Source organism: Neovison vison, chromosome 11 (assembly GCF_020171115.1).
Source record: "Neovison vison isolate M4711 chromosome 11, ASM_NN_V1, whole genome shotgun sequence".
Taxonomy (NCBI): domain Eukaryota; kingdom Metazoa; phylum Chordata; class Mammalia; order Carnivora; family Mustelidae; genus Neogale; species Neogale vison.
In genome coordinates, this window is record NC_058101.1 from 170733126 (window position 1) to 170805214 (window position 72089).

Here is a 72089-nt window from a genome sequence, read left to right on the forward strand (position 1 = left end):
AATGATCAGAGTTATCCAGCAGGGAGTATCAGATCTAGATGTCAGTTAAATTTAAGGGGCTTGCCGAAGTTTAGGAGAGTCACACTAGGTCATTTTCCTGTGTGGGGAAGTCTTCAGGGGCAGTTCCAAAGACAAAGATTATTAATATTTCTCCTTCCCCCATTCCTCCTAGAGCCAAAGTTGATTCCTCCACTCACCCACTGGCCCTGTATGTAGGTGTTGCTTTCTCTCTACCAATCACAAAATCAGTGAGTAGCTATAACTTCACCTTTTTCAATATCCCCCTACCCCCGACCTTTTGTTTTTAATGGCCATGGGCAAAAGGGACAAAGACATTTTTAAAAAACTTACAGAGATCTATTATGCTCTACTACCTTGGCCCGCATGGGCCACTGCAAAGGGATTCTGCGAACTGTGTACTCAGATGAGTGGTCATTATCTTCAAAAAGGCAGGGGCTGTGATAGACACAGGAACCAAAAAAGCAAGAGTTAATGGACCATCAGAATAATGGAGTACCAACACTTTTTCGTCCTTGGCTTGAATCCTCAAGGTCCAGTGTCTCAACAGAATTTTCATTTTGGTCTCATCTGACTCACTTGTCCACCCCTGGGCCAGTTGGCAGTTATACTGAAAACTGGAAATTTTCCTTAGAAGAGAAAAAGAGTATTTGTCAGGTAAACCCAGGAAATGTCCATTATAGGAAGTTAGGCCTTTTGTCATGGTACTCCATTAGCACCCTCCTGACTGTTAAAGAAAAAAAAAAGATTTTGTGACACCGATTAAAGACAGTAAGGAAGATTTTATTCAAGGGATGCTACTACGATGGGATTTTATTTTATAGTATGGGAGAGAAATCTGGCTCAGCTCAGACAAATGGAGATTTATAGCTAAAGAGCATGGTGGGGGTCCCTGAATGTAAAATTAAGATGGAACATCAAGGGTAAGGATGAAGGGATTCTGGCTAAACCATCTGGACAGTAATATTGTTGAAGGAAGTCTAGGGTCATAAACTATTGAGAGCAGGGGATAAGGAATTTTTTAAAAAGACTTATTAATGCATTTTAGAGAGAGGGAGCAGGGGTAAGGGTAGAGGGAGAGGGAAAGAGAATTTTAATCAGACTCTTCACTGAGCATAGAGCCTGAGGTGAGGCTTAATCTCAGGACCGTGAGATCATGACCAGAGCAGAAACCAAGAGTCAGACATTCAACCAACTGCACCAACCAGGTGCCCTGAGAATAAGGGATTTGATCAGATATTAAGCGTTGTAGATACTGAAGCACCCGGGTGGCTCAGTTGGTTAACTCTCTGGCTTTGGCTTAGGTCATGATCTGATCCCAGGATCAAGCCTGGCATTGGGCTTGCTGCTCAGTGGGGAGTCTTGTTCTCTCTCTCTCTCCCTCTGCTACTCCCCCTGCTCATGCTCTCTCTCTGTCAAAATAAATAAATCTTAAAAAAAAAAGAGTGGTAAGATACCAGGGGTGAGAGATAAGGAATTTGATCAGATATCAAGAGTAGGATAGGAGATTGCTGAAAAATTGACTAAGCAGGTTTCTTGCTAAAACCGGGCTAAGTGGGCAGAGCCTGAGGTCAAGGCTGGACAGAAAGAGGACTCAGAGGAACTTGACTCAAGTCTGGTCAAGGAGAAAATCTTCATCATCCACGACCATTGTATTTTCTGCAGTCACACATTTTACTAATTCTTTTATCAGACATTCAGTGAACGAGAAACATGAACACAGCAGCAATAATAATAACAAATGGAAGCGCTCTAGCAGAGACAAAGGCAGTATAGGAATCCACCTCATCAGATTTAGAATATGCATGACTCCATGACTGAATTACTACCACTGCTTGACTTTACTGTTGAGATTAAGATGTAGTACAGAGGATCAGAGGGAAGGGAGGGAAAACTGAATGGGAGTCATCAGAAAGGGAGACAAACCATGAGGCACCTTTAACTATAGGAAACAAACTGAGGGTTCCTGGGGGGGGGAGGGGAGTGGGAGACCTGGAGTAACTGGGTGATAGGCATTAAGGAGGACACGTGATGTGAAGAGCACCAGGCGTTATCCACAACTGATGAGTTACTAAATTCTCTGAAACCAATGATATACTATGTAATGGCTAATTGAATTTAAATACCTAAAAAAGACACTTAAAAAAAGATGTAGCATAACTCACAATATCCTTTGAGTGGAAGAATGTGTGGACTTTCCACACCTCTGCTGTCCAAGTCCCATGGCTAGTAGCCACATGTGGCTAATGACCACTTAAAAGGTGGCCAGTTCAAATGGAGAAATGCTGTAAAAGCAGAATAAACACTGGCTTTCAAAGACATATTGTAACCAAGATCAGAGAGTATTGCCACCCGCACATCGCAAACATCGCATGACTTCTACAGCTAATGAGAGTGGGACCCAAGATGGGAGAGGTCAACCTGAAAGTCCATGATGTCAGAAAGAACATGGGGAAGAAAGAGTTACAATCCTGGAGTGGATGGGCTAAGGACAGTCAGAATGCCTTTTTTTTTTTTTCTTTTTGGTGATTCTGTATACGGACAAGGAGAATTCACTGGTGATGACATCTGTATGCCTCACATTTTCAAGGGAAAATTATGAAAATGCATATAGACCCACAACCATAGTTTAATTATGTTTGAAATGTATTCAGACCTACTCCAGTCAGTAAATTGCATACTTTCACATTTAGCTTCTCAATTTTCTCTTCGGCCCCTCCCATTCTTGAAATCCCAACACAAATCCCATCTCTTGCCTAAGGACCATAAACTACCTCACTATCAAAGGCCACAGTTCATTCATTCATTTGATTCATTCAAAGCAACCTAATCTTGAGAGATGTCTTAGGCGCTCTTCTAGGGACTGGTGACACGGTGAACAAAACAGATAAAGATCTCACTTTCATGGAGCCTATCTGGTATTTAGGGGAAAATCTTTCCTTATCAACATGAAAAGACTTATTATGGATGTTGCTTAGAATTTCAGGTTTTTTTTCTTGACAGTATCTCAGGTGATCATCTTTGAGGTGGTTCTCCTAAAATCCCTTTGGGGGGTACTGATTCGACTTTCTGAGTCAAACACTTTCCTAAAGACAGGGGTCACAGGAAAAGTGACAACTGTCACTCTTGCAGTAAGAACAGGGATCACAATGCTTGAAACAGAGATATGCTGCTCAGCTGTCAGAAAGTCCACAAGGCTCCAAATGTGTGTGGCCAACTAATGGAACCTGTAACTCAGAGGTTATCATCCTGAGAGCAATGGGAAATCCCTCTAGTTTAAGGACTCTCCTTGACGGAAGCTTGACAAAGGCCTTGATTCACTTACTATGATGTTTAGGTAATTATACACATTAAGAAAAGTGCACAAGGGGCGCCTGGGTGGCTCAGTGGGTTAAAGCCTCTGCTTTCGGCTCAGGTCATGATCCCAGGGTTTTGGGATCGAGCCCCATATCGGGCTCTCTGCTCAGCAGGGAGCCTGCTTCCTCCTCTCTCTCTGTCTGACTCTCTGCCTACTTGTAATCTCTGTCTGTCAAATAAATAAATAAATCTTTAAAAAAAAAAGAAAAGAAAAGTGCACAGGCACTTACCTTTCCATGATACCATCAAGGATATTGTTGTTTTATTAAAATGTTCCATCTAGAGCTGTAACGTATAGAGCAGTTAAGTCAATCACTATGTGGTACAAGTGAGACTATTGTAATAGCCATACTTCCATAAAAAAGAAAAACTTTTTGTGGTTTCTAATCTAGGAATCAGCCAGTGAATAATTCTATATCAGTGTCCAGTTACCGCTCTAAACATGTAATTTATTTATACTTCTGAGGGTAAGCTGAATTGTGATCACTGAGCCAACTGTGTTCTAGTAACTACTCATTTACCCAACATAACAGATATAAGAAGGTAAAAGGCTTCTAAGGAGACTGGTTATTTATATTTTGAACCACATCTTGGCAGGTATAACTTGCAACTTGTGCTTAATGGTAAGATTTCTGATATTTACTTTCTCCTTCCCTTGGCAAGTCAAGTTAGTTAAAAAGTAACTAGAGCTGAGTCCATTGTTTTTCTTAAATGTTTACAGAGCTATAGAACTCTCAAGCTTTCTTTACTAGACAGGATTAGATCACATTAGTGATAAAGATCAGAATGATTTACATTGCTAAAATGAGAACTCTCTGTCAGTTTAGAGAAAGCTCATTTTTATAACCAACAGATTGGCTGGGCTAGAGATTAATGAGTGCTTGGGTGGGTTGATGAAAGTGATACATTCAATGACCTGTGGAATTTGTTCTGTAATTTCCCCACTCCTCTGGTCAGCAGAGCGTCTTCTTCAGTACCCAGCATTGCCCATAACTGCATTCAGAAAATCACTGTAGGGGCGCCTGGGTGGCTCAGTGGGTTAAAGCCACTGCCTTCGGCTCAGGTCATGATCCCAGGGTCCTGGGATCGAGCCCCACATCGGGATCTCTGCTCAGCAGGGAGCCTGCTTCTTCCTCTCTCTCTGCCTGCCTATCTGCCTACTTGTGATCTCTGCCTGTCAAATAAATAAATAAAATCTTAAAAAAAAAAAGAAAATCACTCTATAAAAATGGTTATTTGTTTTGCCTTTTTTAAAAAAATTTTTAAAACATTTTATTTATTTACTTGACACACACAGAGAGAGAATGAGAGCACAAGCAGGGGGGGCAGCAGAGGGAGGGGGGAAGCAAGCTTCCTGCTTGGTGGGATTGCACAAGGGCTGAAGAAGACAGAATGGGAAGGGGACAAGGAGAATAGTGGGTTTCAGCTTCTTGGAAACAGAGCCCACATCTATTTCTATGTTTATCTCACTGCTCTAAACCCAGGTCACAGCACAGTGCCTGCAGCAGAGTCATGGAAGTGCTCCAGAACTGATAACTATTGCTACTTATACTACTAAAATTACCCCACAAAGGGCCAAGTGTCATAGCTTCTCCCAGTTCCCCACACTGAACGCAATGAAGAATCAAACTGTCGGGTTAAGGATGGCGAGAGGCGTTTAACAGGACCCAGATCACAGGAGCCATATTGTATTGCAGGACCAGGGGTCTTACCAGTGACTAGGTATTCACTCCTCTTAAGAGGCTAGCTCCTTGGATCTCCCTCTTCAATCCTCTGAACCTATGTCTGGCATCAGAAACAAAAGTAAACATAACTTATCGCCCTTGTTTATTTTTAACTATTATTTGTTACAGAGGAAGAGAGAGATCACAAGCAAGGGGAGCAGCAGGCAGAGGGAAGGCAGGCCCCCCACTAGAGCCTGGTATGGGATCCAATCCCAGGACCCTGGGATCATGACCTGAACCAAAGCTAGATGCTTAACTGAGTGAGCTACCCAGGCATCCCTTATTGTCCTTCTTTAAAATGTAATGTATTCTCTCTCCCTCTCTCTTTGTCCCCACTCTGTCACTCATACTCACACAATCACAGAGTCACAGACAATAGCAAGGTATTTCCCATTCTAATTTGCTAAGGCACTATGAGCTTAAGCTCAACAGAATCACTTTGCCAGCTGCTGCTCTACCATGCCCTGATCCCTTCTCTGTCCCCAAGCTCGATCTATAACTCAAGTGTCACGGTGGTGGCTCTTTCTGCCCTCCCTCCACAAGGCTGTCATCAGCACACTCTTCCCCGTGGTTCCACTCCCCGGCACTGGCTGCCTTTGGCCTACTGGTATGCCCTCTCCTAGAGCCTTTCCACTCTCCCTGAGGGGAAGAGAACCCTTACTTCTCCCCTGTGGCTGTCACGTGTCCGCTATATATTGTGATGATCAGCCCAATTAAGAGATTGGGAACTACTTGGGTGGCTCAGTGGGTTAAGCCGCTGCCTTCGGCTCAGGTCATGATCTCAGGGTTCTGGGATCGAGTCCCGCATCGGGCTCTCTGCTCTGCGGGGAGCCTGCTTCCTCCTCTCCCTCTCTCTGCCTGCTTGTGATCTCTGTCTGTCAAATAAATAAATGTAATCTTTAAAAAAAAAAAAAAAAGAGAGATTGGGAACTAAAAGACCGGCTTCTGGTTATGGATAAAACTAACTCTGGGGCTTGGGACACATGACAGCATCACATGGTGGTAGAGCTGAGATGGTTAGGGAGTTAATCTGCATTTTCACAGCTGGTCAGCAGCAGAACAAAGAGGACACCCCACATCTCCTATCTCCCAGAACAGTACTCTTCAAGTAACTTACAGCAACATCCTTCTCCAGCTTTGGGAGTGGCACTTTTCCAACCCCAAAGTCTTGATTCTAGGCAACACTCTGAGAGATATTCCCTCCAGAATCACCCCTGGCTGGAAGTAGTGGTTGGCCAAGGCCTCCCAAATATCTTCCCTTCAGAGTTACGCTTGCATCAAACTCAAAACTGTGGCACGTACGGGACTTTCCTGTCGGCCTCTAGCTCTAATGCCCTATTGGACTTCAGAGGTGCTCTTTCATACTCACTTACCTTATAACATCACCGTGTGACTCCTCTAGAATTCTCTCCATGGTTTTTCTCCTGTACTGATTGTTATGGACTGAATTGTGTCCCCACGAAAGTCATATGTAGAATTCCTATTCTCCAGTGTGACTGCATCTGGAGATAGGGCCTACCTAGAAGGAGGTACTGAAGGCTTGGTGAGGTCACGGGAGTCCTAATATGCTAGGACTGGTGTCCTCATAAGGGGGAAACACATGAAAGCACTCCCCCTACCTCCCCTCTGGGGGCCCACAGAGAAGAGGTCATCTGAGGGCACAGTTGAAAAGATAGTGATCTATAGACCAACAAGAAAAGGCTCACTGGGGACCAACCTTGCTGGCACCTTGATCTGGAACTTCTGGCCTCCAGATCTGTGATAAAATACATTTCTGTCATTTAAGCCCCCCAGCCTGTGTTTGGTATAGCAGCCTGAGTAGGACAAAAATATACTGATAAAGCCTTCTTTCAAGCTTGGGAGAAACTTTCTTCTATACACTGTGCTCCATGCTTTTGGGTCCAACCCTTCTCTCCATAGCCATTGCTAATATTTGAGCCAGAGAAGTCATAAATACTAGGAATGTTGGAATTGGATAGGGGATCAATGACCATCTAACTCAGTATCCCCAGCTATGAAGAATTAACACACACACACACACACACACACACACACACACACACTACAAACATGGTTATCCCACTTAATTACATTGGTGATTTCTTGATACCCAAGCCCACATGCCAGCTCCCCTTCGGAGTACTAACCTCACTATCTCCCTGTGACCTACCCACCTCCATGCAGACCTAGGACCTTATACCTCAACTCCTGCCAAGCTAACGACAAAAGTTTATGATTCAGTTCCTACCTCTCCTGCTTTATTCATGACCTCTTAAAGTCTAGGGACACATCCTCCTCTTCTTTCTAAAAACAAAACAAAACAAAACCCACTGCTTCCTGGGAACCTTTCAGATTTTTTAAAAATTTTTTTAAAATTTTTTATTTCTTTTCAGCGTAACAGTATCCATTGTTTTTGCACCACACCCAGTGCTCCATGCGATATGTGCCCTCCCCAATACCCACCATCTCGTTCCCCCTACCTCCCCCACACCCCTTCTAAATCCTCAGATTGTTTTTCAGAGTCCATAGTCTCATGTTTCACCTCCCCTTCCAATTTCCCTCAACTCCCTTCTCCTCTCCATCTCCCCTTGTCCTCCATGCTATTTGTTATGCTCCACAAATAAGTGAAACCCTATGATCATTGACTCTCTCTGCTTGACTTCTTTCACTCAGCATAATCTCTTCCAGTCCCATCCATGTTGCTACAAAAGTTGGGTATTCATCCTTCTTTCAGATGTTTTTACCTCTATAATCTACTGGAGGATAACAATGTACCAGAACCCTTGAGTGACCATTAATGCCTATTGGTCACATCGTGTATGCTACATAGGACCCCATTCTGTGTTCTTAACAATCATGGCTTTGACTCGTAGCTGAAGGTGGACTTTAACTGGAGTCTATTGTGCAAATACCTGAAGCAGGAAGTCCCCTGCCCAGTGAATGAAGCATGCAGACTTCCAGAGGTCTTGAGGTCCTCTCTTCAAATATACACATTCACTTTGAACAGTCGTACCCTCCCCGAGGGAAAAGACGACCTTACAAAATCAGCGTGTGACCTCAGAGAGTTGCTGCTAGATTGCAGGCAGTGTTAGCGTCCTCCAGTTCGTTGGCCCCTTGGTGCTAGAAATCCCCGTTTCTATACACAAGCTTCCTCTCAAAATTCTAACCAATTAATGGAGGCAACTGGGTAATTTTCTATCGACATAACAAAAGTCCAAGGCTATGTATTTTGAAACAAAGAATTTTGTCCTCTCTTGGGTTTGCTATTTTAGTAGAATTATGTGTAAGAGAGGCAGTTAGAAAGAGCTTTTGATGTACAAATTTAAATTTGAACTTATTCTAATTTTGAACTTTATTCTCTTCCCTCTCCCTGGAGAATTTCTTTCATGTCCTTTTTAAAAAAGATTTTATTTATATATTTGGCAGAGAGACACTGCAAGAGGGGGAACAGAAGCAGAAAGAGTGGGAGAGGGAGAAGCAGGCTTCCCACCAAACAGGGAGCCCGATGTGGGTCTCAATCCCAGGACCATGGGATTATAACCCGAGCCAAAGACAGATGCTTAACAACTGAGCCACTCAGGCACCACTTGTTTCATGTTCTTAATAGAACTGAGAGTTTTTGTCTAGAATATGGATAGTCACCATCATTCTATAGTGCCTTGCTTAACCGAGATATAAAAGTATACAAGCATCAGCTTTCAAAGGATTACCTCCAGCAAATTCTTATGTTTACTACAATGTTAATTTTTAAAATTTACTTGTTTAGATGCAGTACAAAAAACAGATGTTTGTCATTTTTGTAGCAAATTATTACTGGTTTTTCATTCATCTTTGAGAGTCCTGGTGAAGATGTTTGGTTCCCCTTGAAGTACTGAAAAGAAGATACTAAAAAATATTTGGGGGTGACTGGGTTGTTCAGTCGGTTGAGTGGCTGCCTTCGGCTCAGGTCATGATCCCAGGATCCTGGGATCAAGTCCATCTTCAGTCTCTCTGCTCAGCAGAGAGCCTGCTTATACCTCTCCCTTTGCCTGAAGCTCTGCCTACTTGTGCTCCCTCTGTCCAATAAATAAATAAAATCTTTTAAAATAATTGGAAGGGGTCCTCAGTCACTCTTTCCTACTATCCGCATTTGTACATAAAGAAAGGCAGTGCAAACCTGGAGGGAGGAGCCCAGAATGAAAATGAAAGAAAGAAAGAAAATGAAAGGGGAGCTGGCTGAGAGACTAGAACCGAAGCTTCACCAAAGTCTAGCCTTCCAGGAAGTAGAAAATGGGATGTTTGCTTCCAGCATGGAGAGTATGGGAGCTTGGGTTAAAGAAACAAGCAAAATCCCAATGATTACGAGGCTCTGGAGGTATGGGGTGGGGTACCCAGGTGACCAGTAGGTTACAAACCCTGATTCTACCCATTTTCATTAAAAAGAAAAAAAAATACCCTGCAGTTCATCCTCTTCATGCCCCTCCCTCCTGCAAAGAGAGTACAAAGCAGTGACTCTCGAGGTACATAAAAATGAGTGAGACATAAACCAACAATCACAAACGTTTCAGAAAAATCAAGCCACGGAAAAAAGGACAGCTTTAATATGTTTTATCCTTTCTTTCAAGAGAGAATATGCACCTAAGGGGGGGGGGAGTGTTAGACATTAACATCAGTGTAATTAAATTAATCATATGGATAAGCCAGGATATCTTATCATGAAATGAGAGCAGGCAGTTATAAAAATAATTAACCGATACCTTGGAAATACAAATAGCAACAACAGTAAAAAGAAACCTTTCAAAGAGATGGGTTGAATAGCAGAATGAGCACTGCTTAAAACCAAACCAGAGAGATGGAATATCAAGCTAAGGAATTCTCTAAGAAGGCAACCCAAGGAAGAAAAAGACAAAAGCTCTGAGTGACAGGTAAGGAATTATAGAAGACAGACCTAAAAGTTCCAGTAGAGGTCTACAGACATCCCATTGGTTTGTCATCTTTCCTGCTTATCTTCTCAGCCAAAAGTAAAGCACCTCGGCGCCGTTGGACTTTTTCCCAGTTATTGTTGGCTTCTGGCTCAGAGTCTCAAAGTGCTGGTTTGGGCCCCAGTTTTCCCCCGGGATTCCCCTACCAGCACCTGTGACTTTTTCAGACAGCCTCCTCAGGAACCCCAGGACAACCAGCAGCTTCAGCGCTACCCAGTCCCTAGCACTGCGCCTCCTAAGCTAACACTTCTTTACACTCTACCCATTGAGAGCAGGTTCGAAGCAACGCCCCAGGACTCCAATGAGTCCAGCTGCCAGATGCCAATTCAGAGATGAGAAAGCTTCTGAGCTCCAGAAAGCTGCATGGGGACGCTGAGCCCCAAGGCCCCTGCATCATGGTCCCGCCCCTCCACGCACACCCCGCCCCTTTATCAGCCAGGCTCTTTTGGAGCGCGGGGCCTTGTGGGATTTGTGGTTCCCCCAGGGCCTCCAGCCTCCTGCGGGAAGGTGGGGCTGGCAGCTGGAAGAACCCGGGAACCACAGCTGCGAAGGACGCCTCTGCCTCCCTTGGAACTCATGCTCTATGGCGGCCAATTGGGCAGGACCACGTGAGTCTCCAAAACAAGAGCAGGAGCAGGCTGGTCGCCTTCCCCTAGGCCCACCGCCCTTCCCGCCCTCCCGCTCTCTCGTGCTCCCTCACTCCCAAGAGCCCCCTCTCAGGTTTGGAACTGGGAGCAGGAGGCTGACTGAGGACAAAGCAAAAGCTGGCACCTTGCACCCCCTCTCCACCAGCTCCCCTCGGTAATATGTGTAACATTCCTCAGGCACCCCTGACCGCCATAAACAAGAAACAAAGAGTTAACTTGCAGAGATCACAATCCTGCAAGGCAGGAATCTCCCAACTATCTTGATGTTAATGGCTTGGTAAAAGACAACTCCTCTTTAGCATATGAAAACTCGGTTGAAACCTCCCTGCATCAGGCTCTGGGCTCAGCAGGGAGCCTACCTCCCTTCCTCTCTCTCTGCCTGCCTCTCTGCCTACTTGTGGTCTCTGTCTGTCAAACAGATCAATAAAATCTTTGAAAAAAATTTTAAAAAAAGAACAAATAAATAAACAAAAGGAAAACCTCCCAAAAAACAAGAGCCTAGTCCTAATAGATTCCCTGGGGAATTCTACCAAACAGTCAAAGAACAAATACTACCTATTATCTTGAATCTGTTTTAAAAATAGAAATTGAAGAAAAACTTCCAGACACATTCAATTTCTCTTTTTAAATTGTTTTTAATTATTAAATTTATTTTGAGTGTACAACAACTCATTGTTAATGCACCACATGCAGTGCTCCATGTAATAAGTGCCCTCCATAATACCCAACACCAGGCTTACCGAACCTCCAAACAGCCGCCCCTTCAAAACCCTCAGATTGTTTTCCAGAATCCATAGTCTCTCATGGTTCATCTTCCTTCCGTTTCCCCCCAAATCCTTTCTCATCTCCATCTCCCCATGTCCTCCGTGTTATTTGATATGCTCCACAAATAAGTGAAACCATATGATAATTGATTCCCTCTGTTTGACTTACTTCACTCAGCATAATCTCTTCCAGTCCCATCTCATGTTGATACAAATGTTGGGTATTCATCATTTCTGAAGGAGGCATAATAATCCATAGTGTCTATGGACCACATCTTCCCTATCCATTTGTCCTTTGAAGGACATCTTGGTTCTTTCCACAATTTGGTGACTGTTACAATTGCTGATATGAACATTGGGGTACATGTGGCCCTTGTTTTCACATCTGTATCTTTGGGGTAATTACCCAGTAGTGCAATTTCAGGATAATAGGGAAGCTCTATTTTTAATTAGCAAAAATGTTTAAAGTATAAGTATGTAAATGTATCCCCAAGCCACTTGAAAATATTTTCAGCAAAATTTTGGTCTGATGACAAGTATAATGTATCTATATTTCCCTTGCCAAATGAACAACTTGTGTAAATATGTCTGATCCTCTCAAACATTACTCCATAACCCACCAAATTCACTTTTTTTTTTTTTTTGCTGCACTGCATCCATATATCATGATATTCAGAAGAACCTATATTTTTCATATTTACTTTTGAATGATTGTGACAATTTCTTCTATACTACTGTTTAATACTAGGTTATTAAATATTTAAATAATGAATAAATACAAAACAGAAGAGAGTGAGGCCTTGGGTGCTTTCTAGTGACAGATTCAAGGCAATTCTTTGACTTTGGGACTTCAGAGTTAACTTAGTTTTCATTTGTGATTATTATTTTTGTGTGGGGGCCATAGCTTTTCTTTTGACCTATGGCTGTTTTCCCTCCCGGTTCTGAAGAAGCCCCTAAATCCTAACCCTGTTGAGGACTCCGAAAGCTCTCAGAGCAGCAGTGCTGGGGGACAGTGTGGACACATGGTTTAGTTTCTCCTCTGGCCTGATTCTGCGGCGGCCCCGCTCTGTCCTCCTCAGACTTCAGAGCAACAGCTGAACAAGTGGAGAAAGGACCAGGGGGTCAGGAAGGTGGCCACCAAAGAGTGACTTCACTGGAGGGTGGCTGAGCTGGCTAGTGAGCCTGTTAGTCCAGCTCTGCCTGCAGTTGGGATGGAGCTGAACAGGGGCCAGGGAAGGGGAGGAGGAGCAGAGAGCAGGGACAAAGGGACCAGAGAGGAGATTCAGACGAAGGGAAGTAATTGGGAGGAAAGAGAAGAAAATCTAGAAGACAGGCATGTAAAAGGAAAGGAAAAGAGATGAAGTGGGCATTGGGAAAGGGCACCCGCAGGGAAGGAGAAAGGTGAGGGGAAGAGGGAGGAAGAGAGGAAAGGGGAAAGGGAGAAAGGAGGAGTCAGCACACCAGGGCTCCCCCTGCATCTGAAGAAGAGGTGGCTGGTCCAGCTTGTCAAACAGGGTGCTCACTCTTTGGTCCCAGGTTCTGCTCCCAGTGCTACTGGGCTTTGCAAGGAAGGCAAGCTGTCCCCTGGGACCCACTGGAGCCCATTGGAGCCCACAGAAGGGTGGGAGAGGTAAGATGCCACGGGATCCTGACCTGAGCTGCTCCCAGCCCCCAGCCTCACCACATGGTGCAAGAGGGACACCAAAACAAAGGAAGGACACAGGCCCGCATGTCTGCCCGTGGCCCTGGGCACTTAGCTCATTGCAGTGAACCACAACGTCTCCTCCACCCACGCTTTCAAAGCCTCTTTCTTAGTTCCTGGCTTTCATGTCTGTACGAATATGAGCCAGATCTAACTCATCTCCAACAGAAAATTCTGTCTCACCCAGTGTCAGTTTTTATTTCCAATTTATTTATTTTCAGAAAAACATTATTCATTATTTTTTCACCACACCCAGTGCTCCATGCAAGCCCTGCCCTCTATAATACCCACCACCTGGTACCCCACCTCCCACCCCCATGCCACTTCAAACCCCTCAGATTGTTTTTCAGAGTCCATATTCTCTCATGGTTCACCTCCCGTTCCAATCTAACCAAATTCCCTACTCCTTTCTAACGCCCCTTGTCCTCCATGCTATTTGTTATGCTCCACAAATAAGTGAAACCATATGATAATTGACTCTCTCTGCTTGACTTCTTTCACTCAGCATAATCTCGTCCAGTCCCGTCCATGTTGCTACAAAAGTTGGGTATTCATCCCTTCTGATGGAGGCATAATACTCCATAGTGTATATGGACCACATCTTCCTTATCCATTCATCCGTTGAAGGGCATCTTGTTCTGTCCATAGTATGTTGACTGTGGCCATTGCTGCTATAAACATTGGGGTACAGATGGCCCTTTTTTTCACGACATCTGTGTCTTTGGGGTAAATACCCAGGAGTGCAATTGCAGAGTCATAGGGAAGCTCTATTTTTAATTTCTTGAGGAATCTCCACACTGTTCTCCAAAGAGGCTGCACCAACTTGCATTCCCACCAACAGTGGAAGAGGGTTCCCCTTTCTCCACATCCTCTCCAACACATGTTGTTTCCTGTTTTGTTAATTTTGGCCATTCTAACTGGTGTAAGTTGATATCTCAATGTGGTTTTAATTTGAATCTCCCTGAGGGCTAATGATGATGAACATTTTCTCATGTGTCTGATAGCCATTTCTATGTCTTGGTTGGAGAAGTGTCTGTTCATATCTTCTGCCCATTTTTTGATGTGTTTGCCTGTTTCGTGTGGGTTGAGTTTGAGGAGTTCATTATAGATCCTGGATATCAACCTTTTGTCTGTACTGTCATTTGCAAATATCTTCTCCCATTCCGTGGGTTGCCTCTTTGTTTTTTTGACTGTTTCCTTTGCTGTGCAGAAGCTTTTGATTTTGATGAAGTCCCAGAAGTTTATTTTCGCTTTTGTTTCCTTTGCCTTTGGAGACGTATCTTGAAAGAAGTTGCTGTGGCTGATATCACAGAGATTACTGCCTATGTTCTCCTCTAAGATTCTGATGGATTCCTGTCTCACGTTGAGGTCTTTTATCCATTTTGAGTGGATCTTTGTGTACGGTGTAAGAGAATGATCGAGTTTCATTCTTCTACATATAACTGTCCAGTTTTCCCAGCACCATTTATTGAAGAGACTGTCTTTTTTACACTGTATATTTTTTCCTGTTTTGTCAAAGATTAATTGACCATAGAGTTGAGGGTCCTTATCTGGGCTCTCTACTCTGTTCCACTGGTCTATGTGTCTGTTTTTATGCCAGTACCATGCTGTCTTGGTGATCACAGCTTTGTAATAAAGCTTGAAATCAGGTAAGGTGATGCCGCCAGCTTTATTTTTGTTTTTCAACATTTCCTTAGCGATTCAGGGTCTCTTTTGATTCCATACAAATTTCTGGATTATTTGCTCCAGCTCTTTGAAGAATGCCGGTAGAATTTTGATCGGAATGGCATTAAAAGTATAGATTGCTCTAGGCAGTATAGACATTTTAACAATGCTTATTCTTCCGACCCAAGAGCATGGAATGGTCTTCCATCTATTTGTGTCTTCTTCAATTTCTTTCATGAGTGTTCTGTAGTTCCTCAAGTACAGATCCTTTACCACTTTAGTTAGGTTTATTCCCAGGTATCTTATGGTTCTTGGTGCTATAGTAAATGGAATCGATTCTCTAATTTCCCTTTCTGTATTTTCATTGTTAGTGTATAAAAAAGCCACTGATTTCTGCACATTGACTTTGTATCCTGCCACGTTGCTGAATTGCTGTATGAGTTCTAGTAGTTTGGGGGTGGAGTCTTTGGGGTTTTCTATATAAAGAATCATGTCATCTGCGAAGAGAGAGAATTTGACTTCTTCATTACCAATTTGGAGACCTTTTATTTCTCTCTGTTGTCTGATTGCTGTTGCTAGGACTTCTAATACTATGTTGAACAAGAGTGGTGAAAGTGGGCATCCTTGTCTTCTTCCTGATCTCAATGGGAAGGCTGCAAGCTTTTTCCCATTGAGGATGATATTTGCTGTGGGTCTTTCATAGATAGATTTGATGAGGTTCAGGAAAGTTCCCTCTATCCCTATACTTTGAAGCGTTTTAATCAGGAATGGATGTGGATTTTGTCAAATGCTTTTTCTGCATCAATTGAGAGGACCATGTGGTTCTTCTCTCTTCTCATATTAATTTGTTGTATCACATTGATTGACTTGCAAATGTTGAACCATCCTTGTAGCCCAGGGATGAATCACACCTGATCATGGTGGATAATCTTTTTAATGTGCTGTTGGATCCTATTGGCTAGGATCTTGTTGAGAATCTTAGCATCCATATTCATCGGTGATATTGGTCTGAAATTCTCCTTTTTGGTAGGGTTCTTGCCTGGTTTGGGGATCAGGGTAATGCTGGCTTCATAGAATGAGTCTGGAAGTTTTCCTTCTGCTTCAATTTTTTGAAACAGCTTCAGGAGAATAGGTGTTATTTCTTCTTTAAAGGTTTGGTAGAATTCCCTCGGGAATCCTTCAGGTCCTGGGCTCTTGTTTTTTGGGAGGTTTTTGATCACTGATTCAATCTCGTTATTAGATATCGGTCTATTCAGGTTGTCGATTTCTTCCTGGCTCAATGTTGGTAGTTTATATTTTTCTAGGAATGCATCCATTTCATCTAGGTTGCTAAGCTTATTGGCATATAACTGTTCGTAATAACTTCTGATGATTGTTTCTACTTCCTTGGCGTTAGTTGTGATCTCTCCCTTTTCATTCATAATTTTATGAATTTGGGCTTTCTCTCTTTTCTTTTGAATTAGTGTAGCCAGTGGCTTATCAATCTTATTGATTCTTTCAAAAAACCAGCTTCTAGTTTCATTGATATGTTCTGCTTTATCTCTGGTTTCTCCCTCATTGATCTCAGCTCTAAACTTGATGATTTCCCTTCTTATGTGTGGAGTTGGTTTGATTTGTTGTTGATCGTCCAGTTCTTTAAGGTGTAGAGACAGCTGGTGTGTTCTGGATTTTTCATTTTTTTTGAGCGAGGCTTGGATGGCCATATATATTCCCCTTAGGACAGGCTTTGCTGTATCCCATAGGTTTTGGACCGAAGTGTCTTCATTCTCATTGGTTTCCATGAATTGTTTCAGTTCTTCTTTGATCACCAAGGTGGTCTTTAGCTTCCAGGTGTTTGAGTTCCTTCTGTACTTTTCCTTGTGATTGAGCTCCAGTTTCAAAGCATTGTGGTCTGAGAATATGCAGGGAATTATCTCAGTCTTTTTTTTTTTTTTTTTTTTTTGCCTTTAGGATTTTTTTTTCCCCAATTTATTTATTTTCAGAAAAACATTATTCATTATTTTTTCACCACACCCAGTGCTCCATGCAAGCTGTGCCCTCTATAATACCCACCACCTGGTACCCCAACCTCCCCCCCTCGCCACTTCAAACCCCTCAGACTGTTTTTCAGAGTCCATAGTCTCTCATGGTTCACCTCCCCTTCCAATTTACCCAAATTCCCTACTACTCCCTAACGCCCCTTGTCCTCCATGCTATTGGTTATGCTCCACAAATGAGTGAAACCATATGATAATTGACTTTCTCTGCTTGACTGATTTCACTCAGCATAATCTCTTCCAGTCCCATCCATGTTGATACAAAAGTTGGATATTCGTCCTTTCTGATGGAGGCATAATACTCCATAGTGTATATAAACCACATCTTCCTTATCCATTCATCCGTTAAAGGGCATCTTGGTTCTTTCCATAGTTTGGCGATTGTGGCCATTGCTGCTATAAACATTGGGGTACAGATGGCCCTACTTTTCATGACATCTGTATCTTTGGGGTAAATACCCCGGAGTGCAATTGCAGGGTCGTAGGGAAGCTCTATTTTTAATTTCTTGAGGAATCTCCACACTGTTCTCCAAAGAGGCTGCACCAACTTGCATTCCCACCAACAGTGGAAGAGGGTTCCCCTTTCTCCACATCCTCTCCAACACATGTTGTTTCCTGTTTTGTTAATTTTGGCCATTCTAACTGGTGTAAGGTGATATCTCAATGTGGTTTTAATTTGAATCTCCCTGAGGGCTAATGATGATGAGCATTTTTTCATGTGTCTGATAGCCATTTGTATGTCTTGATTGGAGAAGTTGGAGAAGTGTCTGTTCATATCTTCTGCCCATTTTTTGATGTGTTTGTCTGTTTCGTGTGGGTTGAGTTTGAGGAGTTCATTATAGATCCTGGATATCAGCCTTTTGTCTGTACTGTCATTTGCAAATATCTTCTCCCATTCCGTGGGTTGCCTCTTTGTTTTTTTGACTGTTTCCTTTGCTGTGCAGAAGCTTTTGATTTTGATGAAGTCCCAGAAGTTTATTTTCGCTTTTGTTTCCTTTGCCTTTGGAGACGTATCTTGAAAGAAGTTGCTGTGGCTGATATCAAAGAGAGTACTGCCTATGTTCTCCTCTAAGATTCTGATAGATTCCTGTCTCACGTTGAGGTCTTTTATCCATTTTGAGTGGATCTTTGTGTACGGTGTAAGAGAATGGTCGAGTTTCATTCTTCTACATATAACTGTCCAGTTTTCCCAGCACCATTTATTGAAGAGACTGTCTTTTTTCCACTGTATATTTTTTCCTGTTTTGTCGAAGATTAATTGACCATAGAGTTGAGGTTCCATATCAGGGCTCTCTACTCTGTTCCACTGGTCTATGTGTCTGTTTTTATGCCAGTACCATGCTGTCTTGGTGATCACAGCTTTGTAATAAAGCTTGAAATCAGGTAAGGTGATGCCGCCAGCTTTATTTTTGTTTTTCAACATTTCCTTAGCGATTCAGGGTCTCTTCTGATTCCATACAAATTTCTGGATTATTTGCTCCAGCTCTTTGAAGAATGCCGGTGGAATTTTGATCGGAATGGCATTAAAAGTATAGATTGCTCTAGGCAGTATAGACATTTTAACAATGTTTATTCTTCCGATCCAAGAGCATGGAATGGTCTTCCATCTTTTTGTGTCTTCTTCAATTTCTTTCATGAGTGTTCTATAGTTCCTCAAGTACAGATCCTTTACCTCTTTAGTTAGGTTTATTCCCAGGTATCTTATGGTTCTTGGTGCTATAGTAAATGGAATCGATTCTCTAATTTCCCTTTCTGTATTTTCATTGTTAGTGTATAAGAAAGCCACTGATTTCTGCACATTGACTTTGTATCCTGCCACTCTGCTGAATTGCTGTATGAGTTCTAGTAGTTTTTGGGGTGGATTCTTTGGGGTTTTCCATATAAAGAATCATGTCATCTGCGAAGAGAGAGAGTTTGACTTCTTCGTTACCAATTTGGAGACCTTTTATTTCTCTCTGTTGTCTGATTGCTGTTGCTAGGACTTCTAATACTATGTTGAACAAGAGTGGTGAGAGTGGGCATCCTTGTATTGTTTCTGATCTCAATGGGAAGGCTGCAAGCTTTTTCCCATTGAGGATGATATTTGCTGTGGGTCTTTCATAGATAGATTTGATGAGGTTCAGGAATGTACCCTCTATCCCTATACTTTGAAGCGTTTTAATCAGGAACGGAGGTTGGATTTTGTCAAATGCTTTTTCTGCATCAATTGAGAGGACCATGTGGTTCTTCTCTCTTCTCATATTAATTTGTTGTATCACATTGATTGATTTACGAATGTTGAACCATCCTTGTAGCCCAGGGATGAATCCCACCTGATCATGGTGGATAATCTCTTTAATGTGTTGTTGGATCCTGTTGGCTAGGATCTTGTTGAGAATCTTAGCATCCATATTCATCGGTGATATTGGTCTGAAATTCTCCTTTTTGGTAGGGTCCTTGCCTGGTTTGGGGATCAGGGTAATGCTGGCTTCATAGAAAGAGTCTGGAAGTTTTCCTTCTGCTTCAATTCTTTGAAACAGCTTCAGGAGGATAGGTGTTATTTCTTCTTGGAAGGTTTGGTAGAATTCCCCAGGGAATCCGTCAGGTCCTGGGCTCTTGTTTTTTGGGAGATTTTTGATCAATGCTTCAATCTCATTATTAGATATCGGTCTATTCAGGTTGTTGATTTCTTCCTGGTCAATTTGGGTAGTATATATTTTCCAGGAATGCATCCATTTCATCTAGGTTGCTAAGCTTATTGGCATATAACTGTTCATAATAACTTCTGATGATTGTTTCTACTTCCTTGGTGTTAGTTGTGATCTCTCCCTTTTCATTCATAATTTTATGAATTTGGGATTTCTCTCTTTTCTTTCGGATTAGTGTAGCCAGTGGCTTATCGATCTTATTGATTCTTTCAAAAAACCAGCTTCTAGTTTCATTGATACGTTCTACTGTATCTCTGGTTTCTCCCTCATTGATCTCAGCTCTAATCTTGATGATTTCCCTTCTTATGTGTGGAGTTGGTTTGATTTGTTGTTGATCGTCCAGTTCTTTAAGGTGTAGAGACAGCTGGTGTGTTCTGGATTTTTCAATTTTTTTGAGCGAGGCTTGGATGGCTATATATTTTCCCCTTAGGACCGCCTTTGCTGTATCCCATAGGTTTTGGACCGAAGTGTCTTCATTCTCATTGGTTTCCATGAATTGTTTCAGTTCTTCTTTGATCTCCTGGTTGATCCAAGCATTCTTAAGCAAGGTGGTCTTTAGCTTCCAGGTGTTTGAGTTCCTTCGGAACTTTTCCTTGTGATTGAGCTCCAGTTTCAAAGCATTGTGATCTGAGAATATGCAGGGAATCATCTCAGTCTTTTGGTATCGGCTGAGTCCTGATTTGTGGCCCAGTATGTGGTCTATTCTGGAGAAGGTTCCGTGTGCACTTGAGAAGAATGAGTATTCTGCTGTTTTAGGGTGGAATGTTCTGTATATATCTATGAGGTCCATCTGGTCCAATGTGTCATTCAATGCTCTTGTTTCTTTGTTGATTTTCTGCTTCGATGATCTGTCTAATTCTGAAAGAGGCGTGTTAAGATCACCTACGATTAGTGTATTCATATCAATATGACTCTTTATCTTGATTAACAGTTTTCTTAAGTAATTGGCTGCTCCCATATTGGGAGCATAGATATTTACAATTGTTAGATCATCTTGGTGGATAGTCCCTTTAAGGATTATGTAGTGTCCTTCTGTATCTCTGACTACAGTCTTTAGTTTGAAGTCTAATTTATCTGATATGAGAATCGCTACCCCAGCCTTCTTTTGAGTCCCATTGGCATGAAAGATGCTTCTCCACCCATTCACTTTCAATCTGCGTGTATCTTTAGGTTCAAAATGGGTCTCTTGTAGACAGCATATGGATGGGTCCTGTCGTTTTATCCAATCTGCAACCCTGTGCCATTTTATGGGTGCATTTAGGCCATTCACATTGAGAGTGATTATTGATACGTTTTTATTGACATCGAGTTACCTTTGAAGTCTTTCTTTCTGTAGACTGTCTCTATATTTCTGTTCAATGTTATTCTTGGGATTTTTCCTCTTTTATAGAACCCCCCTTAATATTTCCTGCAGTGTCGGCTTGGTGGTTGCATAGTCTTTTAAGCCTTCCCGGTCTTGGAAACTCTTTATCTCTCCATCCATTTTGAATGTCAGTCTTGTTGGATAAAGTATTCTTGGCTGCATGTTCTTCTCATTTAGTTCCCTGAATATATCTTGCCAGCCTCTTCTGGCTTGCCAGGTCTCTGTGGACAGGTCTGACGTTATTCTGATGTACTTCCCTCTGTAAGTAAGGAGCCTCTTTGCCCTGGCGGCTTTCAAGAGTTTATACGTACAATTATAATTCCTCAATTTGACCATCAGGTGTCGTGATGTTTTTTTGGAGTGTATAGTCTTGGGTGGAGACCGTTCAGCCTCTAGTACATGAACGCTGGTTTCATTCGCGAGATTCGGAAAATTTTCATGAAGGACTTGTTCCACGATATCTTCTAGACTTCTTTCTTTCTCCTCCCCTTCAGGAATTCCAATAATTCTGACGTTGGAACGCTTCATGGCATCATTTATTTCCCTGATTCTCCTTTCGTGGGATCTAAGCTGTTTGTTCCAGGCTTCCTCCTGATCCTTTCTCTCTATCTGTTTGTCTTCCAGATCACTAATTCTATCTTCTGTCTCAGTAGCCCTAGCTTTGAGAGAGTTTAGATTGGATTGGAACTCATTGAGAACATTGTGGAGCTCCTCCCCTGTAGCTTTAAGCTCCTCCTTAACATTGTGAACATCCTGTCTGGTCGCTTTCAGTTCGGCCCTAATCAATTCTGTTTGGTCATCCATGGCTTTCTCCAACCTAGCTATTGCCTGGATAATTGTTAGCCTGAATTCTCTTTCCGACATATTGTCTATGTTGATAGCCGTTAGCTCTGTTGCAGAAGGTCCATCCTCTGTATTTTTCTTCTGTTGGGCATTCCTCCTCCTAGTCATTTTGGTGGGAGAAGACTGAACAGATGTAGCTGGATGTATCAACTCTGGTGCAGTCAAGGTGCACGCTCGAACACTTCTGAGCAATCAGGATTCCACACCCAAACGAGAGACAAAAGAAAAGAAAAAGGAAAAGAAGAAAAAGAGAAAGAAAAAGGAAAAAAAGAGAGAGAGAGAGAGAGACAGGAAAGAAAGGGAAGATGAAAGAGAAGGTTCAGCCCAGATGGGCCCCAAGGTAAGATTTATGAAGTAGACAAACAAAAAGAGATAAAAAGACTGATACAATTATATGGCAAGAGAAAGAAAAAATATATATATGTATATGCAAGTAAAGAAAGAACCTCGTCAAAAAGAACCACAAGTGTAAAATTTATATGCTATCAGGACAAACTAAAAAACACAGAAACACTGGTGGAAGAAGGTGGGAGAGTTCTTATAAATTCTCAGTGTGTGCGAGGAAGGTGGTTTTGATTCTTCCTGGATGTATCTTGATATCTTTGTTAAAGGACTCAACTTTCCTAAGATAAAGGGGATTAAAAATTGGTTTACCTATAGGGGTAGTATTGATTGGGGAAAGGGTATTACTTCGAAGTTAACTCTATATGTATATTAGAGGATAAAAATAAAAAGGAATATACTAGACTAAACTAAACTAAAATTTTTAAAAAAAGGAATTCAAAAAATAAAAATGCAAAAGAAAAACATAGGTGTATGTATCAAAAAGTTCAGGTTAGAAAGGTATTATGGAATTTGATGTACTGTACAGCTCACTGTGATGGTAAATAGGTTAAAAAAATTACCTATGTGTAAATATATATATATATATATATATATATATATGAACCGGAATAGTGGAAACGAGTGAACAATACAAGTTTTCCTATGAAGTAGTGGTGGTTCTCTTGTAGTCCTTTTTTTTTTTTTTCTTTCTTGGTTTGTTTTCTGGGGGACGGGCCTGCCTCATGGGTTGTCAGTCAATGATGTTTCCTGAGTTGAGTTCCCCCGCCCCCCTCATGGGGGTGGGCTCTGGGGAAACTGGTTTTTTTCCTGCTTTTGTCCTCTGGCGGTTTTTTTGCTTGTTTGCTTTTTTCCCTCTCACCTTGACCGCCTTTGATGGTTTTTGTAGTATTAGAAGCAATCAAACCGCACCCTGATCTCCGTCTCAGAGAGAAGCCTCAGTCTGGGTGAGGAGCTGAATAAATTCCCCCTTGGCCGCTGGCAGAGCAGGTTCCAAGTTGCAGACCCTGGGGGCGCAGGATCTTTTGCTCGTCCCCAAAGCCGAGGCAGTGGCGGCTGTCTGGGAGCTCCCGACCGCCAGAGAGGTTCCAAGCAGCAATCGCACACTGAGATTTTGCTGCCAGCCCGGGCTGGAAGTGCCGGGCTTGCGCGCACCTCTTTTCAGAGGCGGCTGTGGGTCGGGCGCGCGTCTGGGGCACTGAGAACGGGGCGCGGGTCCGTGAGCCCCAGGCTGGGCTCTAGCGCGCCTCTGTCAGGGAAAGAGTTTCGCGCGCGCTCGGCTTAGGCTTTGAAAAAATGGCGCGGGTCAAGGAGCGCCCGCCAGGCCTCAGTAACCCACGGGAGCTCGAGGGACGTGCGCGCGCATCTCAAGCTTTGTGGTAGGGTTAGCGCGCGTTCTGCAGACCGGTGCAGCTCCCATCCCCTCACAGGAGCCAGAACCCCCGCGCTCTGGGGCGAGCTGGCGGCTTAGGGACCATGAGCTGGTTTCTCCACCGCACTCTCTCTGCCTCCGCACTGGGGAGGCCTTCTGGGACCGGGGACTTAAGCCCCTGTCCCTAGCCACCCCGATTCCCACAATTTCCCCCCGCGATCCTTTGCTCTTTTTTTTTTTTTAAGATTTTTTATTTTATTTATTTGAGAGAGAGAGACAGTGAGAGAGAGAATGAGCGAGGAGAAGGTCAGAGAGCGAAGCAGACTCCCCATGGAGCTGGGAGCCTGATGTGGGACTCAATCCCAGGACTCCAGGATCACGCCCTGAGCCGGAGGCAGTCGTCCAACCAACTGCGCCACCCAGGCGTCCCCGAGCCTTTGCTCTTTTGGAGTGCTTTCAACCAGTCTCCAAGTTAATGCTGGTCCCCAGACGCAGGGCACTCTTGCACGTATTGGGGTATTACTTTCCCACCGGTCGCCACTGGTGGCTCCCTCCCCCTTTGGTTTATCTTCGGATATCAGTCCGCCGTTCCCATTCCGCTTTACCTGCTCACTGGCGTCTTCTGCCCCTGTAGAGATCCAGACGTGTATAATTCTGATCTTAGGCTGATTTCATGGGTGATCAGAGTTCTTTGTAGGTAATCAGCTCACTTTGGGGTACCAGCTGAAAAGATGCCTCTTCCTACTACCCCGCCATCTTGTCCCCCCCCCCTCCCCTCCCGTGTCAGATTTTTATTAGTGGCTGTGATAGAGTAAGATAGCAATGCTCCAACAAACGGACTATTTCCTCCCACGTGACCTCAACAGTCTTATACATTTTCTTAGCGAAAAAATCTTGTCTCCTTCCATTAAGCTCATAACGTGGTCTAATAGTATACATGTGCCTTCGTTAGATGCGAAGCGATACAGAGGTCCTTTTTTTTTTTATTTTACATGGTAAAGTCAGTGAACACATCTAACTTGACGAATACGTCTCTAAAATGTCAATCCAGGCAAAGCTTTTTCTGCCTACAGTTTGAAGCCTACGTGGTGACATTTTAGAAAGGCTTTCAGTCCCGCAGTGAGGCTCTTAGAAGCTAGCCAGGGCTTACTACTTGCCAGGCACTATGTCAGGTGTTGGAGGTAAACGGACAGAGAGCTTGGAGGCTGGCTGGGGAGGGACATCCGTGATACAACCACAGCTAGGAACAGAGGCCAGTGCTAGAAAAGAGAGAGCAGGCTGCATGGACAGTGTGTACCATGGGGCTTGTGAGCTCACGAATAAGTGGGAGTAACTGGAGGGGAGACGGGGGAGAGGAAGAGGGTCTTCCCATCAATGGGAATCACCTGTGCTTGGAGGCAGGCGCCATGAGGGGACTCCCAAGGAAGAGGGAGGCAGCGTGTTTGAAGGGCAGAGAGACGGGGCAGAACAGGCATCAGTCAGTTGGAGGGGTAGGAAGAGACCAATGGGAGGATTATGGATGCCTTTGGAGGACTGAGAATTTGTTAGAAGATCAGTGCAGATTTCTATGGAGACAAATGCCAGGAACTGATAGGTCTTTGAAAGGTCAGTCTCGCTGCCTTTTGGCAAAGGGGTTGGTAAAAGGCACGTGCAGGTGTGAACACACCAGGTGAGAGGTGAGTGCAGGAAATCAGGTGAGGAAGCATGTGAACTTGTTCCGGAGGTATATAAGGGAAAATAGCCTTTTTTTTTTTTAAAGATTTTTATTTATTTATTTGACAGAGAGAGATCACAAGTAGACAGAGAGGCAGGTAGAGAGAGAGAGGAAAGCAGGCTCTCCACTCAGCAGAGAGCCCGATGCGGGACTCGATCCCAGGACCTGAGCCGAAGGCAGCAGCTTAACCCTCTGAGCCACCCAGGCGCCCGGGAAAATAGCCTTTAAGGAGTTCCACAAATTGGCACCAGCTGTGGCTTCATTGCAGTGCTGGAAGGGGTAGGTGGGTGTGTCCTGGAGGTTACAGAAATTACATGAGAAAGGGAAGTCATTTTAGATCTTTTTTTTAACTAGAGGAACTCTCACCTTACTGATACAATTCCAGAGTGGGAAGGGATGGACATGAGGACATCTTTGAAATGTCTGAATATGTTCTTCAACACCTTTGCAAGTGACGAGGAGACCTTGACCTCAGGAGGCCTCGGCCCTCTTTGTAGCCAAAAAGATTTCACCTACAGATTTGGGTTCTCCATTTTAAAGTCAAGGAGACAGTCCTTCCAAAGGACACCTCCTATCATTTTACCCTGTCATCATACCTCACGTGCTGGGATCTCCAAGACCCTCTGTTCCAGGTTGTGAGTATCCATTTTGGCCGGGCTGGTCTTGCCAGGAACACCACCGCAGGAAATCTAGAGCCTGTAGTGCTATTAATAACATCATCTAAGACTGTATTTGCTGCCCTCATGGCCTTTCCCACCATGACTCACTGCAGCTTTTTACACGTTGTATCCATTCAGCTATAGTTCCCAAAGCTCATCTTCTCTAGTGCCATTAATTTTGAGGGGACCAGGCAAACCTTAAACTTGTCCCCCTTAATTGGATTCCCGTGCCCCCACAATCTCTTTGAATGCCTTTCACCATGATCCTTGAATGAGATCTGAGACCACTGCTGGTACCTAACACTTCTTGTCCATTAGGTTCTTGGAAGAGGAGGTGGCTATGGAGGTGAGTGGGGATGGGAGTGGGAGGATTTCTCCCTTCACTTCCCTTTTTGTTTTTTCAAATAATGGGTTTTGAGGGGGAGGGAAAGGTTAACCAGACAATTTATTTTCCATCTCCCATCGATAAAATGTTTACCACTCCCCACTGGAAGAATTTAGATCTTTCTTTTGAATCTCCAGGAAAATCTCCCAAACCCAGCCCACCACCATGTGGATTCAGCCATCTTCTGATTCACCTCCAGATTGTCTCCTCCTAACTGCTCAAGCCACAGGTTAAGGGCAAAATGTTCAATGCCCAAGCAATAAAGTGGGGAACACGTTTATCTAAGCAATTGCATGCAGCTCTGTATACATACAGGGGGTCTCTCCCAAGCCTTTCCAACCTCAGCAAAATAAGAAAAAGCCCCCGAGATCTGGGGTATATATCATTCATTTATTCCTGTGTTCAACACTTGTGGCGGATCCCCACCAAGACAGTGGGAGAGCCAGGACAGGAGAAATCCTGGAAGCTGAAGTCTGAGGAGGATTTCAAATTCAAGTCAGAGATGAAAGAAACATCTGGACTCGGTCCTCAGGTACACACAGTATTCTGAACTGAGGCTAGAACCAGAGACCATTCTAATGAAAGTGAAGGACCCCAGGTCAGAACTATAGTACAGCCTATAAGTTTTAACACGTTCTTCTTATAACCAGCTTTTGCTAAAACTAAGGAACTGTGGCCAGCTGGCCATGGATAAGGAAGTCAACAAGCAGCATAACAGGATAACAAGGGAAAAATGTAAAAAGCAAAAATCTGTGTTTAACCCAGCTGTTTCTGGCTTCTGTATAATAATGCTTTGCTAAAAAAAATGGAAAATTGCTTAAACCCCCGCTATGTAATCAAATAATGCTCCACCTGGAAGGCTGCTTGGAGAACCTCCACCCCCCTCTCCAGGCCCAGGGTTAGGATGAAGGACAACAGCCCGCGTCCTATTATCTAAGCCTTGCAGCTGGCCAGCATCAGGGCCTTGACAAAAATAACAGATAATGGTCGTTTTCTCATACCGAGGGCCGGAGAAGTGCAACTCAGCACGTACACTCTATTGTACACTACCTGAACGGTGACTGGCCAAAATGTATGGTTTGTTTTAAAGGATTGGCTACCTGCGTGCAGACCTTGCTGTAATGCTTTAAAATTACTGGCTAGAAAAGCGCGGGCTCTGATGTAACGGACTGTAAGACTCTATATTAAGTCACTCCCGAAACAGATCGGGGCTCTCAGACACTGACCCATCCCTCGCGGATTTCGTGGTCAAGTGTCCCTGGGAGTCTGAGCATGCCCGAATAAAATCCTCTTCCTTATTGCATCCAGTGGTCTGTGCGTCCGTCCTTGGGTGCGGGTCCTCTAGGGTCTTTCAAAAGGCCTCTACAGGTGGGTTCTCACAGGTGGGCTCCGACTCGGTTTCGTGTATATTCGTTCATGAAATAGCTCTGCGGGCCAACATGCAGAACAAAACCATTTAATAAAAGTGAAAATGAGGAGAGGAAAGGGACGCGAGAAGGCATGTGAGTGGGGAGAGAGGAGGAGCCAGGGCTGAAAAACCAAGAAACCCTCCCTGAGCTCCTTGCTGCCAGGTAGGTCTGAGGAACTAGTCCACCTGGGATCCCAAGTCCAGAACAAAAGCCATGGGGCCACAGCGCGGGACCAGGGAAGGGGGTCCTTGGCACGCGCGGGTGGGGGTGCCGAACGATGGGGGCTAGCGCGCCCGCTGGCGGGGGGCACCTTGCGCTGCGCCGTCCCCGGCCGGACCCCGGGCGGACCCTGGTGCGGTGCGGCGTGCAGGGTGGTCCCGGTGCCCGGGGGTTCACGGGAGGCTGGGCCCCGACACCCCCGCGAGCTCGCAGTCCGCGCTTCCCGCTCCAGGTGAGGGCGCGGCGCGGTGTCACTTTACAGGCGCGCAGAGGGTCGTCCAGCCATGGGGCTGGGAGGGGCAACCGGCCTCAGGGGCTGGGAGGAGCGCTGGAGCGCACGGGCGGCGAGTCGGTCGGGTCCTGCAGTCCCGACTGGGCCGCAGCACAGCACCGCGGCGCTATGCGCCCCTCCTCCCCCAGCCCCTCCACCTCCTCCCAGACTCTCCGCAGCGTCCTCCGCGAGCTCACTTCTTGCTTAGGCAATTAGCAAAGCCCTTTCTTCACGCCGCCCCCGCCCCCCTCCCTCCTGAGGCGCGGGGCCGGGGCGCGGAGCAAGCCCCGGGGGGCTGCGAGCATGGCCAGCGCTGGCGCTGGGCGGCCTCCTAGCCTGGCTCCCCTAGCGAGTGTCTGCGCGCGGCCTGGTGCGAAAAAATCATCAGCTCTAAACCCCTGTTGCACTCTCCGGTCACTTGGCTGGCTTCCTGATTGCGCCCGAAGCCGGGAACCAGCTTCCCCAGCACAGGCCTGGGCTGAGATGCCTGCCCATGATCTATTTGAGCAGTCTCCTCGTCTCCAGGCAGGGTCTGCTGTTGGCATGATGGCACGCGCAAATAACTTCGACCTGGATGTTTGGGTTTTTTGTTTGTTTTTTGGTCATTGGTTATTACATGACCTCCAGGGTAGGTGCTCCACAAAGGGAGTGCAAAGAGGACGCCTGATATATACGCATAAGGCCATTCTAGAAAAATAGCTCTAGGTTCTCTCGGAAACGCAGCATTGGTCCTTGCACTACGGTTTAATTGAAAAGGGATTATGCACCAAGTTACTTAAGTGAACATAGGCTGAAATCGTTTACCGAGAATAAATATTTAAAATAGTTATATTTTGGGTGCCTGGGTGGCTCAGTGGGTTAAGCTGCTGCCTTCGGCTCAGGTCATGATCTCAGGGTCCTGGGATCGAGTCCCGCATGGGGCTCTCTGCTCAGCAGGGAGCCTGCTTCCTCCTCCCTCTCTCTCTGCCTGACTCTCTGCCTACTTGTAATCTCTCTCTGTCAAATAAATAAATAAAATCTTTAAAAAAAATAAAATATTTATATTTTAACTAAATCTATCATCAATCATAAATCTACTACACGAAGGTTACAGGCAATTTAAATGCAATAGCACTCTCTTCAGGGTTTTAAATAATCCGAGTCTGTCTTGGCACATGAGAATGCAAAGATAGGAAATGGTTTGTAAAAGATCATATAATAGCTTTTACTATATGGTATCAGCAATTTATCATAAAGGAGCGGCCTCCAGCTAAAAACTCAGCTTTGAAAAATGCAGAAAAGCAGCAAACATCTACATACCCTCTTGGTGACCAGAGGCGTGCTTTGTGCCCCTCATCATCTCTTTCGTGGTTCGGAGGCCCATGGCGCTCAGTAGTTTAGTGTCTTATTCTCTGGAATAGGCCATTGAAGAAATACCAGGCCCAGAGAAGAAGGTCCTGCTGGGTGTCTGAAGAAAGTACAACCTTTTAGATGAAGCTTTCTGGGGAATTTGTTAGTGGGAGGATACACTTCTCTTTGGTCTGCTTCATAAAATGCCTCTAAGGATACATTTTTGTCTTTTTAGACTTAAATTTTTAGTGAGTGTTCTTTTTTTTAAGATTTTATTTATTTATTTGATAGACAATGATCACAAGTAAGCAGAGAAGCAGGCAGAGATAGAGGAGGAAGCAGGCTCCCTGCTGAGTGGAGAGCCCAACATGGTGCTTGATCCCAGGACCCTCGGATCATTACCTGAGTCAAAGGCAGAGGCTTTAACCCACTCAGCCACCCAGGTGTCCTTTAGTGAGTGTTCTTAAGTTGTCAAAGCATGAATAGGGATTTCTTATTTGTAATATTAGATCCTTTTCCCTGTTACATACTCAGATAATTCAACAGTTCAGAAGGGAAATTATATTGATAAATGATATATTTTAATGACATTATTATTGTCAGTTATATTGATATAATTCCAATCAATTTCTCAATTTATTGCTGAAAACATGACTTTTAAAGTAGAACGAGCCTCAGCAATTTCCTATACATTTCCTGAATAAACATTCTCCTCATTTTATTAATGGCATATTTCCTTTGTTCATTTCTAAGACTGAAGATAATAGGGTTGAAGAGTGAAGGGTTATGGAATAGAAGACAGAAAGGACCATGTCCTGGATAGTGGACTATAAGATGGCCTCAGGTATGCATAAAATTCTGACACCACAAGGAAGTAAGGGACAGAAGTAGAAAAAGTTTTTTTTTTCTGTCTGCTCCACTTGGAAATGTGAGAATGGTAGAAAATATGTGAATGTAAGACCTGATGATGAAAATGAAACAGTGACCACCAATCCCCAGATCAGAGGCAACGATCATGATCTCATTACTAAAGATATCAGAACAGGAGAACTTTATCAGTAAGGTGATATTACAAAACAGAACAAAACAAAACAAAACTGATGGATGACATTAGGCAGACAGAAGGGCAGCAGGAATGTGTTGCCAGTGTGCACATCCTCATATATGAGACCACTGAGTATGGAAGCCAGAGTCATTTGGATGCAGATTTGAGGGTTCATGATCATAGGGTAGTGAAGTGGTTTGCAGATTGCCACATGGCAGTCATGGACCATGATAATCAGAAACAGAAGCTCCACATACACAAAGAAAACCACTAGGAATTCCTGAGCTACACACCCAGCCTTGAAATGGTACTGCTGTCAAGCAGGGAATTGATGCATGAGTTAGGAACTGTTACAGAAATGTAGCAGGCATCCAAGATGGACAGATTCCTGAGGAAGAAATACATGGGTGTGTGAAGACTCCTGTCAAGGTTGGTGACAGTAACAGTGATAATGTTCCCCATCAGAGTGACTACATACATCAGAGACAAGGTTATGGCATGCAAAATCTATAATTCCCACACATCAGAAAACCCCATGAGGAGAAATCCCATCATGATGGTGGAATTTAACATTTGTGGGTAATGCACTTTTTACCTGGAAAGTAGGAAGTGAAATCCAGAGCTCATGAAGAATCAAATTATGAAAATATCGTTCTTAAATAGTTTAGTCTTGACCTCTACCTAATTCTAATCTATATTGAAACCCCTAATTTTTTAAAAATGTTTTTTTTAATTTTTTATAAACATATAATGTATTATTAGCCCCACGAGTGCTGGTCTGTGAATCGCCAAGTTTACACACTTCACAGCACTCACCATTGCACATACCCTCCCCAATGTCCATAACCCCAGAAGCCCCTAATATTTTTGAAAGAAAATTAAGTGATCCTCCTTTAGTCTATGGGGTATTATTATTTTTCCTTTATAGTATTTTATTTCAACAGTAGTAATGAAGTGAAAATTACAACTTACAATAAACATATACAAGTTCAATCCATATTTCTATACACTTCCATTGGAGGATGTACTTTTCTCATGATCAGTTATGTATAAATATAGACATAGATTACATAAATAAAGTTGCATTTGAATGAAATTTTGGAGATAATGTTGTTGAACACTGGATAATTAGAATAAAATACTTTTGTTGTTTTTAGTCTTACATTTTTATTTGGGGGTATGGACAATATGGGGTAAAATGATTTTTTTCTGGAACTAATGTTCTATGCAAAATAGTGAAAAATTATCTTCTGTTCCAATGACAAAATATTGATATCATTTGTAACCTTACTTACTCTAATATCTCAAATGGAGTATAAACCCATAAGCTGATACATTTACCTACACTGACTTTATTCCTAATTTTTGGTTACATTTTTATACTTCAAATTTTTTTTCTGGTTCATTTATCTCTACTCTTAAAGAAAGAATGAAAGGGCCAAGTATTATTATTTCCTGAGTGCCTCTTGAACTTACCCCTAATGCTCTTTCTTTATCATCTTCAATTTTCCAACTTTTCAAAACTTCTTTGATTCTACTAGCTGAAAACAAAGCAACAAAATTAGAGCACAATATCTTCCAATAGTAATTTAGCCTTTTTTTCTGTTAAGTTACAGACTGTTTTTCTCACTTTAATCTTCAGCTTGTTCAACAACTTTTTTTAGAATTTCTTCCTGTGATTCTGCATAACTTAACAAGTTGTTGATCATTGCCACTGCATCTTTATTGTTTATGTCATTACCTCTGGTTTATTCACTAGTGGTTGAATTCACCAACTTTCATCTTAACTTACCTGTGTTACATGTATTTTCCTGGATCTCCTCTATTATTCTTTTACAACTTTTTTTTTCTCATTTCCAATAATAATAGTAATAACAACAACAACAATAATTAGACCAGGAAAAACTACCTTGCTTATGGTTTATTTGAAAATAAATTCTTCTAAATTCTGTTCAAAATCTTCTAGTCCAGATTCTTTCACATTGATCTGTTACCTATAACACCATTTTGTTAGTATTCTTTGTCATAAACTTATTAAATATCTTGCGTGTGAAGTTTTTAGACAAACTATCCAATCTCATGATTTGTTTTTTACATCAGTTTTTCAAGACATGTTTCACAAACTGTTTCACACTGAAAAGAAATCAAGCAGATGTCCTTCCTATTTTGTTGTTATTGTTATTGATAAATTCCTCAAGGATTGAACTGTATACAACTTTGTGTTCTTCAAGGGACAGGTGAAGTGGTTTTTGTTTTGCTTTGTTTTCTTTTACAAATATCTGATATTAAATGTAGGCTTTAAATATTTAATAAGCTCCCACATTATTAATGCATTCTTATCATTCTTTATGTATACGGCTTCTGATGAAAAGGAGAAAAACGTACCATTATTACCAAGATACTGCCTCTACATGTTTAACAACTAAACCAAAACAACTTATATTCACAGTAGTTTTGAGGTTGTTCAAAGAGAGAAACAATAATTTGTAATGTTTACCAGTATGTCTTTAATTTCCAGTTATCTATATGAAAATATTGGTTTTTATCAATGTAAGATATGACCATTTCAAAGTTGAAGCTCAGTCTATATTTTTTTATTATTATTCTTTATTATGTTATGCTAGTCACCATACAGTAGTACATAATTTGTTTTTCACATAGTGTTCTGAGATTCATTGGTTACGTAGAACACCCAATGCCTTATGCAATTCATGCCCTCCTTAATACCCATCACCAGGTCTCTATATCTTCATCAAACCAGGATGATTGTACTTTATCTGATAGAATCTGGTCAAAACTAGTTATGACAATATGTTTCAAGACAATACGTCTAAGAAATGTGCCCAAGAAATCACAAATGCACCTTAAATATCCCTTGATACAGTTTTCAGAAATACTATGATTATTATTTCAGTTCCATTATTTTCAAGGCGTAGACTACAATTCAATATTTTCTAAGTAAAATTTATACATTAGTTGTAAATATCACAAAAATAGTATTACATTCCTATTTTAGTATATGTGCTGCCGAAGCGAGCACACATTCCTATTTTAGAGACAGAAAAATCTTGCCCAAGTTTAATAGCTCCTGTTTCATGACAAAAAAAAACTGTTTCTCGCATGGTTCTCAAACACAAACTCATTAAGCAGGTGGGAATTGTCCAGTTCAGTGCCTCTATAGGTTTCCAAAGAATGTCTGTACACTTTTTTGATAATACAATAATTATAATTTCCCTACTTTAAGTTTACTATATGATTACCTTAGGCATATATAGCCTGTATCCAAAATTCTCTTATGGAAGAGTCACCAGAACCTTGACTCTAGAATCAATAGACAGTAGGATTGGGAAATGTCACCACCACTTACCAGGCTTTTGAAGTTGGAAATACACTTCACCCAAGATGAAATTCCATTATCTGTAAAAAAAAAAAAAAAAGGATAATTATGTGAGCTGTCATAATCAATTTTTTAAATAATATGTGTCTTTATTCCTTGAATTGATGATTCAATAATATGTTTGTTTATTCCTTGAATAATGATTCAACAAACATGTATATGTATGTATGCACATATATAAAAATACATATATATGTCAAGAGTTTGTGAATAAATAAATAAATAAATAAAGCAAAAATAATTCCCTACACCCATAAAGTCTGCATTCTTTTAGAAGCTAAGAGAGAACAGTTAAAATTTGATGGAAAATCAAATATTTCAGTCAGTTTAATGAATTTCGGTCAGAATTTGTGGGGTAATATGTAAGGAAGTATGTGACTGAGGGAAGTGATCTGGGATTGGTCAGGTAAATTAAATTGTTCAGAAGCCAGAAAATAGCTAGGGAAACAGAGACACATAGTTTTACTTTTCCCCACCAGACTTATGTTTTCCCATATTTTTGTGCATAGAAAGACCCTGTATATATGTCTTGAAGAGATTTTAAAACAAGATTAACACTTGATTTTCCAGACTAGATAATACTTCACACATTTTCTAAATTGATGTTTTTCTACACATTGGTTTGAGTGAGAGACTTTTTAAATTCTAATCTCACAAAATAGTTAAAAACACTTTTATACATAATACCCTAATCCTGAGTAAAGAACTAAGATCAGGGTGCCTAGGTGGTGCAGTGGGTTAAGCCTCTGCCTTTGGCTCAGGTCATTATCTCAGGGTCCTGGGATCCAGCCCTGCCTTGGGCTCTCTGCTCAGCAGGGATCCTGCTTCCCTCCCCTCCCGCTGCCTGCCTCTCTGACTACTCGTGACCTCTCTATGTCAAATAAATAAATAAATAAATAAAATCTTAAAAAAAAAGAGAACTAAGATCATGGCAACAATTTCTTAATGTTTGATTTTTGACTAAATTTTCATTTTTTTACAGATTTTCTCATTGTTAGTAAAATTCTGAATTGGTTTATCTGAATTATTTGTATATAATTGTTTTCAGAAGTTACAAAAGAAATTCCTTTTGTCATAAAATTAGCATACCTTACACTGTTGACATTCTGAGAGATTTGTGAGTTTTACCTGGAATATTTCCTAAAAAGCCACAATTGTATTGATGAGGGAGCATGAGGCTGGCTGAACACAAAGCAAAAGCTGGTGCCTTGCACCATCCCCCCCTCCATCCACTCCCCCTCAGTCATATGTGTAGCATTCCTCAGGCAGCCCTGACTGTCATGAACAATAAGCAAACAGTTAACGTGCAGGGCTCACAATCCTGCTAGACAGGAGTCTCCCTTGGCTTACAAATGTCCTAAATCTCACTATCAAAGACGATTGATAGCAGGATTGTGACATCCCACCAAAAAGTCTCCCAACTATCTTAATGTTAATGGCTGGTCTAAAGACAACATTGATTAAGCCACAAGGAGGTAGGCCTCTGACATCCTGGCACCTTATAGGCCCTCTTTAGCATATGAAAACTCCCCTTCCCCTCATCTTCCCCCAACCGCAGGGTACATAACCTGCCACCCCCTCACAACCCAGGGCAGCAGCTCTTCCTGCCCATGGGTCCTTTCCCTGTGCTTTAATAAACCACCATTTTGCACCAAAGATGTCTCAAGAATTCTTTCTTGGTCATTGGCTCCGGACCTCAGCCCACCGAACCTCACCTAGGTTCTAGAACTTCATCAGTATCATTAAATAACATAATCATTTTCATTGTCCTGTTAATAGACTTCAACACTTAGGGCACTTAAGCTTTTGTTTCATTTGCATAGGAGTTAAAAAATTTACTATAACTTTTCCTAATAGAAAGATTAGGTGTGAACTGGCCACATTTGAGTTTATGAAACTTTTCATTAGAAAAGAAATCCTGGACTATAAGGAATTCAACTCATTTTGTTAACATATACTTTGAGAACTTGCAAACATTTCTTTCTATTTTAGTAAATCTTTGATAAATTATAACTTTATTTTATTTTTTTTCTAAGATTTTTTTTTTTTGTCAGAGAGATATACAGGAGAGAAGGAACAAATGCAGGGAAAGTAGAAGAAGGAGAAAAGGCTTCCTGCAAAGCAGGGAGCCCAAGGCAGGGCTTGATCCCAGAACCTGCTCATCTCATGACCTGAGCAGAAGGCAGGCACTTTTTTTTCTAATTGAAATTTATTTTTTCAGTGTTCCAAGATTCATTATTTATGCGTCACACCCAGTGCTCCATGTAATATGTGCCCTTCTTAATACCCACCACCAGATTCACCCATTCCTCCACGCTCTCCCTTCCAAAACCCTCAGTTTGTTTCTATAATCCAGTCTCTCATGATTTGTCTTCCCCTCTTATTTCCCCAACTCACTTTTCCTTTCCTTTTCCAATGTAGAAAGCAGACACTTAATAACTGAGCCACTATACCAATAATTCCCTTATAATAAATTTAAACAATCTTTGTTTTATTTTTTCTTCCAAGACTATACCTGTTTAATTAGTCAAAATCTGGATATTGAAAGCATTTTTATATTCACAAGTAAAACACATAAAAGCTTTTCTCAGTTAAATAGTCATTCTCCATTAGTAAACAACTTCTTTTTTCATAGCTCACTTAAAAGAATTATGGGATCAGTTATTTTTTTTTAAAGATTTTTTATTTATTTATTTGAGAGAGAGACAGTGAGAGAGAGCATGAGCGAGGAGAAGGTCAGAGAGCGAAGCAGACTCCCCATGGAGCTGGGAGCCTGATGTGGGACTCGATCCCAGGACTCCAGGATCACGCCCTGAGCCGAAGGCAGTCGTCCAACCAACTGAGCCACCCAGGCGTCCCGGGATCAGTTATTTTTAACTTAGATCACTCAACCTATAAAGGTAAATACTGGGCATACTTCTCTTCTTTTATAATTAGATATTTTTAGGACTCCTAAAAATGGACATCAGGTTTCAAAAGTAAAAACACCTGAAATATTCATAAATGAATTAAAATTAGCAAAAAGCTCCAGACTGCCTCAAGTTGAAGTCATTAAATACTTGAAAAACCAATCAATTTCTTACTTATAAAATAAATTTTTTAAATTATTTATTTATTTATTTGGAAGAGAGAGCACAAGTAGGCAGAGCGGCAAGCAGAGAGAGAGAGGGAGAAACATGTTCTCTTTGCTGAGCAGGGAGCCTGATGCAAGCCTCAATCCCAGGACCCTGGGATCATGACCTGAGCCAAAGGTAGATGCTTAAATGACTGAGCAATCCAGGCACCCCCAACATCTTCTTTTAACTTGGATTTCTATGTGATAAAGTAACATACCTACAAGAGCAGACAATTTTGGATAAAAAAAATGATTTATTGTATTTTATACATTCAAAGCAATGCTTATCAAAACACTACCAGCATTTTGCACAGAGCTGGAACAAGCAATCTTAAAATTTGTAGGAACCATAAAAACCCCAGAGAGTCAAAATAATGTTGAAAAGAAAACCAAAGCAGGAGGTGTCACAATTCTGGACTTCAAGCTGTATTACAAAGCTATAATCATTAAGACAGTGTGATACTGATATATGTATGTAAGGACCTATTTTATTTTTTTATATTTTAGCCAGAGGCTTCCATTGAGGTTAAACAATAACCTTGTTGTTTAACCCTTCAACTGTCCCCACTCCCCTTCCCCCAGGGTACTTACTTAAAAACAAGTCCCAGAAACCAGCCTCAAGTAACAAAGCTCAAATACAAGGGTTAGTCTGGCCAGGTGGAGATATCCGATCAGTGGAGGGATGCACACTGTCTCCCCAGTTACTAAGGAGTATGGGCCCCGACCTTTGGCAGCCTTTTAGGCGCCAATCCTAATCAAGGTAATAGGTTGGTTCAAATGTCTACTAGGGTAAATTGTAATTGCATGACTGTGCAGCTTTCTCTGTGTGTTACAGTTTCATTGGCCACCTGTGCATGGCATGGCCTTTGCCCTTAAAAGCTTGTCTGTAAAACAGAGAAGGGTCGCCCTCTCTGTAAGAGGTACGGCCCTGGCTGGTCTATTGGATTCTTGATGCTTGGGATGAAATAAAGCTTTGCTTGACCTTCACTTTATATCAGTCTCACTCCTTTCATCACGGATCCATTATTGGGGCATATCCTAGGGGGGCTTGTCCAGAATTAAATGATGAGAACTGGGACAGCATCAGAATTTCTGGGAAAAGCCTCTAGAGGTAAGAGGTAAGATCTGGGGATCCCATTTGTAGGGGGCCAGGAAACCCCCGCCAGCGGCAGGCTCTGGGTGAGGGCCGCTGGGTCTGGTTCTGTCTGTCTGGTTGCAGAGCTCCGGGTATAGCCCACCGGGGAGAATCTGGATGCAGCCATGCTCCCCAGGGCTGGAGAGGATGTGGCGACGCCCCTTCCCTCCACTGCCAGGGGTTTTGAGTCCCCCTTGACAGTCGGGGGGTTTGAATCCCCCTAGGCGGTCACGGTCAGGGGGTTTGAGTCCCCGTAGACAGTTGAGGGGTTCAAGTCACCCTAGGTGGTCACGGTCAGGGGATTCGAGTGCCCCTAGGTGGTCACTTCTGGTTCTGAACCATTGGGCCTGAGCTTGTCTTTGTTTTGTATTTTTGTTGTCTGTTCTGTTGTTCATTCTGTTTGTAGGGGATGTAGAAAATTCCCACCAACAGCAGGTTCTGAGTAAGAACTGCTGGGCCTGTGGTTGTCTTTGTCTTGTCTTTTTGTTGTCTGTTGTGCTGTTTGTTGTGTTTGAAGGAATGGGGCAAGCAGAGAGTTAGGGGACTCAGACTTTCTTCTCTCCATTCCTCCTAATAGATGTGGGGCTTTTCCCTCACTCATTTTGTGTGTTAAGGGCTATAACTGGAGCCAGCTGGGGTTAGTCTAACTCGAGACAGAGACTTTAAGGAATATTCACAAGCAGCTGCCAAAACAAACTTTGTTTCATTCCTTGCCTTCACTGGCTGGATGTGGACTGCCTAGCCCCTCCCCCTTGCTGGCGGGGAAACCATGATGTATGCTCCTCTCTTGGAGCTGATGAGCCTTAGAACTGGGAACACTTTCTCTGCGTTCTGGTGGCACTTTTTTCTGTTCTTCACTGTTGGAAAACAAAAAGAGCACCCCCTGGACCTAACACCCCCACTCCGGATCTTCCAACCCAGGTCTCAGATAAACATTCGAAACGGAGTGGGCCCAGGTGGAACATATACCAGTATTTGAACTAAGTTAAATTTGTTGGGTTACTTAGGATAAATATGTCTTCTGAGTTAAGAGTAGTAAATGTGAAACTTCAGAATGTTTACTTCAGGTCAAATAAGCTTGTGTTATTTGTTAAAACCTGTGTTAAATCTATTAACAAAGAGATTACTAAACTGATGGTTAACTGTCTGTCTCAAAGTTTTTATGGGTAATTGTTAAAGTAGCTTTCAAAGTCTTTGGTAACCTGAAACTTTAACCAAATGGGATAAAATGCTACACGCTGGTTGCTGGAACTAGGTTTGTGCTTTTGAAATCTGTTGGTAAACATGTTTTGTGCTTAACTAATTGTTAAATTTGCCATCTAAAAAATTCTATTGTAACAGTCCACGATTGGTTTATATTTATTCTTCAGTAGAAGTTAAGGTATTTCTAAGAGTACAAAATTCTGCTAAATGTAACTAAGACTGATAGAAATGAGGGAAGCAACTCTGTTTGTAAAAAAGTAGGAGATATGTAAAAGGAGAGGAAAAGACCTGATGTGTGAACCTGTTAGAAAAATAAAGAGAGAAAAACAGCCCCGAGGCCACTGTCGTAGCTACATCCATTCATAAAAAATGGAAGGGGAGTCTGATCGCTTCCCATTAGCCAGGGATACCCAGAGGGGGGTGTCCAACCTGTTCTAATGAAGAGTGACTGTGTGAATCTGTCTGTATGGCTCCACCGCTTCAGCTACAGAGTCTGAGTGAGCTGCATCCTGAGTCTCGAGGGGCATCATATGGCATAACGGTCATCTATTCCACGGAGTAGTCTGGTCCAGGACTTATACAGACAGACCTAAGTTCCCGTTGGGAACACTCCTTAGACACTCCTAAGTTCCCGCGAGGGACATGAGCAGGACAGCATCTGAAAGGTCCCCCTTCCCTTGTTTGTGATGTCATTCACGATGGAAGGGAAACCCAGAAAACTCTCAAGACTGCATCCTTAAGAAAAAAAAAAAAGGAAAGACACTGGTATAGAAAAGCTGTTTTTCTCTCTGTTTCAAAGGGAACAAGCTCAAATACAAGGGTTAGTCAGGCCAGGTGGAGACATCTGATCAGTGGCGGGATGCATACTGTCTCCCTAGTTACCAAGGAGTATGGGCCCCGCCTTTTGGGAGCCTTTTAGGTGCCAATCCTAACCAAGGTGATAGGCTGGTTCAAATGTCTGCTAGGGTAAATTGTAATTCACTTGGTCACCTCGCATGACTGTGCAGCTTTCTCTGTGTGTTACAGTTTCATTGGCCACCTGTGCGTGGCATGGCCTTTGCCCTTAAAAGCTAGTCTGTAAAACAGAGAAGGGTCGCCCTCCTAAGAGGCATGGGCCTAGCCAGTCAGTTTGATTCTTGATGCTTGGCATGAAATAAAGCTTTGCTTGACCTTCACTTTGTATCAGTCTCACTCCTTTAATCACGGACCCATTATTGGGGCATGTCAATACACAAACACACACACACACACACACAACTGACATATACGTGTGTGTATGTGTGTGTGTGTGTGTGTGTATACACACAACCAGTAAAGATTATTCATTGGAAAAAAGAGTCTCTTTAATAAATGATGTTCGGGAAAATGGACAGCAATATGCAGAAGAGTGAAACTGGACCACTTCGTTATACCATACACAAAAATAAATTTACAATGGATGAAAGACCTAAATGTAGGACAGTAATCCATCAAAATTCCAGAGGAGATCATAGGCAGCAACCTCTTTGACCTTGGCTGCAGCAACATTTTGCTAGATATGTCTCCAGAGGCAAGGGAAACAGAAGCCAAAATGAACTATTGGGACTTCATCAAGGTGAAAACCTTCTGCACAGCAAAAGAAAGAGTGAACAAAACTAAAAATCAACCTACAGAGTGGGAGAATATATTTGCAAATTATATATAAGATAAAGGACTAATATCCAAAATTTATATATAGGTTATCAAACTCACTCCAAAACAAAAGAAAATAAATTAAGTCAAAAAATGGGCTCAAGATAGGAACAGACATTTCTTCAAAGAAGATATACAGATGGCTAATAAACACATAAAAAATGCTGAACATCACATGGAATCCAGGAAATAAAAATCAAAACCACAATGGGATACTACCTCACACTGGTCAGAATCACTCATATTAATAACAGATGACAGACAAGTGCATTCCTTAATCCCCATCACCTTTTTAACCCATTCTCACCCACCTCCCCTCTGGTGAGTATCATTTTGTTCTCTACAGCTAAGAGCATATTTTTTGGTTTGCCTCCCTTCTCTTTTTCTCCCCTCTGCTCATTTGTTTTGTTTCTTAAATTCCACATATAAGTCAAATCATATATTTGTATTTTTCTGACTTATTTGTGTCACTTAGCATAATACCCAGCAGCTCCATTCATGTCATTGCATTGTAAGACTTCATTTATGTTTTAGAATTAAATTGTATAGAAACATTTCCAAATCTAGCAAGACACTAAAAATGGTAGATGTTTTAAAATCAACTCTTGTGACTTATTAATCATGCGATATGGGTCGGTGTTCCCTTAGAAATTATAATTGTTACCTCAAATTAACAAAACAGTAACCTAATTTTCTACTTAAATAATCCACTCCTGGGGCACTTGCATGGGCTCACTCAGTTAAGCATCTATCATCAACACAGGTTATATCCCAGGGCCCTGTGTTCAAGCCCCACATAGAACTCCCTGCTCAGTGGGGAGCCTGCTTCTCCCCCTGGTGCTCCACCTGCTTGTGCTCTCCAGCTCTGTCAAATAAATAAATAAAATCTTTAAAAATAAAAGTTAAAAAACCCACTCCTTAAATTATCTAACTTAAAATATCTAGGTTGTTAAATTTATCCCCTAAAGTAATAATTTAATAAAAGTAAACTGAACTAAAAACAAACAAAACCGGAGCTAATAATTTTGACTACTTCTTCCTCTTGTAATAATCTAATGAATGTTCTCCATAGTTTGAAAATATGAGTATCTTATTTATAAGAAAGTAAATAAATAATATAAAACCTTTTATGTAACAATATAAAGGATATATTTTTCTATCTTGTAGAACTTAGAGATAATTCATTGATTATTGTTTTAATTAAGCTACTTATGAAATTACACACTGATTTATATCTTTGCTTACTTATTTAGTTGTTCCAGAACTTACTGATTGAAATCCTAAAGTTTCCCAGTTCTTGATCAGGAACAAGGAACTCAGCAATGAATAAGAGATTATGGCATGGTATTTTAATAATGGAGATACACATGCAATGTAGCATATTTTAAATGCTCCTAGGATAAACTCTTCTAATTTATGTATTTTATTTTTTTAAGACTTTATTTATTTGACACAGAAAGACACAGCTAGAGAGAGAACAAATTTGTGGGAGTGACAGAGGCAGAAACGGGCTTCCCACCAAGTAGGGAGCCCGATGCAGGACTTGATTCCAGGATCCTGGGATCATGACCTGAGCTGAAAGCAGACCATTAATGACTGAGCCACCCAGGTGCCCCTAATTTATATACTTTATATTAGATATGTATTCTTTTATTATCCTCTCACATAATAACTGCTTTCCAAGACAATCATAGGCATGTTCACTCCCCATGTTGCTTATTGATTTGGAAAGACTCAATAAATAATTGTTTGCTTTTTGCAATTCCAACAGATGGATATTGCAAAGCATACTACTATATTTTTTTGACACTTCAACACATCTGAACCCCTATAGTCTTTGAAATGATAGGAATGGTACTAACATTTAGCTCATTGGTTTCCTGAAATTTTCTTAATTTTTTAAAAGATTTTACTTTTCTTACTTGAAAGAGAGAGAATGAGAGAAAGAGCACGAGAGGGGGTAGGGTGAGAGGGAGAGGCAGACTCTCCACTGAGCAGAAAGCCCAATGCAGGACTGGATCCAGGACTCTAGGATCATGACCTCAGCTGAATGAAGGCAGTTGCCTAACAACTGAGCCACCGAGGCCCCCCTGATTTTCTCCTTCATTGAGGCCACAAGGTAAACTTTTTCTTTACATTGAATAAAGTAGTCAATTTTATATTTTATTTTTTAAATTTCTTTTCAGTATTCTAGAATTAATTGTTTATGCACCACACCCAGTGCTCTATGTGATACATGCCCTCTATAACACCCACCACCAGGCTCACCCAACCTCCCACCCCCTGCCCCTCCAAAACCCTCAGTTTGTTTCTCAGATTCCAGAGTGACTTATGGTTTTTCTCCCTCTGCAATTTCCCCCAACTCTCTTCTCGCCATCTCCCCAGGTCCTCTGTGTTATTATTTCTTATGCTCCATGGATAAGCAAAACCATATGACAATTGAGTATCTCTGCTTGCCTTATTTCACTCAGCATAATCTCTTCCAGTCCCATCCATGTTGATACAAAAGTTGGGTATTCATCCTTTCTGATGGAGGCATAATATTCCATTGTATATATGGACCACATCTTTTTTACCCATTCATCCATTGAAGGGCATCTTGGTTCTTAAATTGTGCTTCCCTATGACCCTGCACTACTGGATACAGATGCAGATACAGATGGCCCTTCTTTTCTCTACATCTGTATGTTTGGGGTAAATACCCAGTAGTGCAGGGTCATAGGGAAGCTCTATTTTTAATTTCTTAAGGAATCTCCACAATGCTTTCAAAGTAGCTACACTAACGTGCATTCCCACCAACAGTGTAAGAGGGTTCCCGTTTCTCCACATCCTCTCCAACACACGTTGTTTCCTGTCTTGCTAATTTTGGCCATTCTAATTGGTGTAAGGTGTTAACTCAATGTCGTTTTGATTTGAATCTCCCTGATGCCTTGTGATTATGAACATTTTTCACATATTAGCCATTTGTATATTTTCTTTGGAGAAGTGTCTGTTCATGTCTTCTGCCCATTTCTTCACATGATTATCTGTTTTGTGTATGTTGAGTTTCAGAAGTTCTTTATGGATCTTGGATATCAGCTCTTTTTCTGTACTGTCATTTGTGAAGATCTTCTCCCATTCCGTGGGTTGCCTCTTTGTTTCATTGACTGTTTCCTTTTCTGTGCAGAAGCTTTTGATCTTGATGAATTCCCCAAAGTTCATTTTCACTTTTCTTTCCTTTGTCTTTGGAGTCATATCTTGAAAGAAGCTGCTGTGGCCTAAGTCAAGAGGTTACTGCCTATGTTCCCCTCTAGGATTCTGATAGATTCCTGCCTCACATTGAGGTCTTTTATACATTTCAAGTTTATCTTTATGTATGGTGTAAGAGAATGGTTCAGTTTCTTCTACACATGGCTGCCCAATTGACCCTTCATCATTTATTGAAGAGACTGTCTTTTTTTCCCACTAGATATTTTTTCCTGCTTTGTTGAAGATTATTTGACCATACAGTTGTGGGTCCATAGCTGGTCTCTCTACTCTGTTCCACTGGTCTAGGTGTCTGTTTTTGTGCCAGTACCATGCTGTCTTGGTGATCTCAGCTTTGTAGTAAAGCTTGAAATCAGGCAACATGATGCCCCAAGTTGTGTTTTTCTTTTTCAACATTTCCTTAGCAATTCAGAGTCTCTTCTGGTTCCACTCAAATTTCAGGATTATTTGTTCCAGCTCTTTAAAAAATGTTGGTGGAATTTTGATCAGAATGGCATTGAAAGTGTACATTGCTCTAGGCAATAAAGACATTTTAACTATGTTTTTTCTCCTGACACTTTGGTCCAAAACCTATGGGTTACAGCAAAGTCGGTCCTAAGGGGGAAATATATAACCACCCAAGCCTCCCTCAAAAAAAATGGAAAAATCCAGAATACATAAGCTGTCTCTACACCTTAAAGAACTGGAGAATAAACAGCAAATTCAGCTAACCCCATGCACAAGAAGGGAAATAATCAAGATTAGAGCAGAGATCAATGACATAGAAACTAGAGATACAGTAGAATGCATCAATGAAACTAGAAGCTGTTTTTTTGAAAGAATCAATAAGATCAATAAACAATTGGCCAAACTAATCCAAAAGAAAAGAGAGGGCCCAAATTAATAAAATTATGAATAAAAAGGGAGAGATCTCGAATAACACCAAGGAAATAGAAACAATCATCAGAAATTATTGTCAACAGTTATATGCCAGTAAATTATGGAGCCTAGATGAAATGCATGAATTCCTGAAAACCTATAAACTTCCAAAACTTAATCAGGAATAAATTGACAACCTGAATAGACCAAGATCTAGGAGCGATATTGAAGCAGTGATTAATACCTCCCCAAAAATGTAGAGCCCAGGACCTGATGGATTCCCTGGGGAATTCTACCAAACTTTCAAAGAAGAAATAACACCTATTATCCTGAAACTGTTAAAAAATTCAAGCAGAAGGAAAACTTCTGGACTCTTTTAATGAGGCCAGTGTTATTCTGATCCCCAAATCAGGCAGAGACCCCACCAAAAAGGAGAATTTTAGACCAATATCACTGATAAATATGGATGCTAAAATTCTCAACAAGATCATAGCTAATAGGATCCAACAGTACATTAAAAATATAATCCACCAGGACCATATGGGATTTATCACAGGGTCTCAAGGGTGGTTCAACATTCAGAAATCAATCAATGTGAGAAAACAAATCAATAAGAGAAGAGAGGAGAACCACATGGTCCTCTCAATTCATGCAGAAAAAGCATTTGACAAGATACAGCATTTGTTCCTGGTTGAAATGCCTCAAAGTACAGGAAAGAGGGAACATTTCTCAACTTCATAAAATCTATCTATGAAAAACCCACAGCAAATATCATCCTCAGGGCGCCTGGGTGGCTCAGTGGGTTAATCCTCTGCCTTTGGCTCAGGTCATGATCCCAGGGTCCTGGGATCGAGCCCCACATCGGGCTCTCTGCTTGGCGGGGAGCCTGCTTCCTCCTCTCTCTCTGCCTGCCTCTGCCTACATGTGATCTCTCTCTCTGCCCAATAAATAAATTAAAAAAAAAATCATCCTCAATGGCGAAAAGCTGACTGCCTTCCCTTTAAGATCAGGAAGACGACAAGGAGGCCCACTCTTACCACTCTTGTTCAACATAGTGTTAGATGTCCTAGCAACAGCAATCAAACAACAAAAATAAATAAAATGTATTTGAATTGGCAATAAAGAAGTCAAAGAACTACAGAATACTCATGAAAGAAATTGAAGAAGACTCAAGAAGATGGAAGACATTTCCATGCTCATGGATTAGAAGAATAAACATTTTTTTTAATTAAATATAAAATATATTTGCTTTGTGTTTAGCTTTATATGTATTCAGTTTTATAATCTGGTTGACTTTTCACTGAAGAGATAAACTAGATAGGTTATGTCAGCACCTATAGGCAATATTGTTTTCAGCTCTAATGCATTCAAACAACAACAACAATAATTATTATTATTATTATATACTCACAATGTCTCTACTTGGAAGAGCAATTCCTTTTATGAAAGTTATTCTCAGAAAACTGATTGCTCATAAATGAAGCGATTTTTCAAAGTCCTGACAAAAACATGAGTGTTGCTTCATTTAAGAACTTCGATAAGAATTGTATGGTCCAATTATGATTATCTGATTCATGTTTTTATAAGTATGAGGCAATTACTATGACATTCTGGGCAAGTATTTTGGGATTGTGAACTTAAATATCTACAGATCACCAGAGTCCCAGGAGGAACTCAGGAGAACGTTGTATCTTGAAAGGGAATGAATATATTCTGGTTAACTTACATTTATAGACACTGACATTGTACACCTGGAAGTACTAATGCACATTAATCTTAGGCACGCAGATTATTAGCTTTTCACTATTCACTGTAATAAATTATGAAAGTCCTGGTTATCTCATTGTTCAGAAGGTTCAAAAATGAAGAACATAGATATTACTCAGGTTTTGGGGTTAGAAATCGCTCTGTGGCAAAAGTCAGAAAACAGCCTCAGCAGCAAATTGGACAAATAGCCAATGTCTCAACTTTCTCCTCTGGAAGCTCTTCTGTACAGAAATGGGACAGTAATATGTGCATTCAAACTATGAAGCACACATTTTTGTAGTTATGATAAAAGTGTCATATATTTGGCTATTGAAAAAACGACTCAGTCTGGGAAGGGAGTGGATATGACTCTTCTGACTTGACCATGGTTCTCATAGAGTCAGCTTGTGTAGGATAACACAATGTGGGTGGGCTATACATTAGGGGAACAGCAAATATTTTCACTGTACATGTTTTATATATTACTTATATTAAGTGCCTAATATTTATTGTTTACTATTTTTAAAACTGTAAAGAAATAAAACAAAAAACATCTCTTCTGATATCATGAAACTTTAAATTCTATTGTAGGTGAGGACTTAAATTGAATAAGTAAATAAATAATATAATAGAGGTGATAATTGTGAATTAAAAAAAAGGAAGACAGGGGACATGTAAAGTGTATTTTAAGTTCAGTGGTGCTAAGTATATTCAATTTTTTTGTGAAATAGATTTCCATAAATTTTTCTTATTGCAAAACTAAAACTCTATATCCATTAAACCATAACTATTTTTCCCCTTTCCCCAGAAGATGATAACCACAATTACACTTTTTCCTTTCTCTAAATTTTAACACCTTAGATATATCATGTAAATAGTATCATACAGTATTTGTTGTTTTTTTTAATAAACATATAATATATATTTTATCCCCAGGGGTACAGGTCTGTGAACCTCCAGGTTTACACACTTCACAGCACTCACCATAGCACATACCCTCCCCAATGTCCATAACCCTACCCCCCTTCTCCCAATCCCCTCCCCCCAGCAACCCTCAGTTTATTTTGTGAGATTAAGAGCCACTTATGGTTTGTCTCCCTCCCAATCCCATCTTGTTTCATTTATTCTTCTCCTACCCCATTATTTGTTTTTTGACTGGCTTAATTTAGTTAGCATAATAATGTCTTCAGGTTTCATCCATGTTACAACATACAATAGGATCACCTTCTTATGGTACTTTTGTTTATCAAGTTCAATTATCTGCCGTCCTCGTTAGTATAGTGGTGAGTATCCCCGCCTGTCAATTATCTAACATCATTAGTTTTTGATGTGGTGTTCAATTATTCATTAGTTGCATATAACCCCCAGATCTCATCACATCACATGCCCTCCTTAATACCTATCACTCGGTTATCCTATTACCCCCCACTCCCCGCCTTCTGCAATCTATATTTGTTTCCCAGAGTCAGGAATATCTCATGGTTTGTATCCCTGTCTATTTTCTTTTCATTCAGTTTTCCCTCCCTTCCCCTATGGTCCTCTGCACTTTTCCTTATATTGCACATATGAGTGAAACCATATGATGATTGTCTTTCTCTGCTTGACTTATTTCACTTAGCATAATCCCTTCTGGTTTCATCCACGTCCATGTAAATTGAATATATTTATCCAGTCTGATGGCCAAGTAATATTCCATTGTATTTATGAACTGTTTCTTCTTTATCCATCTGTTGAAGGACAATTGGCTCTTTCCACGGTTTGGCTATTGTGGACATTGCTGCTATAATACTGGGGCACATGCCCCTTTTTTTCACTACATCCGTATCTTTGGGGGAAAATGCACAGTAGTGCAATTGCTGTGTCATAGGGTAGCTCTATTCTTAACATCCTGAAGAACCTCCATACTATTTTCCAGAATGGATGTACCAGCTTGCATTCTTACCCACAGTGTCAGAAGGTGCCCCTTTCTCCACATCCTCACCAACATTTGTTGTTCCTTGCCTTTTTGATTTTTGCCATTCTAACCGATATAAGGTGGTACCTCATTGTGGTTTTGATTTCTATTTTCCTGATGGCTAGTGAAGTGTAGTTTTTGTAGGCTATTTGTGTGCCTTTTTTGGAGAAAGGTATATTCATGTCTTATGACCATTTCATGACTGGATTATTTCTTTATTAAGTGTTGAGTTTCACAAGTCCTTTATATATCTTTGATACCAATCCATTACTGTTAGGTCATTTGCAAATACCTTTCCTATTAAGTGGGTTGCATCTTACTTTTGCTGACTCTTTCCTTTGCCTTGAAGAAGATTTTTCTCTTGATGATGTCCCAAATGTTCATTTTTTGCTTTCATTTCCCTTGCCTTTAGAGATGTCTCATGGAAGAATTTGCTGTAGCTGATGTAAAAAAGGTTTCTACCTATATTCTCCTCTAGAATTTTGAAGGATTCCTGTCTCACAATGAGGTCTTTCATCCATTTTGAATCTATCTTATGTATGGTGTAAGAGAATGGTCTAGTTTCATTCTTCAGTATGTGGCTGTCCAATTTTCCCAGAACCACTTATTGAAGAGACTGTCTTTTTTCCCCCCATTGGATATCTTTTCCTGATTTGTCAAATATTTTTTTGACCATAGAGGGGAGAGTCCATATCTGGTCTCTTTATTCTGTTCTCTTCATGTATGATGTATGTATGTTCCACTGATGTGTCTGTTTTTGTGCCAACACAATGCTATCTTGATGATCACAGGTTTTTAATATACCTTATTATTCTTAGGCAACGTGATGTCCTCAGCTTTGATTTTCTTTTTCAACATGCCTCTGGCTATTGGGGATCTTTTCTGGCTCCATACAAATTTTATGATTGTTTGTGCCAACTGTATGAAAAATGTCAATGGTATTTTCATAGGAATTTTACTAAATGTGTAGATTGCTGTGGGCTGCATAGATATTTTAACAATGTCTATTCTTCCAATCCATAAGAATGAATGTTTTTTCCATGTCTTTGCATTTTCCTCAATTTCTATCATAAGTGTTCCATACTTTCTAGAGTACAGATCCTTTATCTCTTTGGTTACATGTCCTTCTAAGAATCTTACCAGTTTTGGTGTGATTGTAAATAGGACGGATTCCTTAATTTCTCTTTCTTCACATTATCAGTGTATAAAAATGCAACTGATTACTGTGCTTTGATTTTCTATCCTGCCATGATGCTAATTGCTATATGGATTCTAGCAATTTTGGGATAAAGTCTTTCGGGTTTTCCACATAAAGTTTTGTGTCATCTGTGAAGAGAGAGAGTTTGGCTTTTTTGCCAATTTGAATGCCTTTCATTTATTTTTGTTGTCTGATTGCTGAGGCTAGGACTTCTGGTATTATGTTGAACAAGAGTGGTGAGAGTAATGTGCCTGACCTTAAAGGGAAAGCTCTCAGTTTTTCCTCCATTGAAAAGGATATTCACTGTGAGCTTTTCATATATGGCTTTTATACTGAGGTATGTTCCCTCTATCCCTACACTTTGAGGAGTTTTAATTAAGAAAGGATGCTGGTTTTGTCAAATGCTTTTTGCGCATCAGTTGAGAGGATGATATGGTTCTTGTCTTTTCTTTTATTAATGAGTCTTATAACATTTATCTGTGAATGTTGAACCACCCTTGCATTCCAGGAATAAATTCTATCTGGCCATGGTGAATAATCCTTTTAAGGTGCTGTTGAACCCTTTTGACTAAGATCTTGGTGAGTATTTTGACATCCATGTTCATCAGGTATATTGGTCTATAATTCTCCTTTTGTCTGGTCTTTGTAAGGTTGGGATCAAGGTAATGCTGATCTCATAGGATGAGTTTGGAAGTTTTCCCTACTTTTCTTTTTGAAACAACTTTGGTAGAAAATGCATTATTTCTTCTTTGAATGTATTTCAGAATTCCCCTGGATAACCATCTGGCCCTGGATGCCCACTCTTGCCACTATTGGGCTGGTTCCATTCCATTTTATTTTTGATAAGTCTAGCCAGGGGTTTACTGACCTTATTAATTCTTTCAAAATACAGCTTCTAATTTGTTGATCTGTTTTACTGTTCTAATTTCTATTAAATTGATTTCTGCACTAATCTTCACTATCTCTCTCCTCTCCTCTTCTCTTCTTGTCTCTTCTCTTCTTTTATTATTTCTTCTGGTTGGTTAGGCTTTCTTTGCCATTTACTCCGGGTTCTTTAGGTGTAAGATTAGCTTGTGCGTTTGGGATTTTGTACTTTTTTTTTTTTTTTTTGTATACATTATACCACTGAACTGTCACAATCCTGCAAATTCTTACATGCTTGGGTTTATATGTAGCAAGTTTAGTAAGCCACTAATTCACAGTGACAGGCCCGTGAGTCAAATCCAGCATGCTTGACTCCATGATTGTCAAATCCACTAGCCCCATATATCATGAGTCTGAGATTCATGAGTGTGTAGGTGCTATCAGGAAATGTCAAAAATGCCCATTTCAGGGACACATGGATGGCTCAGTTGGTTAATTGTCTACCTCCAGCTCAGGTCATAATCCCAGCATCCTGGGATCAAGTCCCCCATCAGGCTTCTTGCTTACCAGGAGCCTGCTTCCCACTCTGCCTGCCTCTCCCTCTGCTTGTGCTATCTCTCTGACAACTGAATAAAAATCTTGTTAAAAAGGCCCATTTTAAAGAATGTTTTAAAACATTGTTTGGACAGCAATAGAAGTGAAAGCAGAATGACATAATGTAACGACAGATAGATTATATGGGAGCCCTTTGGGTACTCTGGTGGATGAATGTTTTTAAATTAGTTTTTCGTGGACATGGGGAGTTAGAGAGGAGAAGGGAGGTGGGGGAAATTGGAAGGGGAGGTGAACCATGAGAGACTATGGACTCTGAAAAACAATCTGAGGGTTTTGAAGGGGCGGGGGGTTGGGAGGTTGGGGGTACCAGGTGGTGGGTATCATAGAGGGCACTGCTTGCATGGAGCACTGGGTGTGGTGCAAAAAGAATGAATACTGTTATGCTGAAAATAAATAAAAAATAAATTTAAAAAAATTCGTTTTTCGTAAACTGCAAAAAAAGAAAAGCACTCCCGTTTATAGCATACACTTTATGGTTCACAAAGCACGTGGCAACAATAAAAATAATGATGGGTTACCGTTACAATTCATAGAAAAGGAAGTACAGGGAAAAAGAATGAAAGGGAATAACAAAGTAGGTTCATAAGTCAATCTTCCTTGTAAAAAAATTAACCTGAAAGTGAGTTTCTGCCACCTCTCTCCTGTTTGATATGATAAAGAATGACCACGATACATGAATTATAGTTCGGGGTTTTGAAAAGCATAATAGCTTTATACCAACACTTGAGCTTTTATTTATTTATTTATTTGCGAACAAGATAGCTCAATTTGACATGTGGTTTCTGACAACCAACCTCAGAAATAATTCCATCTTCATGAGAAGTCAGAAAGCACCACAAACCAAACCTCAAGATAGATTCAAAGGGAAAATACTCTTAAAAAAATTTCCCTTCCTGGGGCACCTGAGTGGCTCAGTGAGTTAAAGCCTCTGCGTTTGGCTCAGATCATGATCCTAGGGTCCTGGGATTGAGCCCCATGTTGGGCTCTCTGCTCAGCGAGGAGCCTGCTTCCACCTCTCTCTCTGCCTGCTCTCTGTCTGCCTACTTGTGATCTCTGTCTTTCAAATAAATAAATAAAATCTTAAAAAAAAATTTCCCTTCCTATCAGAAGCAGACCAAAGAGAAGTGTATCCTCCCACTAACAAATTCCCCAGAAAGCTTCATCTAAAAGGTTGTACTTTCTTCAGACACCCAGCAGGACCTTCTTCTCTGGGCCTGGTATTTCTTCAATGGCCTATTCCAGAGAATAAGACACTAAACTACTGAGCGCCATGGGCCTCCGAACCACGAAAGAGATGATGAGGGGCACAAAGCACGCCTCTGGTCACCAAGAGGGTATGTAGATGTTTGCTGCTTTTCTGCATTTTTCAAAGCTGAGTTTTTAGCTGGAGGCCACTCCTTTGTGATAAATTGCTGATACCGTATAGTAAAATCTATTATATGATCTTTTACAAACCATTTCCTATCTTTGCATTCTCATGTGCCAAGACAGACACGGATTATTTAAAACCCTGAAGAGAGTGCTATTGCATTTAAATTGCCTGTAACCTTCGTGTAGTAGATTTATGATTGATGATAGATTTAGTTAAAATATAAATATTTTATTTTTTTCAAAGATTTTATTTATTTATTTGACAGAGAGAGATTACAAGTAGGCAGAGAGTCAGGCAGAGAGAGAGGGAGAGAGAGGAGGAAGCAGGCTCCCTGCTGAGCAGAGAGCCCCATGCGGGACTCGATCCCAGGACCCTGAGATCATGACCTGAGCCGAAGGCAGCAGCTTAACCCACTGAGCCACCCAGGCGCCCAAAATATAACTATTTTAAATATTTATTCTCGGTAAAGATTTCAGCCTATGTTCACTTAAGTAACTTGGTGCATAATCCCTTTTCAATTAAACCGTAGTGCAAGGACCAATGCTGCGTTTCCGAGAGAACCTAGAGCTATTTTTCTAGAATGGCCTTATGCGTATATATCAGGCGTCCTCTTTGCACTCCCTTTGTGGAGCACCTACCCTGGAGGTCATGTAATAACCAATGACCAAAAAACAAACAAAAAACCCAAACATCCAGGTCGAAGTTATTTGCGCGTGCCATCATGCAACAGCAGACCCTGCCTGGAGACGAGGAGACTGCTCAAATAGATCATGGGCAGGCATCTCAGCCCAGGCCTGTGCTGGGGAAGCTGGTTCCTGGCTTCGGGCGCAATCAGGAAGCCAGCCAAGTGACCAGAGAGTGCAGCTGGGGTTTAGGGCTGATGATCTTTTCGCAGCCAGGCCGCGCGCGGACACCCGCTCGGGGAGCCAGGCTAGGAGGCCGCCCAGCGCCAGCGCTGGCCACGCTCGCAGCCCCAGGGGGCTTCCCTCCGTGCCCCAGCCGGGCCCGCGCCTCCAGAGGGAGGGGGGCGGGGGCAGCGCGAAGAAGGGGCTTTGCTAATTGCCCAAGCGGGAAGTGCGCTCTGGGAGGACGCCGGGGAGAGTCTGGGAGGAGGTGGAGGGACTGGAGGAGCAGGGGCGCGCAGCGCTGCGGAGCTGTGCTGTGGCCCAGTCGGGACTGCAGAACCCTATTGACTCGCCGCCTGTGCGCTCCCGAGCTCCAGCCCAATCCCCGAGGCCGCACAGTCCAGCTCCCGCGGCCGCCTGCCCCTGCACGCCCCATGGCTTCTCCGGACGACCCTCTGTGCGCAGGTAAAGTGACACCGCGCCGCGCCCTCACCACGAGCTCGCGGGGGTGTCGGGGCCCAGCCTCCCGCGACCCCCGGGGCACCGGGACCATCCCGGACACCGCGCCGCACCCGGTTCCGCATGGGGTCGGGCCGGGGACGGCGCCACGCGAGGTGCCCCCCGCCAGCGGGCGAGCTAGCCCCCATCGTTCGGCACCCCCACCCGCGCGTGCCAAGAACCCCCTTCCCTGGTCCCGCGCTGTGGCCCCATCGCTTTTGTTCTGGACTTGGGATACCAGGTGGAAACTAGTCTCTCAGACCTACCTGGCAGCAAGGAGCTCAGGGAGGGATTCTCGGTTTTTCTGCCCTGGCTCTTCCTCTCTCCCCACTCACATGCCTTCTCGCGTCCCTTTCCTCTCCTCATTTTCACTTTTATTAAATGGTTTTGTTCTGCATGTTGGCCCGCAGAGCTATTTCATGAACGAATATACACGAAACCGAGTCGGAGCCCACCTGTGAGAGCCCACCTGTAGAGGCCTTTCATTAGAATGGTTTCTGGTTCTAGCCTCAGTTCAGAACACTGCCTGTACCTGAGGACCGAGTCCAGATGTTTCTTTCATCTCTGACTTGAATTTGAAATCCTCCTCAGACTTCAGCTTCCAGGATTTCTCCCGTCCTTGCTCACCCACTGTCTTGGTGGGGATCCGCCATGAGTGTTGAACACAGGAATGAATGAATGATATATACCCCAGATCTCTGGGGCTTTTTCTTGTTTTGCTGAGGTTGGAAAGGCTTGGGAGAGACGCCCTGTATGCAGATACAGAGCTGCATGCAATTGCTTAGATAAACGTGTTCCCCACTTTATTGCTTGGGCATTGAACATTTTGCCCTTAACCTGTGGCTTGAGCAGTTAGGAGGAGACAATCTGGAGGTGAATCAGAAGATGGCTGAATCCACATGGTGGTGGGCTGGGTTTGGGAGATTTTCCTGGAGATTCAAAAGAAAGATCTAAATTCTTCCAGTGGGGAGTGGTAAACATTTTATCGATGGGAGATGGAAAATAAATTGTCTGGTTAACCTTTCCCTCCCCCTCAAAACCCATTATTTGAAAAAACAAAAAGGGAAGTGAAGAGAGAAATCCTCCCACTCCCATCCCCACTCACCTCCATAGCCACCTCCTCTTCCAAGAACCTAATGGACAAGAAGTGTTAGGTACCAGCAGTGGTCTCAGATCTCATTCAAGGATCATGGTGAAAGGCATTCAAAGAGATTGTGGGGGCACGGGAATCCAATTAAGGGGGACAAGTTTAAGGTTTGCCTGGTCCCCTCAAAATTAATGGCACTAGAGAAGATGAGCTTTGGGAACTATAGCTGAATGGATACAACGTGTAAAAAGCTGCAGTGAGTCATGGTGGGAAAGGCCATGAGGGCAGCAAATACAGTCTTAGATGATGTTATTAATAGCACTACAGGCTCTAGATTTCCTGCGGTGGTGTTCTTGGCAAGACCAGCCCGGCCAAAATGGATACTCACAACCTGGAACAGAGGGTCTTGGAGATCCCAGCACGTGAGGTATGATGACAGGGTAAAATGATAGGAGGTGTCCTTTGGAAGGACTGTCTCCTTGACTTTAAAATGGAGAACCCAAATCTGTAGGTGAAATCTTTTTGGCTACAAAGAGGGCCGAGGCCTCCTGAGGTCAAGGTCTCCTCGTCACTTGCAAAGGTGTTGAAGAACATATTCAGACATTTCAAAGATGTCCTCATGTCCATCCGTTCCTACTCTGGAATTCTATCAATAAGGTGAGAATTCCTCTAGTTAAAAAAAAGATCTAAAATGACTTCCCTTTCTCATGTAATTTCTGTAACCTCCAGGACACACCCACCTACCCCTTCCAGCACTGCAATGAAGCCACAGCTGGTGCCAATTTGTGGAACTCGTTAAAGGCTATTTTCCCTTATATTTCCTGGACCAAGTTCCCATGCTCCCTCACCTGATTTCCTGCACTCACCTCCCACCTGGTGTGTTCATACCTGCACGTGCCTTTTACCAACCCCTTTGCCAAAAGGCAGCCAGAGTGACCTTTCAAAGACCTATCAGTTCCTGGCATTTGTCTCCATAGAAATCTGCACTGATCTTCTAACAAATTCTCAGTCCTCCAAAGGCATCCATAATCCTCCCATTGGTCTCTTCCTACCCCTCCAACTGACTGATGCCTGTTCTGCCCCATCTCTCTGCCCTTCAAACACGCTGCCTCCCTCTTCCTTGGGAGACCCCTCATGGCGCCTGCCTCCAAGCACAGGTGATTCCCATTGATGGGAAGACCCTCTTCCTCTCCCGCATCTCCCCACTCCAGTTACTCCCACTTATTCGTGAACTCACAAGCCCCATGGTACACACTGTCCATGCAGCCTGCTCTCTCTTTTCTAGCACTGGCCTCTGTTTCTAGCTGTGGTTGTATCACGGATATCCCTCCCCAGCCAGCCTCCAAGCTCTCCATTCGTTTAGCTCCAACACCTGACACAGTGCCTGGCAAGTAGTAAGCCCTGGCTAGCTTCCAAGAGCCTCACTGAGGGACTGAAAGCGTTTTAAAAATGTCACCACGTAGGCTTCAAACTGTAGGCAGAAAAAGCTTTGCCTGGATTGACATTTTAGAGACGTATTCGTCAAGTTAGATGTGTTCACTGACTTTACCTTGTAAAATAAAATTTAAAAAAAGGACCTCTGTATCGCTTCGCATCTAACGAAGGCACATGTATACTATTAGTCCACGTTATGAGCTTAATGGAAGGAGACAAGATTTTTTCGCTAAGAAAATGTATAAGACTGTTGAGGTCACGTGGGAGGAAATAGTCCGTTTGTTGGAGCATTGCTATCTTACTCTATCACAGCCACTAATAAAAATCTGACACGGGGTGAGTCAGAATTGTCTGTCGGAGATGAGTTAGATCTGGCTCGTGTTCGTACAGACTTGAAAGCCAGGAATGAAGAAAGAGGCTTTGAAAGCCTGGGTGGAGGAGGTGGTGTGATTCACTGCGATGAGCTAAGTGCCTGGGGCCACCGGCAGACATGCGGGCCTGTGTCCTTCCTTTGTTTTGGGGTCCCTCTTGCACCATGTGGTGAGGCTGGGGGCTGGGAGCAGCTCAGGTCAGGACCCGGTGGCATCTTACCTCTCCCACCCTCCTGTGGGCTCCAGTGGGCTCCAGTGGGTCCCAGGGGACAGCTTGCCTTCCTTGCAAAGCCCAGTAGCACTGGGAGCAGAACCTGGGACCAAAGAGTGAGCACCCTGTTTACAAGCTGGACCAGCCACCTCTTCTTCAGATGCAGGGGGAGCCCTGGTGTGCTGACTCCTCCCTTCTCCCTTTCCCCTTTCCTCTCTTCCTCCCTCTTCCCTTCACCTCTCTCCTTCCCTGGTGGTGCCCTTTCCCAATGCCCACTTCATCCCTTTTCCTTTCCTTTTACATGCCTGTCTTCTAGATTTTCTTCTCTTTCCTCCCAGTTACTTCCCTTCGTCTGAATCTCCTCTTTGGTCCCTTTGTCCCTGCTCTCTGCTCCTCCTCCCCTTCCCTGGCCCCTGTTCAGTTCAGCTCCATCCCGACTGCAGGCAGAGCTGGACTAATACGCTCACTCGCTAGCTCAGCCACCCTCCAGAGAAGTCACTCTTTGGTGGCCACCTTCCTGACCCCCTGGTCCTTTCTCCACTTGTTCAGGGATTGCTCTGAAGTCTGAGGAGGACAGAGCGGGGCTGCCGCAGAATCAGGCCAGAGGAGAAACCAAACCATGTGTCCACACTGTCCCCCAGCACTGCTGCTCTGAGAGCTTTCGGAGTCCTCAACAGGGTTAGGATTTAGGGGCTTCTTCAGAACCGGGAGGGAAAACAGCCATAGGTCAAAAGAAAAGCTATGGCCCCCACACAAAAATAATAATCACAAATGAAAACTTAGTTAACTCTGAAGTCCCAAAGTCGAAGAATTGCCCTGAATCTGTCACTAGAAAGCACCCAAGGCCTCACTCTCTGGGTTCTGGGTGCCCTGGGTATGGCAGGAGGTTATGGCCCGCTTCCCTCTTCATTCACTCCCAAAGAACGTCCTCTGAGGTGGTCTTCAAACTTCCTCTGAGAAACTGTCTCTGGGAACTGTAGACCCTTGGCTGCTGGGACTAATGAGGGTGATGTCAGGACCTGATGGGCAGCTTTACCAGGAGATTGTGGCTTCTGGATGCAGTCCTCAGGTCCCATGGTCTGGGTGAGATCTGGGTCTTTAGGTGGAGGAGGACAGATGAGATTTCAGATTTTGAGTTGATTCTGGAATGATTAGTGCTTTGGGGGGCATTGGGTGAAGGTATTTTGCCCATGGGAAGGAAGGACACGAATTTGGGGGGCCAGAGAGTGGACTGTTCAGAGCTGATCTGCATTTCCCCCAGAAACCTTGCTGCTGTCCTTATCTCTGGTACCACAGAACGTGACCTTATTTGGAACTAGAGCCCTGACAGATGCAATCGCATTACAATGAGGTCGTTAAAGTGGGCCCTTATCTCCTGTAACTGACCTCCTTATGAAAAGGGAAAATCTGGACAGAGAGATGCCCCTACTGTCAGTGGTGGGCAGTGCATGAACTTCTAGAACCCTGACAGTAGTGGAAAACAGACACAGGCTGGGCACTAGGTAAATGGGAGCTCTAGCAGAATTTCAGATGAAGATGCTGTGGACCTCGGCTTCCCATGCCATAGTGACGTTAGCCTGAAGACGCTCTTTTTACCCTGGTACCCACGCCTTTCACCATTCACTGACTTTTAAAGCTAGAAGGACACGTGGAGGCTCTCTGTTCACCCCTGAATATTACAGTTTATGGACAGGATCCCTAGAGAAACAACTGACTGCACAGCCTGCCTAGTTGGCTCTCTCCTGTGATCTCCAAGAGCGAAGCTGGGTGCCCTCTCCAAGGGCCACTGCATGAGTTTACCCTGGGCCTTTCTCATGCCTTTTGAGAACTGTCCAGAAGATGTGTGTATAAATTAAACATCATTCTTTTTTTCTTTTTTTAATATCTGACTCACCAACAGGCAGTAATAGCTACGTCTATTTTTTTGCCCAACATAGTAGCCACAATACCTGATTTCTAATAGGTACCTCTTGTATGTTTATTTATTTATTTTTTAATTTTTTTAAAAATTTATTTTCAGCATAATGGTATTTATTATTTTTGCACCACACCTAGTGCTCCATGCAATCGGTGCCCTCTATAATACCCACCACCTGGTACCCCGACCTCCCACCCTCCGCCCCTCAAAACCCTCAGATTGTTTTCCAGAGTCCATAGTCTCTCATGGTTCACCTCCCCTTCCAATCTCCCCCAACTCCCTTCTCCTCTCTATCTCCCCATGTCCTCCATGCTATTTGTTATGCTCCACAAATAAGTGAAACCATATGATAATTGACCCTCTCTGCTTCATTTATTTCATTCAGCATCATTCTTGCTACCATCAGTGAGATCATTGTTGGTTAGTTGCCAGCTAATTTGGGGTGGCCTGTGCCTTGCTTGGAGTCCCCAGTCCAGGAGAGGTGAGGTGGCTTTGGGAGGAAGGGACCTCCTGGGACAGTAGAGCCCTGCCTACTGTTTCCTGGGGTCTATAAAAAGAAACATTTTAATGCTTCCAAATGATTTGACTTCAGACTTAATAATATTATACCGTGCAGCTCCAAGAGCTCTCAGAAATCCTTTAGGACAACTTCCTCCTTCCAGACCAGTATCAAATAACCAGGGTGAGCCCTCTTCCAAATGATCTCTTCGGTACACAGCCATCTGGGCCTCGAAAACAAAGGTGATTGAGTACGAACCACGAGGAAGGCGCAGGGTCAGGCAGAGCACGTCAAGCACCACCTGGGTCTCGGTTGGTGAGCGAACGTGGCAATGATGTGCTTGGAAGAACTTCCTCCAGGGTCTGATCCCCATCAGAGGCTCCAGCAAACATGATTCAAAGTCCTGAAGGTGCCTCCCTGGCTGGTCACAAATCTGTTCTTTTCCCAATTGCCCTTTGGCTTTGCAGCCGTGACTCAGAAAAATGAGAAGCCGGAATTCATTGTCCCCTTCCTATCAGAACTTCCATCTATTATCAGAGATTTCAGACAAAGCGAGAAACTTTGGGCAGCCAGATAGGTGCTGTCGTTTGCTTGGCTCTTCCTGTTCGCCTGACAGGAGACATGCTCAGGTGTGATCCAGAGTGGGGTCAGGGTCAGAGGGTCAGAGCAGAGTGGATAGGGTTCCCACTCCCGGCCTCACCAGAACATCTCTCCTAGGTCCCCTGGACTGCAGGTTACAGGGGAAGGAGCCTGAAGCAGCAAGCTTCAGTGAGTCATCCAAGGTCACACTGAAGGCCTCATCCAAGGTCACACCCTTGGACTTGTTCAAGGTCAGACCGCTGCTCTCCATAGTGGCATGTCAGTGAGAGCCAAGGCCTTCTGCACCTGAGCCCACTATGCCTTCCTTTTGACTTCCTTTTGACTCCAGCGCCCTCTGAATGCGCAGGCTTGGGTGGGCGGGGCCGCAAATCGGTCCAGGGAGGAGTCAAGGGTGGCACCCGGGTGCCCCTGGTGCCTGAAGCCAGGCAAGACCTGCAGGGAGATCCCCATGGGACTGCTGGAGCTGCTGCAGGGCTTCAGACTGCACTTGTGAGGCACCAGCCTATGGACCCTGCCCTGCATCTGGCTCTTTCCTTAGCAGGGAGCCTGTTTTCCCATCTCTCTCTCTGCCCGTCTTCTCCCTCCTTCTCCTCTCTGCTTGTTAAAGTTATGAAGAACTTAAAAAAAATCATCAAACAACCCACCGTATTCTTGTCATTCATTAGGACCCCATGCGTCAAAATTTGATTTTTACTTCTTGAATTGAAGGATTTGGTTGATTGTTTGATGGTTTTGACAGAAAGACAGAGACAGTGAGAGAGGGAGCCCAATTGGAGAGGGAGTTCAAGCAGTTGAAGTGGGAGAGGGAGAAGCAGGCTTCCTGCTGAGCACAGAGCCCCAGGCAGGGCTTGATCCCAAGACCCTGGCATCAGTACTCCAGCAGAAAGCAGATGCTTCACAATGAAGCCACCCAAGTGCCCCACTCTGTGATTCAATCAGTTTTTTACTATTCAGTCCCTTGGATTTAGCAACACTTCTTTGGGTCTGCCTTTTCTGTGCTAACACTAGCACATTTTGTTTTCCTTGGCTCTTTTGGGATCCCTGAGGAATCTTTTCCTGTCTTTATTGGCTGATGGCTTTCTCCTTGGATATTGCTGTTCAAGGATTTTCATTGTTTGGAAGTGACCTACTTTTCTTTCTGGATTCCTAGTTATCCTATCTCGATTTGTATCCAGTTCCTTAGCTGGGATCTCAATAGAGTCTTTCATCGTTTTAGTCTTGTCATTTGGTGGGCAAGATCTTTGGTTTTTAAACTGGGAATGAGTAGAGTCCAACTTCCCAACCTTTCTTGTGCTTCCCGTTTTTGGTGTCCTGTTCCACTCATCTCTGCCACCTCCCCCACATCCTAAAAATGTTTTCCTTTTGTATCTTCCAGAGAACATCTGATGTCCCCTTTCGTATTTAGGCGACATCAGTCTGGAATAGCGTTTTAGTCTCTAAGGTTCCATGTGGATATTCACGCCATTTAGCACTGCTTGGTCAAAGTCTGCCCTTGTTGGTTTGTCTGTTTTCTCCTGTCCTTTCAAGAGTCCTTTTGTAAGAAATCCTATCCCATTAGATGCTCCTCTCACTCTCTTTCTCCCTCACTCTTGCTCTCGCTTCTTTCTTCAGATTTGCTGGGGAATGACGAGTCCTTTTCATTTCCATGGAAATAGAAGAATTGGCTTCTCCACGTACACAGGCACTTGCTAGATAGGAAACTGGGATTGCATTAAATCTCTCCATCAAGGTGGGGTCAATTGAAACTTTACAATACCGACCATCCAATCTATGAACCTATTCTATCAACATAGGTAACATATGAACCTAGTGGACATCCCATTGATTTAGATCATAAATCTCCTGAGTTATCTTGGATGGTTTTCTGGGTGGACACTTGCTGGGTAGAGACTGCATCAAGTCTTAGGAGAGATGAAGTCCTTGTTGTGGTGCTCTCATCAATAGGGTTTTCAACCTTGGTTCGTATGTCACAGAATTCCAATGAATTTTTCTGAATTTTTAACTTATATCCAATTACTTTGATTCATTCACTTCCTGATTCTAATACTTTGTACCTACTCTTAGAATATCTTTCTATACAAATTTCACTCATTTTTTCCAGTTGTTATACCTTCAATGTTCCTCCATCCCTTCTTAGACTCGCTAGGACATCCCCTTCTTGGTGGGTAGAAGAGTTCTTCCATTTCAGGTGTTCAATACTACCGACATTTCTTTCTGCCTTGGTGAGCGGATTCTGTATCTCATAGAAGCAGCACATCATTATGTGTGTATGTGGGCATTGATGCAATCTAACCAATTTAATCTTTTCATTAGAGTAATAGAACCATTGACATTTCATGAAAGGATTGAACCCCTCAATTTTGTCCCTTGCCTTGCATTGTGTTTGCTTCATCCCTTTTTAGATCTCTTGTTAAAAATATATTTTTTCCTTAAATGTATTTAATTTTAGTTTTTGATTTTAATTTTTAATTTAAATTTCAAATTAAAACTAAATGTATTTAATTTAAATTATTTTAAATATAATTTAATGTTTTTTTCCTTCTAAATGATGATCCATGATGTCAGCCCCCAAATCTCTGGTCACTTCCAGTACACACAAAATGAGACAAAGGAATGTAGACTTACAAAGAAGAACCATTTAGCTTTTACAGGTCCTTCTTTTAAAAGACAGAAGTGTTTACTTTCCCCCCCCCAAAAAAAAAAACAAATTCAGAAGGAAAGACTAGGATGAAAGTCACCTCCATCAGCCTATAAACAAATACTCAATACCAAAAAAACTGTAAACTCCAAAGAGATGCCAACTGTTTTTAAAAAAAATGCAGGCGACTTTAGGTAATAATAACTTTCAGGGAGACTGAGGAGGTAGAGGTGGTTGAATTGTTCAGGAGGCACAAAAAGCATGCGAATAACCTTGTAATGATAGGAAGGGAGACTAAGATGCTGAACAAAAATGTTTTATTAGGCAAGAAAATAAATAAATAAAGAAAGAATACACAGAATACACACACACACACACACACGTGTGTGTGTGTTTGTGTATGCATATAAAATATCCCAGTCCTAAACACCAGCACCTGGTAGAGAGATGTTATTTGAAAATAGGGTCCCTGGAGTTGTAACTAGTGAGGATAAGGTCATATTTGAACAGACTGGGCCCCTCATTCAGGAGGACTTGTGTCCTTCGAAGATGGGAAACTGGGGACACGCAGATACGCCCTGAGGGAGAAGGCCATGTGAAGAAGCCTAAAGCCAGGGCACAATTTCAAGCTGGGAGAGGGCTTGGAACAGATCCTTCCTTAATACCCACAAGAAGAGCGTGGCCTACCAATATTATAGCCTTTAGAACTTGTAAAGTTTTTTTCCGGCGAGATAAACACAACACCAGGCAAAGTGGGTGCAATATTTATTAAAAACGCTCTCCAGCGAAGTTTCAGGGCTCAGGAGAAGGGGAGCCAAGAAAGTTGCACCGGGAGGAGGTGGGCACCCTCAGGCGAGGTTCCGCGACTCTGGAAAGCAGAGTGGCGGAAGTCGCGCCCAAGGCAGGGAGGAGGGGGCTTTTAAAGGGTCTCGGAGGAAGCTCAGGGGTCTTTTGGCAAGTTTCCCTTATTTGGATATCCCGCCTGCTCATCGGGATCCCATTGGTCCACAGGAGCCCGGGGCGGGGGGGTCTCAGATTCCTGCTTGGGCCTTTGTTCTCCTGTCCAAGTTCAGGTCTTGTGGCGGGAACTTTCGCCATCTTTAGTAAGCCCTTCCTGCCAGCCCAACATTCCGACCTTTTGCTTAATATAATGGTGTCAGGGGCGTCGACTTAGTTCTGGATACTTCCTGCTGACAGGGGGCGTCGTCATAGGGGTAGTCGGAAGTGGGCAGGCGAGAGTAGGGCTGGAGGAGTTGATTGACGGATACTCGGGCAAGTACTTGTAGGCGACCCTGTTGGGTTCCACTGGAGATGAAGGCGGGTCCGTTGTCCGACTAGAGGGTTCGGGGCAATCCGAACCTCGGGATGATGTGCTCGATGAGTATTGTAGCCACCAGGTCCGCTGTTTCCTGAGCCGTGGGGTATGCCTCAATCCAGCCTGTGAATGTATCAACCAACATTAATAGGTGGCGAAAGGTTTTATGGCGAGGCATGTGAGTGAAGTCCAGTTGCCAGTCTTCCCCCGGCTGATGACCTCGGAGCTGATGGTTAGGTCCTGGTCTGTGGATTCCTCCTTGTGAATTCACGGAGGAACAGGTTTTGCAAGCCCTGTGGACAGCTTCAATTATTTTTGATAAGGAAGGATGATAGAACAATGGCTGAAGAAATTGGTGGAGAGCCTTTGGGCCAATATGGAGGGATCGGTGGATGTCAGTAATTAGGGTGTGAGCCAGATTGCCTAGCAGGGTAATACTGTCCTGAATGTAAATCCAGCCCTGATCTGGCAAGGGTGTAGGCAGTAAAGTTGCAGGGTTTAAGCAGGGGGGAGGTAGAGAGAGAGAGATGCGAGTTTTCTAGGAATAGCAGATGGAATAGCTGGAGACGAGGAGTCAGATGGGCCAGGGATTGGTGGCTAAGGTCTGTGAGTCGGCGGAGAGTAGACCGTGATGGGCTGCCCTAAGGTCAGGTTGAGGGCCTTAGAGGGGGTGACTTGATATCCCTTGGCCCCCAGAAAGTTAAGTAGGGTGGAGGTGTCGTCTTGGGAGACCAAGAGGGAGGGGCTACAGAGGAGGAGGTCATCCACATATTGTAGTAGAGTACTGGCCTTAAGGATGCACTGCTGTAAGTCTGTAGTCAAGGCCTGGCTGAAAATGTGAGGGTTGTCCCTGAACCCCTGGGGTAGAACAGTCCAAGTTAGTTGTCCAGAAGCATGCCTGTCCGGATCCTCCCAGGTGAAGGCAAAAAGAAAATAAGAATCAGGGTGCAGGGGGATAGTGAAAAAGGCGTCTTTTAGGTCCAGTACAGTAAAGTGAGAGGTGTTTGGGGGAACACGAGACAATAGGGTGTAGGGGCACGGCCTCGTCGATAAGCCTAAGGTCTGGTACCAGTCGATAAGCACCTGAGGGCTTGTGTACTGGGAGGATGGGGTGTTACAGGGGGAAATGATGGGGATCAGGAGTCCCTGACATTAAAGCTGTTCTGTGATAGGTTTCAGGCCCTGGCGGTGGGCTAAGGAAATAGGAATCTGAGCTCTAGAGGGAAACTTAAGAGTTATCCTTAAGCTGTACTTTAACCTGGGTAAGGTGGGAAGCAATGATGGGCTCTGAGATGTCCCATACCTGAGGATCTACAGTAGGTAGGTCATCTGGAGTGAGGGTCGAGGGAGTGGAGAGGTGTAGGATGAGACAGGTTGAGGTGGATAGAGAGGAGAAAGGGGAGAAGCAGATAGTTGCCCTTAGTTTCTGGAGAATTGTCCATACCCAGTAGAGGGACCGGGAAGGAAGGAATCACTAGGAACGAGTGGGTGAAGGGGAACCCATCCAGGCTACAGGTAAGGGGAAGGGTCACCCTAGGATTGGAGGAGGTCCCATCGATCCCCATAACAGTAATTGGTGAGGTTCGAGTAAGTACCGAGTAGGAAGGCAGAACAGAGTAGGTAGCCCCCATGTCCAGCAAAAAGGAGATGGACTTACCCACTACCTGGAGCGTAACCCTGGGCTTGGCCTGGGTGAGAGGGGTGGCCGAGTCTGGGCTTCGTCAGTCGTCCTCCAATCCAAGCAGTTGAAAGGCCGGACTTACTGTCTCGGGGGGTACCCCACGTTGAGGCGCCGAAGATACCCCGAGGTTAGGGCAGTCGGATTTCCAGTGGCCCATCAAATGGCATTGAGAGCAAGGTCGAGTTGGCGGCTTTGGATTGGGGCACTGGCGAGCCCAATGTCCCTCGGCCCCACATTCGAAACAGGCCCCCGGGGGGGTGCGGTGGTTGCCCCTCTGTTGACTCCCGGAGCTGGCCGGCCGCAGGGCTGCTACCAAAGCTTGAGTCTGCAACTGAACCTTTTGCTGGAATCTGGCTTGTCGTTTAAGCTCAGCCGCCTCCTCATGGGAATTAAAGACCTTAAATGCCATTTTCACCAAGTCAGAAATGGGGGTCTGAGGGCCCTCCTCAGCTTTCTTGAACTTTCTCTGTATATCCGATGCCAATTGAGATAAAATGAGTAGCCAGTACCGTGGCCCCTGCAGGAGAGGTGGGGTCCAAGCGAGTGTCCTGGACTAAAGCCACAGTCAATTGGTTAAGAAACATGGTGGGGTTTTCGTCAGGGGCCGGGACAATCTCCCTAATCTTGTCATAATTAATGGCCTTATTAGAGGCTGCTCGCATGCTGGCTATGAGACACTGGACCATGCGGTCTTGGCGCCAGTGGCCATCTTGGCCATCCTGATAATCCCAACCTGGTTCTACAGCGGGGACCGCCTGGGCTCCAACTGGCATGGCAGCATCAGTGAGCTGGACCTGATCATCGTGTTCCCCGGCAGCAGCCTGGATGCGTTCCCTCTCCTCTGTGGTGAGGGTGGTGGTCTGGACCACATGTAAATCATGCCAGGTGAGGTCATAGGCTTGGGCCAGATATTGGAATTCTTTGATATAGTTATCAGGATTGGCCGAAAAGGAACCCAAACGTTTCTCAATTTGGGAAAGGTCTTGTAGAGAGAAGGGCGGGAGCATGAGCTTCCTCAACTCCAGCAATCTCCCTTAGGGGGCAGACTAACTCATGGGGTGGGGGGCTTTCAAGCCCTAGTGTGGGTGGAGCCATACAGACACATTCACACAGTCAAGCACTCTTCAGATTCAAACAGACTGGAAACCCTCCCCTTTGGGTATCCCTGGCTAATGGGAGGTGATCAGTCTCCCCTTCCATTCTTTATGAAAGGATCTAGCTCAAACAGTAGCCCTGCGGCTGTTACAACAGAATTCAATTAAGGACAAAAGATGTTTACCAACAGATTTCAAAAGCGTAAACCTAGTTCCAGCGACCAGCGCTCTGGTATTTTATCCCATTTGGTTAACGGTTACCAAAGACTTTGAAAGCTACCTTAAGAATTACCCATTAAAACTCCAAGACACATAATTAACCATCAGTTCTAGTCATCTCTTTGCTAGCAGATTTTAACAAATAACAAGAGCCTATTTGACCTTCAGTAAACTTTGATTGGAGTTTCCCGTTTGCTGCGGATAAATTTGTCTGGAGTTCCGAAAGGAGTGGGGAAGGAGAGGGGGAGGGGGTAGACGAGGGCGCCGGTTCAGAAATCCTGAACTTAAGAGACCTTGGGGTAAAGGATCACGGTAAGGAGGAGGAGGTGGAAGAACCAGGGGCCCTCTTGTCGGTGGGTGGGTGAAGCTCTCCGGGGGTTTAGAGACAGGAGACAGGGAAGAGAGGTCCGAGTCTTTGGGAGCAGTGGGTGGCAGGGTAGGGGGAGGGGAGCGGGCCAAGAGGACCTGTGAGGTGGAGTAGTGAGAGCAGAGGAAGGGGCGAGAGTGCAGAGTCCAGAAAATCTGGACATAAGGGACCTTGGCCCATTTGCCTTGGTGTCTGCCGAGGTTATTTAGGTCCATGAAAATCTGATAATTAAACGTGCCTTCTGGAGGCCATTGGGACTGATTGTCTAATCGGTATTGTGGCCAAGCGACAGTACAGTAACGTCGTTTTCGCAGGTCCTGGTCCAGTTCCAGGGTTTTAAGATTGGCCAGCAGGCCTAAAACACCCCCGGGATGTTTTAGGGTCGAATTTGGATTGGGAGGTCCCCACGATTCGTTGCCGGGCAACCCGAGGGTTGGAGGAAGGCGTCCCCTCATCCACCACTGGGTTGCGGAAAAACTGTGTCGACTGCCGTAGAGGTTAGGACGTCTCCTAGCCTCTTGGAGTCACGGAGGTCACCTGGTGACCGGCGGGGTCCGCCCTGACGCGGCCGCGATTAGGGCAGGGCTTTCCGGAAGGAGGCGCGGAATCAGGGGAAACTCACCACAGCTTCAGAAGTGGTGTTTGGAAAGGCAGGTCCGGTTCGGCCAGGGAAAGGAGAGAGCATCCCCACTGTGTGGGGGCTCAATCTCCTTCCCGGGTTTCGGCACCAAATGTAAAGTTTTTTCTGGCGAGATAAACACAACACCAGGCAAAGTGGGTGCAATATTTATTAAAAACGCTCTCCAGCGAAGTTTCAGGGCTCAGGAGAAGGGGAGCCGAGAAAGTTGCACCGGGAGGAGGTGGGCACCCTCAGGCGAGGTTCCGCGACTCTGGAAAGCAGAGTGGCGGAAGTCGCGCCCAAGGCAGGGAGGAGGGGGCTTTTAAAGGGTCTCGGAGGAAGCTCAGGGGTCTTTTGGCAAGTTTCCCTTATTTGGATATCCCGCCTGCTCATCGGGATCCCATTGGTCCACAGGAGCCCGGGGCGGGGGGGTCTCAGATTCCTGCTTGGGCCTTTGTTCTCCTGTCCAAGTTCAGGTCTTGTGGCGGGAACTTTCGCCATCTTTAGTAAGCCCTTCCTGCCAGCCCAACAGAACTGTGACACTGTCCACTTCTGTTGTTTCAGGCTCTAGGCTTGTGGTATCTTATAAAAGCAACCTTAGAAAAATAATAGAAACCTGGTTAGAGGAAAAGAAACCCACCGGAAGCCCATGGGAATTGGAAAAGAAAAAAAAATCTCTATCTCTCTATCTATCTAAGTCTTTAAAATATTGAAAATGAACGCACATTTGTGAACCCTGTGAAAAGGAAAAGCAAAGACACAAACAAAAAAACTGAGCCCCAGGACACACTCGGCTTTTCACCTAGAGGAGTTCTGGATGGTGGGGATAGGGAGGAGATTCCAAGGAAAAGAGGGGAATCTCCCGGGTGTGAGGAAAGAGAGATTGGAATTCAGGAAGGCTGGAGTGAGGAAAAGGCCATGGGTTCCAGAAAGAAGGAAGTCAAGTAGAAAACAAGCTCTTGGAAATACACCCTGGAGTCCTCTTGAATTGTTGCTCAATAGGAAGCAGTGTGTGTCTAAGAAAATGTCTAATACAGTGTCAAGGCAACTGATCCAGATGGTTGCCAAGACTCCTTTAAGGCTAGAGGTCATTGGAGTTAAAACCAGCCAGAGGGAAGAGTTCTTGTGGCTAAGTCAGAATCTTCAGTAGAGACCCCGTAAGGATTATGAGTTAGGAGCAGGATGAAATGGTCTCTCCAAGAAAGCTTCCTCAACAGATTCCCTAACCAAGTGGGAGAACATTTTGAGAAATAATCAGTATTACCTACTAAGATCTCACTGCCCCTGGGACAGCCGGTCCTAGAAGGCAGAGAACAGCCTCCCAATGACTCAGGTCATTGAAAGGAAGGCAGTTCCAAAGGGAAGAAGGAATTGACGGGAACAAGAAAACACGATTAGCAAGGTAGTGGACTTCAACTTCAACATTTCAACAATTCCCTTCAGAATGAACGACTAAAATGCTATTGAAAGAAAAGACCTAAATATGTCAGTGAAAAATCAACTCTACATAGAAGGATGCAGAGAATAGTATAGATTTTATGAAAAGAAAAAAGGATGAAAAGGGCTAGATCGGACCCAAGCCAATCCTAAAAGGCTGATTTTCCTAGGTTTTGACAAGAGACAGTAGAGAGACACCGGACAGAATGCAGAGAAAGAAGGCATTTCAGAGCAACAAAGCATCCATTTAGAAAGCCATGGCCATCCTCAAAGTATGTGCATCTGATGGGAAAACTCATTGAGCTCAACCACATTCAAACCCATCAAACAAGGCTCAAGACATTTGTTTGAAAGATTTTCTTTCTTTATTTGAGAGAGAATGAGTGAGAGAGAGCAGGAGAGAGGAGAAGGGGAAGGGGAAGAAGCAGACTCCCCAAGGAGCTGGGAGCCTGAGGCGGGAGGAGATCCTGCAAGTCCGGGGTCATGACCTGAGCCTTTAGGCAGTCGCTCCAGCAATGGAGCCACGCCCGCGCCAGTCTCCATAAATTGATCAACAACAGCTGAGGGGCACCTGGGCGGTATGCTCAGTGAAGTGCCCAACTCTTGGTTCTGGCTCAGGGGGTGATCTCAGGCTCTTGAGATTGAGCCCTGAGGCAAGCTCTGGGCTCAGGGCAGAGTCCACTAAGTCTCTCTCTTGGTCCTGGCCATCCCACCTCCCCCATCACGTGTGCTCTTTCCCTAAAACAAACAAGGAAAACCCTTCACAGAAATGAACAATGGTTGAGAGTGGAAGGGGTGGGGAGAGAAGCAATGGGCCCCGAGGCAAGCGGGAGGAGCCAGAGATGCTGCCCGCCCTCGCAGGGCTGTTGCTCCCTCAGCCGCCGCCAACGCTGCCCACCAAAGCCGCCACCACAGGGTGCAGCTGAGCCCTGGAGCCCTGGTGCTAGCATGGAGTAGCGCCTCCAGCGCCCTCTGAGCGGGGGTCTGGGCCACAGACCGGTCCAGGGAGGAGTCGAGGGTTTCCCCCAGGTGCCCGCCCAGGGGAGGGGCAGGCAGGATGTGCAGGGAGATCCCCATGGGACTGTAGGAGTTGCTGCAGGTCTTCAAGTTGGCGTAGCCAGCCACCAGCCTGCCCACCTAGCCCTGTCTCTGCCTCTTTGCTTAGCAGAGAGCCTCTTTCCCCCTGTCTCTCTGCCACCCTCTCTGCCTGACTGTAAAAGGAAGAAATAAAATCTTAAGAAAGAAAAGTTATTGAAGCAACCCTCAATATTCTTATTGTTCCTTGGGACCCCATGGGTCAACATGGTATTTTTCCTTATTGAATGGAAGGAATTGGTTGATTGATTGACGGATTTGACAGAAAGAGAGAGACAGTGAAGACAAGCAGGGGAAGTGGGAGAGGGAGAAGCAGGCTTCCTGCTGAGCACAGAGCCCCAGGCAGGGCTCGATCCCAAGACCCTGGCATCAGGACCCCAGCAGAAAGCAGATGCTTCCCAATGAAGCCACCTAAGTGCCCCACTCCGTGAATCAATCAGGCGCCCCTGGCGGTGGAGGGGCAGGCAAGACCTGCAGGGATATCCCAAAGAGACTGTTGGAGCTGATGCAGGGCTTCACACTTCACTTGGCGAGGCACCAGCCAGCAGACCCTGCCCTGCATCTGGCCTTGCCTTAGCAGGGAGCCTGTTTGCCCTTCTCTCTCTGCCTGTCTCTCTCCCTCCTTCTCTTCTCTGTCTGTCAAGGGAAGAAAGAAAATCTTTTAAAAAAATCATCAAACAACCCTCCATAATCCTGTTCATTAGGACTCCATGCGTCAACATTTGATTTTTGTTCTTGAATAGAAGGAATTAGTTGATTGATTGATGGATTGGACAGAAAGACAGAGACAGTGAGAGAGGGAGCCCAACTGGAAAGGGAGTACAAGCAGTGGAATTGGGAGAGGGAGAAGCAGGCTTCCTGCTGAGCACAGAGCCTCAGGCAGGGCTTGAGCCCAAGTCCCTGGCCTCAGGACCCCAGCAGAAAGCAGCCATCCAGGTGCCCCACTCCATGATGACATCCGTTTTTCGGGATTCAATCCGTTGGAATAAGCAACACTCTTTGGGGTCCTTCTCCTCTGGGTTAACACTAACACATTGTGTTTTCCTTGGCTCGTTTGTGATCACTGAGGATTTTAGGAATCTGTTCATGTGTTTCTAGACTGATGGTTTTCTCCTTGGGATATTTCTGTTCAAGGATTTTCATTGTTTTGAAGCTACCTATTTAAAAATACCATTTGATAGTTACCTACCTATCCTTCTTGATTCCTAATCTGTAATATTCAGGGGTGAACAGAGAGCCTCACGTGTCCTTCCAGCTTTAAAAGTCAGTAAATGG

The 72089-nt window shown here is 43.5% G+C and overlaps 1 long non-coding RNA gene and 1 pseudogene across 1 annotated transcript; both read right to left on the reverse strand.

The window, feature by feature from the left end:
• Positions 1-30124: 30124 nt before the first annotated feature.
• Positions 30125-31126, reverse strand: LOC122890368 (annotated as a pseudogene).
• An 852-nt stretch (positions 31127-31978) lies between these two features.
• On the reverse strand, positions 31979-54553 carry LOC122919243. Its single transcript, XR_006386775.1, has 3 exons — positions 54496-54553; positions 33880-33929; positions 31979-32053 (listed from the first exon to the last, which is right to left on the reverse strand). It is a non-coding gene; the product is annotated as an uncharacterized LOC122919243 (long non-coding RNA).
• Positions 54554-72089: the final 17536 nt, after the last annotated feature.